At 44.1% G+C, this 72,089-nt stretch overlaps 1 long non-coding RNA gene across 1 annotated transcript; it reads left to right on the top strand.

Annotated features, from left to right (window-relative positions):
- The first annotated feature begins 37,684 nt into the window (after window positions 1–37,684).
- On the top strand, window positions 37,685–55,787 carry LOC114700778. The gene is made up of 3 exons (XR_005090674.1): window positions 37,685–37,823; window positions 50,842–51,076; window positions 55,715–55,787. It is a non-coding gene; the product is annotated as an uncharacterized LOC114700778 (long non-coding RNA).
- The last annotated feature ends 16,302 nt before the right edge of the window (window positions 55,788–72,089 follow it).

The following is a 72,089-nucleotide window of genomic DNA, read 5'->3' as shown; positions in this document are numbered from 1 at the left end:
AAATACTCATTAGCCATCCTTTACCACAGCAAGGTCTGATGCAGTAATAACTCTGGAAATCTCCGGATTGGCTGGGCTGGAGGTTGGTACAATCCCATCCATTAGCTTCATGGTCTTGAGTCTTCTTCACCTTTATACCGCGTTCCTCTGCACAAAACAGTCATCATAATACTGGGTTATGTAGAAGACTGCTACACAGCATAACTTACGTCCTCATGCCAGGGGCTTGGGAGAACAGAGATTTAAGTAACAAACATCTCTGGAGCAGTCAAAGGAGTGAACCAGGCGAATAGTACACAGCCACATTTCACACAGTCTAGTGCATGTGCTTCGCTTTACCCCAACTTTGTTCTAAAAGGGTCTTTGCCTTTTGTATGTAATGCAAATGCAATGGGTTCAGCTAACCAAAGTTAGGGTGAAAACTGGGGAAATGAAGCTTGGAGGTAAACAGCAAGTCTTTGTTTTTAATTCACTGTTTAAGAAATATGTCTATGGCCATTGCAATCAGGAGCATACAGCCGGCAGACATAGGGCCCTTCTACATTCCATCATGAGTTGGGGGTTGCTCATGAGTTTTCTGCTATTTCCTGAGGAGTGGTTAACAATTAACAGCTGTGTTTTCTTCAGTGGTATAGACACTGGTGAACTGTTTGTGCTTCAGTAAGTAATCCTCTTGTTCATACATGCAATCCTAATCAAACTCAGGGCTTAAAAAGGCATGAAAGTAGAATGGGGCTACCGAAGAGGAAGAAAAGCATTCAGAAGGAGTGAGGAGGAATGGGGCAGATGAAACCACAATACATTGTGTGTGTGTGTGTGTGTGTGTGTGTGTGTGTGTGTGTGTGTGTTTATGTATGAAGTTATCCAAAAAAACATGTCTATAACCAAAGAGCAAAGGGCTTACACATTTAATAATATTTATCTGCAGTAAGCCTTCAGAGGAAGTTTCAACATGACTAATTTCTAAGAAATGTATCCTTAACAAAGATGACCAACAATGTTAAAAGGAAGCCATGACTGGAACCTTCACACCTTTTTTGGGATGGTATATAACTTGTTGTAACCTTCCTGAAGGACAAGTAAAATATCCATAAAAGTTAAATACTAAAATGCCCTTTAGACTAATAATTTTGCTTCTAGGTTGCCATACAGAAGTGTCTGTATATGTAATCACAAAATACATATACATGGAGTTTCAGTGAGGGGTTAGCCTTTATTGAACATAAAATGATACATACTTATGAGGTATTTGTGTACTATTTCAGTCCCTGTATACAGAGTCTAATGATAAGTCATGTACACTGGCACACACAACCGCTTAGCATGTCTTTGTGCTGTGAACATTCAAAATCTTTACCTCTGTGGATATATATGTCTAATTGTGAACAAGTATACTTATTGCCATGCTGTGCTAAAGAACATTAGAAGTTCTTCCCCTCATCCAGCCACAGCCCCAGACCCATCAATCATCCTGTATCTGCCCTCCCTTCTCCCTGGGTTCTGGGAATCACTGTTCTCTATTCCTATATTAGTCAAAATTATTCCATAATCCCAACACTGGAAAGGAAGTTGCAGAAAGATCCTGAACTTGCCAGTCAGTGCAGACAAATGGCTGTCTCAAAAAATAATGAGAGGAACTGAGGAAACGCCCTCTATGTGCACCATGCACACATACACTAAAGCACAAGTGAGCGTGTGCATGGACACACAAAATTCATTACACGAAGGTGAAGTCTGGATTTCACAGGGGAACAAGGAGTTCTTGGCACTCAGGAAACTAAGAAACACCATCTTTTTCCTTGTTTTCCTTCAGGCTCCAGAAAGTCTGTAACTGTCTTCTCAGGGAGGGACAGAAACTTTAGAAATGTACAATTTGTGATTCACTGGGACATCATGAAGAAACACACAGAGGAAATCATAAGTCAGTGATTGAATGGGCTTGGGTGTGTAGGGTAACAGGCTTGTATGACATTGTGTGTTCAATTTCCTCTTTGCTTGGATAATTAATTAAGATTCATGCCATTATTTCCTGTTCTCTATCACCTCCTGGAAATTGCCTAAAGCCAAATTCACAGATGTGATGGGAGGTGACAGAGGTGACTAGGCCAGGGTTCTAGAAGCTCAGGTAGTGATTCATAGCCCAACTGTACAGCAGGATCACCAAAGGACCTCATGTCCACATCAGTGGGAACAGCAGGAAGAAGAAGAAAAGGTATAAGGGAACTTTCTAGAAGACCAGAAAACAGTTTATGCCTTGATCTGGGTGGTGTTTACATATGTCAATTTACTGAGTTTTTAGACTTGTGCATGTATGACTGTTAAAAAAAGCAGTTTCCTGGTTCTACCACTAAAGAGAGTAATTGATCTGGGACATGGCCCAAGAATCAGCATTTTTTAAAAGTCTCCTGCTTTTCCCTTCTCTCTGAAGTCTCATGGGCATGTGGGATTGAGAATCACCTAGAAACTTCCCAGAATGGCATCATTCACCCCATCATCAGACCCACAAATATCTGAATGCTGGAAGGTAGTGAGGATATAGGGAAGGATCGTCTTCCTTCCCTTTTCACTGCATGAAATCTAAAGTAATCATTATCATGACTAGGGTATCAGCAAGCAGCCCAGGGCTCTCCATCTTCAGTACCTGAAGCATGAATCTGTTTAGTCTTAATAATAAAAACCCAGAGTCAGATTATCGAGCGTGAAAACTGGAAGATCCGAGAAGCAGAGTAGCCAGCCACCAGAGAGTTCTTACCTCTATGAAATCTCAGACAAATAGGGCATCCTGTCTCTACAAATCCTCAGACTGAATGGGCCCCAAGATCCTGTCTCCACCCACCTTGTATTCCTGTCTCTATCTCCCTAGTGCTGGGATTAAAGGTGTGTGCCAACACACCTGGCTCTGTTTCTCTTTTAAACTGATTCAATCTTCTGTAGCCCAGAGTGGCCTTGACTCCTTATCTTCCTGCTTCCTCCTCCCATGTGCTGGGGATTAAAGGTGTGTGCCACCACTGCCTGGCCTCCATGGTTAACTAGTGGCTAGTAGTTCTGCCCTCTGATCTCCAAGTAAGCTTTATTTGTTAGAAGACAAACAAAATATCATACAAATACTCATCTTCCTATGAACAGTTCCTTTGGCACAGGTTGAAAATATAACTCCAATTCATGTAATCCAGCATCAAGGTGGCTGAGGAAGACTGAACACAAATTTGAGACCAGCTTAGGATGGATGCAGATTCCAAGCCACATATATACTCAAGTTTCAAAAACCCACCTCCTCCAAAAAATGGGGAAAAGGCAGGGGAACAGAGCAGGAAATAAATATGGCTCTCAGGTTCCAGTGTAGAATGTGAGATTCAGTAAATCTCGCTGGGTCAAAGGAATCTATAAAGAGAAAAAAAAAATAGCATTGAGTGTGTGTGTGCCCATGACAGAGTAGAGAGCAAACGGATAGTCACTGGCCACAAGTACTGCACCCACAGCATCCAAATAAATACTGAAAAATTCCACGAGAATATACACTAAATCAAACTCAGCTGGGCAGAGGAAAAACCCTATGGCCTGGAGACTTTATACTTAGCCAAGCTGAGGAAGGAAGCCCCATCCTCCAGTAAGCTGCAGGCTGGGACGGACACGACTTTGTAAAGCCCCCAAAGCAAAGCTCCTGCCAACACATGTGCTGCGCCTGGAAGTCCGCACATAAATGCGTCTAAGTGAGACTATGCCTGGAGAGATAGTGTGGTTTCTTTCCTCCACAGGAAAGTGAGTGAGTGTAGACGGAGAGGAGATGGGGAGTTACCAGGGCCCCAGTTAAGTCTGGTCAACTCTGAGTGGATCAGTAGCAGTACTGGGAGACCCCAGGGCCCCCAGTTATGTCTGGTCAACCCTGAATGGGTCAGTAGCGGTGCCTCACTGAAGTTAGCCCTGACCATTAGGTAGGGGAAGAAGAGCCTTTTATTTAAACTAGCTCTTTGACAGCCTTTTCAGTGGAAGGGAAGGCACTAACGTTCCTTTCCTCATGTCCCAGCATCCTCTCTGGAACCTCTCTTGCAAGAGAGGGAGGTGGCACTGGGTCATGGCTTTGTGTCTGTGCTCACTTTCTGCCTGGCTTCTGCTCCTGGAGCTTCTCTGAAAGTCGAATGTGCTGTCTGTACTTTGCCTCTTCCTTTATCCTGTTCCTCTGCTGTCCTTGCTGTGACATCTTGGATGTCTGCTCCATCATGGATCCAACAGTTCAGGAAGTCATATCAGGTTAGCAAGTGACTCATCTGAGTTCCTTCATTATGTCTGTTTAGACTCCATCCTGGTAAAGCTGAGGAGGTTAAATTTCTCTACAGGATTCTATACCCCTATATTCTATAAATATGAAATATTTGGCTATTAGCTCCAATAATAATGAAATCTGTTATATAAGATCATAATGATTTAATAAAATTTTACATATATCCCTCAGTATCCACAGAGGATTTCCTTGGCTAACAAATTCATGGAAGCTCAATTCTGTTATCCAAAGTAATGTAGAATTCGCATGTAACCTACACACATCCTCTTGTATGCTTTCAGCTATCTCCAGACTATTTACAACACTCAGTGACACTGTCAATGCTATGTAAACAGCTATTATTCTCCATTTTAAGGAATGGGGACAAGAAGATGTTTCTGGCTAATACAGATTCATATTTTCCTAATAGCTCTGATCCTGTGCTGACCAGCAGATGTGAAAATCATAGATGTGGAAAGGTAACTGTGTGCAGCACAATGCAAATATATGTGCAGTGTGTACACATCAAGAGTATATGTATACATTGAAGTGCACACACGAATGCCCACAAATATATGTGCAGTGTGCACATATCAAGAGTATATGTATACACTGAAGTGCACACACAAATGCACACAAATATATGTGCAGTGTGTACACATCAAGAGTGTATTTATACAATGAAGTGCACACACAAATGCACACAAATACATGTGCGGTGTGTACACATCAAGAGTATATATATATATGCACCGATGTTCACACACAAATGCACACAAAATAAAGTTACTATTTCCAGGCCTCCTCCTTCTTCCCACTTTTACATTCTATCTGTGCACCAAATTCTCTCCAACCAGCCCAGTCCAATACACATGTGATACAGGCCACTTAATATGTCCTAGTAACTAACTATATTAAAGTAAAATTAACCAGGTAAAATTTATTTCAGTAATATATTACTTCTTCCAATATACCTAAAATATTTTCATTTCAACTTATAATCAACAGAAAAAGCAAAGTAATTTTGTTGTGTTTTTAAGTTTTCAGTCAAAAATCTGGTGTGTGTGTTGTTGTAGCCATAGTGCAGTTCAAGTTGGAGGGGCCATATTTCAAGTATTTAGTAGCCCCGTGGGGCTAGGAATGCCTAATCAGTGACAAACCCTGTTCTCTCACCTCCTGTAGGAACATTCAGGTCCAGTACATCTTTTTCAGGGTTCACTCTCAGCTTCTGCTCATTCAGTGTTCCTACCATTCTACAGGTGCTATCTTTAGTGTTAGGGAGGAAAAAGTGATAGTTCTAGGGGAAAAAAACTTCCCCCAAAACTTGTGTTGAATTTTGAAGCCCACCAGAGCCAGTCACGCTGAAATGATGCTCAGAGTAAAGATTCTGTCCCCTGGGATGGTACTATGGAGCCAATCAGCTGAAATGATGCTCACAGTAAGAATTCTACTCCCCTGGGATGGTACTATAGAGCCAGCTGAAATGATGCTCACAGTAAAGATTCTAATCCCCTGGGATGGTACCATGGAGCCAGTCAAGCTGAAATGATACTCATGGTGAGGATCCTACTCCCCTGAGATGGTACCATGGAGCCAATCAGCTAAAATAATGCTCACAGTAAAGATTCCACTCCCCTGGGATGGCATCATTATGAAAAGAAGAAATCTGACACAGAAACAGAGAAGACTTGAAAACAGGCAAAAATTGGGGTAATGATTCTGTGGTAGCCCACAAAAGCTTTCTACTGAGATCTGAGCTTGCTTTACACAGCAGAGTTGCATTAGGGGATGGCTTGCCCACGTGCATGGTCACTAGGTGATTGAAAGGGTCAGCACTTGGCTGTGCTGGGGGTGTGGGACCTTGGAGATAGCTGAGTCAGAAAAGTGCTTTCTACACAAGCATGAGGATCTACATAAGAAACAGGATACCTGGGACATGCTTGTACTTCTGTTACTGTGTTACTGGGGAGCTGAAGACAGTTGGATCCCTGGGGCTCGCTGGGCAGCCAGCAAGTGAGCCCGAGACCAAAAAGAGACCCTGTCTCAAAAAAAAAAAAAAAATAGTGGAAGGCACATGAGAAATAATCATTGAAGTTGGCCTCTGCCTGTTCATGTACACAACCATGCACAACACACACACACACACACACACACACACACACACACACACACACACGAAAGTCTCCACCTTCACAAAGAGAGGAATCCTACTGAAAAGTCTATGATAATGTAAAAGGAGGAAGTTGCGACATCCCTGGAACAAAGGCAACACATATGTAGAGAAACAAAGTTAAAATAGGGTTCACCACAGCAGGCCTGGGAACCCCAGCCTAGAACAACAGTCGTATGACGAGAAGAGTCCCTGTAGGCTTTCCTGGTTGGTCCCTTCCAAGTCTTTCTGAAGAAAGGAATGTTACAGTGGATTGATTTTAAGCTAGAAGAAACACTCCAAAAGTACCTGCCCTTCTAGAGCCCGTCAGTACCTGTAGGACAATGGTGTTCCCCACGCGAGGGGAGAAAAGGATCCCAATGGCCTTCTCCAGATAGTCAAGTTTCCCTGAGGTAGACTGTTACCCAAATGGTGAGAGGCTCTTGCAAAGTTTTTCTGTATGGGAAGATCTAGAACACATGTTCTTTCCATTTCGTGGATTTGTTAAGCATGTAGCAAGCAAAAATAAGAGAACAGAAAGCAGGTAGCAGATCAATAGAAGCAGAAGACAATGACAATAGAGCATCGAGTCAGGCACTGACACCATCCGGCGGAAGTCACTGGGAAGCCATGTTCAAAGTCAGGCACTGACAACATCAGGCGGAAGTCACTGGGAAGCCATGTTCAGAGTCAGGCACTGACAACATCAGGCGGAAGTCCTTGGGAAGCCATGTTCAAACTATACTGCAGTCACTCACTCAGACAGTTCTAGGGAAGTCTGTCTTCCTTGCAGATGACTTTCTGCCTTGTCGGTTCTGTGTGAGGCACTTTTGTGCCCTGAGATAAACAAGTCACTACTACTGGAGATGTTTACCTTCTGGCTGTTCTCAGGGGAATGGTGTTTTTAATACTCTCAGCCATCTGCTGTTTTCTTTTCTCTGCCACAGAGTTAGGGGTCAGCCTGAGCTAGGACATGGAGTTTTGGAGGGCAACGGAAATAAACATGCTTGAAATTTAGGCAGGAGCAGAGGAGTCCCTTGCTCCCTGAGTCTGCTAGCAACAAGTTTAAGCCATGTCACGTGTGACAATTTACTAATACAAGTCTACCATCAGGGGAAGAAGGAAGATACCACAAAGGAAGATGATTTTGCAATTCCTGCCCAGAGAAAATCTTCCTCACTGGATATTACCCAAGTTATAGATTATTTAACATGAAGCTGGAATCTCAAACATCAGGCAAGTCCAGTGCTTCTGAGCTGGTGAACTGCATGGGTTTTTCTTGACTACACCCTTCCTCTGTTAACTCCATTAGGGATATTGCCTCATTGGGGCTTTCCAGAAGTGGTCCACTAAAGCAGAAAGGAGTTCTTTCCTTGCAGTGGGTGTTCATTGACTGATTGGCAGGCAGTCTACAGAACAACTGAAAATTCTGGAAAAATATAAATTTATGCATTCAGTCATGCTGAGTCTGAATGATGTTATTCAGTGGTACAAGAGCATAGGCCATCTCAGAGATCCTCAACATGTGCCACTGATAACTTGAATTTTAGTATCACCCCCATTTTCAGCACAAAACTGAGAATGACCAAATGAATGAACCTGCCAGCAATCGGAAGAAACAAATTAGAGGTTTTATTTAAGAGCAAGATAAAGAAATAAGATGGTAGTTGAAGTAATAGAAACCTAAAGGAGACCTACACCTGTCTTTAGTATCGTGGAGTCATATGCAGTAATATGATGAGTCAATAAAACTCATAATCACAGTAATATGTGTGCAGCATAGACAGGAATCTCCTGCTCCAATCTCCCAGGAGAGGTTAGTGGGACAGTTTCAGGAAGCAGAATGGAAGGTTTTCTGGAATGAAGGATGAAGTGTCAGGGGTGGAGTTAAAGTTCAGTGGGTAAAAGGCTTTCCATGAAAGCTTTAGGCCTGAGTTGAGTCCTCATAACTCATGTAAGTGCAGGTATGGCAGCATGCATCTGTAATCCCAGAGTTCCTGTGGCAAATGGAGATGGGACAGGAGAGTCCCTGGAAACTCATGGGCCAGCTAAGCCTATATATACACCAAGAAACAAGAGACCAGTAAAAGGTAATGGACTGACATCCAACATTGTCCTCTGACCTCTACATATGAACCATGGCATATGTCTACCTGCAATTACTCATGTGAATGAGTATGTGTGCATGCATACACATATACACACCCGTAGTAAAATAGTGATGCTGCTTTTTATATCAAGTACTAAAGAAACAACTATATGCTACATTTTATCTTTTCTAAGCAATATAATTATCTGGAAATATACCCTCCTCCCTCTTTCTCCATGATTCATTCTGTCACCCTGGCTAGCCACTAGCTCCCAGAGATTCATCTATATCTGCTGAAACTGTGAAGTGTCTTGTTTATTGCCTTTCTATTACTAGAATGTAAGCTTTAAGTAAAGAGAGACTCAGGTTGACTCATTTATTGCTATGTTCTCAATACCCCCGAATCTTGCCTGAAGTGGAGTGTCTGATGCCCTAAAAAGGAAAGAAGGAAGGAAGGAAGGAAGGAAGGAAGGAAGGAAGGAAGGAAGGAAGGAAGGAAGGAAGGAAGGAAGGGAGGCAGGCAGCAGGCAGCCCAGTCAGTCCTACAGTGTGATGACAGCATCACTTACTAACACTTTATTCTATTCCCAGGAGTTCACCTGGGGACATTGATTTTAGTTGATATAACCTGAGGCAGAGCAGACACCAGAGAACTGGATTGAACTTCACAGTTCATGTGCCTACTGTCTCATTAGAAATTTCTACATATCTTTCAATACTGCACATTTGCAACAAGCATTTCATCTCTGTGTGACTGGCTTGCCTTTCTTCTTGAGGCAATGCTACATGGCCTTTCCCCATCTCCTGCAGCTGTGCCACATTTCTGGAGGATGCACCAGTGCAAATCTGAGAGCCCGCTATTCATTCGAAGTTCTGCCTGGAGTCTGCTGCTTCAAGATTTCTGTCTTTAAATCACCATTAATCCCACTGGAGAAAGCACTGGCATTAGAATTCAATTTCAGCTTCTTGGCAGGACAAGCCAAACGCCAGCAGTCTCTGCGGGCTGTAGCAAGTCTTCCCGGGAGCGGTCTCCCGCCCACACAACTGGGAGCACAGTGATAATTTCCTGACTGGAGGTCAAACACTCATTCTCTACAGGACTGCTCTCCAGTGCTATCTAGAAATTCTTCCCTAGATTTAGTGACTTCTAGAAAAGCTTTGAAGTCCTCGGAGCTGTGTCTTACATTCTAGAATTTATTAAGTAAAGCCATCTCAGTTGGAAGTGTAAATCACATGCCCATAAATTTTCCTGAGTCCAATCAGGATTTTCACATATGAATTCATCTAAAGAGCAAGCTGCTTTCATACCCTGTGAAGAAAGTCTTCTGTCAGCCTCATAAGCTCAGAATAATATGTGTGTTACATAATGGTACTTATCTCTGCAAACAGATGTGTGTGAACGGTGCTAACATAATCACAGAGCAGTTGAGAGCATGAGCTCTGGACTGGGATGTCTCTGCTTGGTCCCTCTGACGAGCCCTGGCATCCTGGGCACGTGACTTCTCACTGTGACTCGGGCTTCTTAGTCAATGACCACACCTCCTGCATAGGGTCATTGTGATGACTACACTCCATGTAGACTATGCTGTTCAATATGGTAATCCTAGTTACCCTAGGATAGCTGATAAAAGGCTTAATCAATCAAAATTATACACAAGTTTAATTCCTATTTCACTAGCTACATTTGAAGTGTTTGGTAACTATATATGACTAGTAGCTACCATACTGAACAATGCAGTGGGATAAAGCTCTTTTTTATATTTATTTTTATTTTTAATGATGTATTTGTGTGTGATGGTGTGTGCATGTGAGTGCAGATGCATCTGCAGGGCAGACGAGAGCACAGCATCTCCTGGAGCAGGAGTTACAGGTGTTTGTGAGCTGCTGATGTGTTTGACAGGACTGAACTTGAGTCCTCTACAAGAGAAACACGTGCTCTTAACCTGAGCCTTCCCCCAGTGCCTATGATGGGCATGTTTCTATGAGGCAAACTATTCCCACAACAGGTTTACAGTCACACAATGACTCCTGCAGTTCCTTACTCCTAGCCTCCTACCCCTATTACCAGCTGTTCTTGAGTTGGTCATTTTCTTTTTTTGGGGGGGGGGGGGGGCAGCGGCAGCAGCGTCAGTGGTGGTGGTGATGGTGTGTGTGTGCATCTTCGAATAGGTGCACGTGTACACATGAAAGTCACTGCAGTTGTCACTTCCCAGGAGCTGTCACCTGGTGTTTTTAGACAGGGATCTCTCATTGACACAGACAGGCTGGCTGGCCAGCAGCCCTAAGGGTCCACCTGTCTCCACCCCCAGGACTGAGTGAGAGTACAAGCATACACCACCACGTGTGGCTTTTTTGTGCAGGTTCTGGGGATAGAGTTCAGGTCTTCCTCCTACACAGCAAGCACTTTGTTCACTGGGTGGTCTCTGTCCTGGTGAGCTGGAAACATTCATGTGACTTACTCTTCGTTTTCCTTGTCACCTGTCCACTCGGTTTTGACAAGACTGTACCTAAGTTTCCCCACATTTTCTGAGGTACCCTCTGGAGCTTCCCAGCTGAGCTTCTGAACCCCTTATCATCCCTCCTGTGCCAGACTCAGCCAGCACGATGAGCCTCTCAGGACTGAGATCGCATTTCAGTGATGCATGTGTTCCCATAGTCCCCGGCTTTCAATAGGCACTCAGACATTTGCAGGAACGAATTATGCTGTAAATCAGCATGCCATCCTCTGCTAGTTCTCAGAAGCACATCTGTGCCCTGAGACAGGACTCACAGGTGTTAGCCTGTAGATGTTATTTTGAGACCAGATGGCCAGGGTTACTTTTTTCAGGTATTGCTTTTCCACTGGGCTTTCTAGGACTTCCCAGGGGTGCTGTGGTCTCTTGTCATAGCCCAGCATCTGTGTGTTCATACACAATCTTTTCATGCCTATGTGTGAAGCAAGATGGCCCTCGGCTCTCTAATACAATCTTCTAGTCCTGTGGTCTCAGTCAAAATCACCACTAACACTAGCAGAAATGAATCTTTTTTCAAATAGCCCTGCTTAATGTCTTTGAAGAACATGCAGAGGCTGAGGTTTTCAGGATTTTGTAAGTTCTGCTGTTGCAATCTTAATCTCCAAAATCATGGTATACAGAGGGGAGTTCTTTGCCAGTAGAGGGTGGAGCCTTGTAAGTGGGATTAGTGACCTTCTAGCATAGAACCCCCAAGAGCACTAGAATACTCAAGCACACCTCTTCCCTCCTCACCCCACCCACATGAAGACAAAGGTAGAAACTAGTGCCTGCAACTAGTCCTCACCAGATGGATGGCCTCACCAGAACCCAACAAGGTTGGAACTCTAATCTTGACTCCCAGTCTCCAAGAGTAATGTCTATAGTGGGAGCCATGGTGTCCATGATGTTCTGTTAAGGAGCCTCCACTGACTGAGTTTCCATACTGCCTCTACTACTATAGCTCTGGAGACTTAAAATCCAACTGTCCAGTTCCCCTAACTATGAACTGAGGTACATCCTCCTCGTTATGTGAGAAATGATGTAGTGCTTGACTCCAAATTCTACATTCAAGGACACCAGTGAGTCATGGAATAAGCTTCCAAATCTGTCTTTAAAATACAGAAACCATCACTGATTGGATGGCCCAGGATTAGGGACTCAGTGATTGTCACTGGATAATGAGGGCTAATATTCATTTGTAGGATGCTTACTATGTACCAGACACTCTGATCAATGCCTGGCCAGCATTACTTAATTCATCCCCTAGCAGTCCTGGAGAGAGACGGAGAAAGCGGGTGCCATGGTGTTTTAATAGCCTACTCTTTGAAGATAACAAACTGGCACTTCCACTGAAGAGTTCTGCTTTGCTAGAAGCACACCACCTAGCCCAGCACCGGGTTGATGGAAGAATGAATGTCCATCTCTTCAAAGATTTTGTAAACGTGCCACAGATGCAAAACATTTCTTACGAACAAGCTTGAGAGACTTCTTTAGCTTATATGTACTTTTCTAGCTTATAAGATAAAACCTTAGGTTTGGATTGGAGAGATATAACTCAGTTGGTAAGCTGTTGCTGCATAAGTAAGTTTGATCTTCTGAGCTCATGAAAAGAAGCCAGGCATGGTGGTGCATGCTTACAATCTCAGCCCTGGAGAGGCAGAGACAGGCAGTGATCCCTGGGGCTCACTGCCAGACAGCGTAGCCTGCTTAGTGGGAGACCCTGGATAGAGCCTGAAGAATAACGTGCAAAGTTGTCATCTGGTATCTGCATACACACACACACACACACACACACACACACACACACACACACACACACAAAAGTATTAGTTCATAATGTGAGTACAGATTTATATAGACTTAAAGAAAAGAGTTGGCAAGCTTTTATGCAAATGGTCAGTTAGCAAATGGTTAAGGCTTTATCTCAAGAGGGCTTTTCTTAATGGCCAGTGTCTAGAACAGATTTCAGTTCAAATTAATTGCAATCTTTTGGAATGTGAGACCATGAATGTTCCCAGGAGATGCTGAAATGCAGCTCAAATGAATAAGAACTAACGACACAAGGCCAGTCCAGATGGAGCTGCTAGTGAAGAAGTATGCCACCGCTTCAGGAGAAAGTTTAGATGGGTATAAGAAACAAGCAGGAAGAGACAGATGCCTTCTTCCTCTACCACTCTGCAACCTCCCTTAGTGCTCCCTGTTCACATAGTCTAACAAAGCTAAGAGATGGTTTGCAAAACACCTAGCCAAAGCCCCACACTGCAGGACGTGAGGGATGGGTTTGCAGGTGGGCAATAATAACTTAATATTAGCCTGGTTCACCTCTTAAGCTGTTAAAACACTCAAATATACTTTTCCATACATATCTAATTTCCATGTAACAAGGAAGCCACTCTGTGTCCATGCCACAAGGGAAAACTATTCTTCCTATAAACAAAAGCCCCCTCTGTTTCTAAATATGGGTGACAAAATCCATCAGGCACTGCATCCACAGTAAGGCTTTAATTCCTATAAGATTCATCACCTCTCAGTCACCTCTGACTCTTACTTTATCTAAAGACAGACTATAAATTTAACCTCTGTGAAATGTAGTGAGTTCCTTAAGACATGGAAACCAGCAGAGTTCAATAGGATAGGGTGGTGGCATCCAATGAATGACCTCTTATGAATAACAGTCAGAGGAAGACATCCACCCACTTTCACATCCATTCCTAAACCCCTGAAACCTAGTGCTTAAGAAAAGAGCACCATGCAATTGGTTGTTGAGCATCAAGGCTCATGTTAGAGCCCAGCTAAGGATACCATCTTCTCACCAGCAAGATAACTGACTTCTATAAAGCATCCATTGCATCTTTAAACTAGCCCACTTTCTTGGTGGTTGGAGGGAAGATTGCGATTCTGTAGCAAATGCCCACTATCACACTTTGTGAAATTGGTTCCTTGATAGAGGTGGCACTGTGTGGGATGCTCTGTCTACAGATCAGATGCTTGGGTTATCCCTGAAAAGTGATGCTTTTAAGAGCATCATACACCAAGACAACCATTGATAGCCACAACCTTTTGGTTACAACTACTTCCCATGCTGCTCAACTATAATCAGCTTGGTGACTGGCTGCTGCCTCTGTGATAGAGTACCATATGGAAGACACACTGTAGGTCTTGGTTGTTGCTGGGTTTAGGTCCTCAGAAGTAGCCCTGACTGGGTCAGCTTTGGAGACAGGAAGTCCATGTTAAACTACACATATCATCTATCCCTGTTATCACTACAGTGTTGTACATGGGCCAATGGAATAAGCAGGAGAGGCAGGGAAGAGGCTGACTGACAGCAGCCAACAAAGACAGCATGTGCATCAATTCAAACTAGTCCTGCTATGGCTGCCTTTCCCTGGACCTTCAGATGAAACATGGGTGACAGGAGCTAGTACTAATGAATATGATATGGGGGGGTCCTCTCACTTTTGGTGCGCTATAGTCACCTCCTGATTGCAGTTCATACTTCTCAATCTAATGTGGTGTCTCATGCTTAAACCAGAGACAGAATTCTGTTGGTGTTACTTCCCACCCTTCAGCTCCTTTAAAATTGTCTTCTCTCTTAAGCAGGGGCCATGATCTCAAAATTGCATGAACAGAGCAGAAAGGAGAAAAGTCAGTTTGTTTGTTGCCAAGAAAGTGTGAAGCTGTGAGTTCAGATCCTCAGCAACAGAAATATCCTGGACGTGATGTCAAATGCCTGTGATGTGACCCAGGGCTAGAGAGAGGACCCTGGGCTGCTCGCAGCATGGCAAGGCCAGACTAGCCAGTCAGTGAGTTTGTCCATGTTTTTAGTGGAGATCTCTGACTCCATGTGTGCACAACAGGCAAACATCAGATTCACATGTGTGCACACCTGCATACACCCCCCCTCATACACACACACACACCCACACCACACACACAGAGAGAAAGAGAGAGAGAGAGAGAGAGAGAGAGAGAGAGAGAGCAGATCACTTGTAACTTGTTATAACCTGTAATACAAGAACAGAAACTATATAACAAACCAGATTATGAGTCCTACTATATAAAAAGAAAAAAATGTTGACAGTGGCCTTCCTTCTGATATGTGTGTAATGGGAAAATACCAGCAAATGGTCAGGACTTAGTCTAGGTGGTGAATAAGTAGCTGTGGATGATCCCAGCTCCTGCCCCATCAATGACAACTTCTAAATGCTGAAAAAAGATACATAGCAATTGTTTGGTACTGGCTGGAAGAAAGCTGGCCTCCAGAAGAGTGAGTACTTTCCTCCAAAAAGCCTTAATATTTCTCTTTGCACACATGAAAGCACACATGGACTCCCTTCTTCCTGCTAAAGTAGCTTTGGCTTTTTTCCACCATACTCTGCTTGCATTGGTTCCACCAGGGAGAAAGCATCCTCAACTCATCTCGCACTGACCTCTTTGACGTCTTACTCATCCTGCCATCTAGGAAGCTACATCTAGAAGCTTTTCCAGTTATTAATTAAAAGGTGAATGTGTCTCCTGGGAAAGATTCACATTAGTGTGAATTGATTGAACAACTAGAAACAAAAAATTATTCCATAGATGTCAAGAACACTTCTTTCCAAAGGGTGTACAAAATCACGTCATCCAAATAGAAGCTAAATTTTTGTGCCCTAACAACTTTCCCTCCCGTGAGTGAAGAAGAACAGACTACACTTTATAAAACAAATGACTCAGTTATCGCCAGGGGATGCTTAGGCACTGGCATTTAAGTGAGGTCTTGGCTACATCTGATCTAGATTTCTAGTCTGCTTCTCCTTCCACACAGTAGCAGCAGCTGGAGGTCATTATCTCAAGGATGACATTGTAGTCTCTTGCATTACATCTTAATTGTGTTTACATTATGATTTTAGAGTTTATTGCAGTCTCTTGGATGTATATTCCTATTATAGAGAACTTATATATAAACACCTAAGGGGTAATAACAGAAAGAAGGTGAAGGGGGGAGTAAGGGATGCATTCTTTTCAGCTCAGGCACAGTCTGGGAAAATTAATTGCACTGTTTTACCCTACAGGAAATAACTTTATTGCTGGGGAGAATCAAATGTCAGCCTTTCCTTAGTCAAGATGTATTCATTGTTAGGACTAGGAGATTTTTCTACAATAAATATATCAAGGCTGTCAAACCAAAGCTACTAACAAGGAAATCAAAAGTGGCATCATTTATCAACACTATTGCTCCTTTCACACATTCTGGAAGGTTCCCCTACTGTGCAAAATTCTTCTCTTAAGAAAATTGCTGACCATGTCATCTTTTCTCCCTGCCTGTCCTTCCCATTATCACATGCTCCCCAATATGCTGCTACAGAAGCACCATGATACTGGTTGCCACTGCTGCTGCCTGTTCCTCAGACGTCCCAAGGGCTTTGGATAGTTTTTGTAGGTTGCTCCTAAGATAAAAGCGGTCACATGTAGCCATCTCTTGTGGTACTGTCTAAAGTATCAGCAAGAAAACAAGAAGTCTTTTTAAAATTCGAGCTTTTCTCTGTATTCTAAGCTGATAGAGAGATGATGACAAGAAGGGACATATGGATGTTTCCAGATGGCAATAGAACGGACAAAATGAGGCTATACTGAGGAAGGAGGCTTAGGAGAGTGGGTACCAGATGGAGTGTCCAGTTGAAAGTTGGGACCTGAAGCTTATCTTACCTTCCTGTTTATAGTGGTAACATCACTAGGTATTCTTGAATTGTTGAGTGACCCAAATAAGAGCATAACACTAGAGGTGGTTCTCCACTCTCCAGGCCACTTCCAGTTCACTCACTAGCTACCACAATGCCATTAGGTAGAAACTGTAAGACTTATTTTTAGAGGCATTGAAACCAGAGTTACAGAAAATCCAGTTAGCTCTCAGTGGTTAACAGTCAATGCAACGCTGCCTGTGTCCTACAGGGGACACTGGTCCACGTCTTAGAGCTAGTTTAGACATATCACATGAAAATAAGGAGTGCTCTAGCTTCCAATGAGAGAAGCCAGGGATGCCCACTAAACATCTTAGAAGCGCACAGGCCTTAGGAAAAGAGACATAGCTTTCATATGAGAAGCTTAAATAGCCAATGGTATTCATTCATTCCTCGTTGTTTGTCCAAGCCACGGTGCTTTCCCGTCTTGCAGTTTATTGGTATTGAACAAAAAAACATGTCAGTGAGCAGTCTTGAGTGAAGAACAAGGGGATTGGATAAAGGACTTACTTAGGATTGGTCGTATCATTCTGAGCCTCGAGTTTCTCAACTGCAAACAGCTAACTTCACTTCTGCGTGCATCACAGTGCAGCGATACACTTCAGATAGGACTCTGTCTCTGAACGTTCTTTATAAATTACAAAGTTAAATGTGTAACAATGAAAGATCTCTTACTGTGGACAGGTTAGGATCAAATGTAGAAGCTCAACTGTGAAGGGCAACTTGGAGGCACAGTTAAACTCCAATGATAACATGGGTATTTAAAGACAGATCCAGAACACCATAGCCAATTTAACAGAAGTGAAGTAGTCGATGATAATTACTTGAAATTGAACATATCCACTCCAGCACACTGGCTCTGGGTTTAAAGGCCTCCCTCCTGATTATTACTTTTTCATCACTTATATTAAGAACAAGAAGAAATGCTTTAAGTCAATAGTTAAGTATCTTAGAATTCCATTATAAAGTCACCCAATGCAGTGTGCCCCTGGCTGTCCAAGAAGTTGTTTCTGCAGCGGGTCAGAATAGGCATTTTGTTGTGTTCTCTCTCTCTCAATAGGCTTCTACCAGAATAATTCCCCAGGTCAGTGTGGTCGAATAACAAAACGTGAAATGATGTGGAGGAAGGTTTCTCATCCTTTATTGGAATTTTTGATGACATTGATTCAATTGTTCTATGATATCCTCATTTAGGTGAACTTTTGAGCATTTATGGGAGTGGACTTACTACACCCCTGTGGTCCCCTTCAGCCCTAATCTATGAAACAAGGCGCCGACGAGCTCTCTCCTCTGTTGTAAGCAAATCTGCCTGCAGTTTGTTCTGAGCCATGCGCCTTAGGCATCAAGGAGGCAGTACATTCACAGGGTATGTGCTGCTGCTGCGGTACAGCGTACCAGCTGTGTCACTTGTAGCAGCCTCCAGCCATCACAATGCATATAGAGCAATTATGTTAGTTAAAACCTAGCATGAGGCCAGCATCTTTTGGTCATTACTGTGTGGGGAGGCCTATGGAACTAACGGCATACATATTGCAAAGTTTCTACGTTCTTAGATAGTTTATTAGCAAAGGCCTGCTAATTACCATTGTGAATTCTGAGAAGCTTCTGAAAGCTATTGAGATAGTATCAGAGCACAGAGTGTTAAATGTGTGGTTTTGAAATCACACTTAAATACAATGAGTTGGCCAGCATTTATGATGAACCACAAAGCAGATCAGCCTGAGGTGCCATTGTGAAAACCACTCTATAATCAGGCATTCAAAGCAGCCTAAAAGAAAGATCGGAAATGACTCATCTTCTAAGTATGTGTCACTGGGAATATACAGGGATTTTATTTGCCTCTGCTTATCTTGGCATTCCCTCCCCACACACACACTTCATCATTGACTTACAATGTATAATTGAATCCAGTTGTCCTGCCCCAAGGAAAAGCAGCTTCACAAGTTCCAGGGAACACACTGGTGTTTTGCTCCCATGTCTCCCCACTTTGCTCGCACCACAATCCCCTTTACCATGGCACTTCAGCCTCCTGACCAGCTTCCGCATCCGCTTCCTCCTGTGGCCCTTGACACATCCATTTCCTGTCTGCGATGCTCTTCACCCACTGTGGGGGGCCAAGCTGCACCTTCGTTTATTTCTCGCATCAAGAGCCCCATCTCCTCTCCTCTGCCCTTCTCTTCCTTCTCTTTGTAGCATTCTCTCTGGTTTGGTTTTGGTTTGGAATTTTTATTTTGCTTGTTTTCCATAGTTTTCTATTATTGGTAGGTGATATTTGGTTTGGGTTTTGTTGTTTTGTTTTGGTGTGCGCTAGGCAAGTGCTCTCCCATTGGCAACATCCCGAAACTCCCTTCTCCATCCTTTTGTGACTCTCTCTGTGTGCAAACCACTAACTTTCTATCAGTCTCCAAAGTTAAGTCTGCTGTCAACCTCCATTCCATGTCTGTTTTAACACTCCCTGTCTCCTTCTCTCCTTGGCTGTGACCTTTTCAGAGTCTGAGTAAGAAGGTGGAGCGTGTGTGGCAGTGCTGGAGCAAGCAAAGGTATCTTTCCCTAATTGAGCTGGAGTCTGTGTTGGATTATTTCACTCTGTCCATTGTTACCACGTGTGTGGGTGGCAGGTAAAGGTTGGGTGCCCTTGAGAGAGGCAGCAGGAGTTTGCCCACTCCCTGTCTTCAGCTGCGTGTGAGCCCTCATTTCTGGGGCTCTGTTGCAAAACTTTTGCTGAGGCTACCTAGACCACTCTCTACCTTCTTGTTAAGGCTCCAGCAAGATGGCTCAGCTCCCTTCCTCAGCTGGAACTTGGTTCACCTCAAAGCCGTGTGCCTCTACCACAAAGACAGTGACAGTGATGGGCAGAGTGCCCCCAGGTGGTTCTCTCTAGCCTACCATAGCCCTCCAGTTCTCTTGACTTTTAGTTCTGCCCAACTAGTCATAAAGGACAGGTCAACCAGTTAGCTGCAAAACACTCATTCAAGAAAACAGGGGGAAATGTGATGCACAGTCACACAGACATCCCAGCTTCCCTCAGTGCTTCTCTTGAAAGACAAACCTGGGGAAGCAGTGCAAAGAACCCTGAGGAAAATTGCAGCAGTCTCCTCCTCAGCTAGTATGGGAGGGAGCCTAGCAGACTTCCTTCTTTCCAATTAGTCTCCTCAGCTCCTGTCCGTCTTTCTCCTTAGATGTCCCCAGTAAGGAAGGCCATTGAAATGATGACTGGAAATAGCAGGGCCAAATTGGTTTCCTCATATGACCCCAGGAGGGTGTGTATGTTCCAGTAAGGTTTGTGCCTCCATCTCCTGAGCATTAGGAAGAAACTAGCTGGACATCCTATCTCAGAATTTGCCTTTGCAGTTTTGCCCATGGAAGAGCAGTATGCAAAGCTAGAGAGATGTGTCTACCATGCAAGCATGAGGAAATGAGTTTGATTCCTAGTACCCACATAACAAGTCACATGCATGGATGCACACTTGTAATACTGGGGCTTGGGAGGCAAAGAATGGAAGATCTCAGGTCTCATTAGCCAGCTCTCCTCGCCTAGCTGAACTGGTTAGCCTCAGGTCAATGAGACACCTGTCCCAAGAAAGAGATAAATAGCTCTTGAAGTTGTCATTCACACACACACAACACACAACACACACACACACACAGATACATACAAAGAGACACAGACACACACACACACACACACACACACACAACGCGCACGCAGACACACACACTATGCTTTCATTGTGTTTAAATCCATTTTTGAAAGGAAAGACTGATGTTGTATGCCTGAGGCCTCAAAATCTCCACCTTGTTCTCACTGCAAAGATACAGGTTCAGGGAAGAGAGGTTAGCTTAAGAGATTCTGCTATACATTGAACTCCGCAAGCTTTCATCTCAGCAAGGTTGTGTGGCTTCTCATCCAGTGCAGGAATCCTCAGAAGCACCAATGTAGAATTGAGCGTTCATCTTTAAATGTGGTTATGAAATAGAGATATTGACCAAAAAAAATCCACTAAAAACTAAAATTGGAATTTGATATAGGAGGGCAATAAATTTTCTTTATTAGGGACAAATTGGTTTTTCAACATTTAAAATGAACTCAGTAATGAGGTGCTTGGTCATGGTCATGCACCCTGGGTCCCTACCACCAGACTAGTTCTACCCAAACCCCCACCCCTTTCCTCTCCCTTGTTCTGATTTTCTCCTGGCATTGTCTCCAGATTCTCACTCAGATTGGGTTGGCGGCATGTGTATCCTTTCCCCTGAGCCACAGCTTGGGGGCTTGTCAGAGTACATGTGGCAGAGGCGAGGAACCGCTCCTGGTCAGTCTGCCACGCTGTCTCCAGGCACAAAGGAGCTGCAGTGGGAACTTGTGTGTGAGCCTGTGAGGCTGCTCTCCTCAGAACGCTCCAGAAGGCACTGTTTTGCATCCCATGTTGTACACATCTCAGAGAAATCCACTCTGCAAGTTTCCACAAACACCAGTCTGGACTCTGTACCTCCTGCCGCCTTCTTGAACAAATTTCTCAACATGGAGTGAACTTTGAAGTCTTCCATTCCTGTCTCTTTCTGGCCTCAAATTACTTCAGCTCTCAGCCCAGCTGGTAATAGTGGGAAGGATTTAATAGCTGGGAGATTAACACAGTGAAGTTAAGCCTCTCTGTCAGCCTACAACTTTGCTCTTTGCCACCAAAAGCAAATGTCATCAGAGCAATGGACCTCTTGCTTCTCTGAGGTCAACATCTGCAGCTGGACTTCTCAAGGCTGCACATTTTGACATTTTGGACTGTCTAATGCCTTCTTGTAAGGTCAAGACTGGGAATTATAGGATTTGCACAGGATTCTTGGCCTTTATCATGGGAAGTGTGGTAGCACTCGGTCACACAGTAGCACTGTGACACTAACCATGTCTCCAGACCCTATCATGTAACCCCGAACAGGGTTGTGGACGATTGCATGCTATCCCCTATCCAGTGAAAACTATTGACATGTGGAGACTGCAGGTTTATGAGAAAGTTCCTACTTTCATTAGTATCAAATTTAAACATTGAATTGAAAAGAAAGAGCTCCATCAGTAAATGCTTGCCAAGGAAGCCTGAGGACCTCAGTGTGATTCCAGAAATATATATATGCCAGCTGTAGAGGCGCATACTTATAATCCTAGCCTAGAAAAGGAAAACAGCAGATAGAAGGGACTTGCTAGCCAGCCACTCTGGTTTACTTGGTGAACTCCAGGACAGTGAGAAACCGTGTCTCAAAATAAACAAACAAATACAAAAAAGCTGGAGCGGTGACACCTGAGGCTGCTCTTGGCCTCTGCACACACGTGTATGCACACACACGTGCATGCACACACACATACAGATTTAATAGATTTTATAGGAAGGCGCAGGAATCTTGATTAGCAAAACATGATGCGTTCTTATGAACTGTGACAGCTGCTGGCACAGCTTGTGTTGAAGTCGCCTCTGAACTCCTGCAGCCCTACTCTTTCCGATAAGGGCTTGAAAGTTACCCTGAGACTAATCGCTACGAAGCTTTCTTCAGAGGGAGGTAGTTCCCATCCATATCTTTCTCCAGTGTTAGCCAGTATAAAATGCCAGTGTTTGTTGGCTTAGAGATTAATTATTAATGATATGGAAGCTTATTAATTTTTTAGAATTTGTCCTCTTTGGGTGCATGTCTGACTCCCTATAGAGAGCATAAGATTCTATGCAGCTGCTCTACATCAAAGCCACCCACTGTCACCCAGGGTGTTATCTTGTTCTGCGCAGGCTGGCTGCATATGTTGACTCTAATTTTTTTAATCTGGCATTTTCCAGCTCAACTGTACATGTCAGGCTGTGGAGACAGAATCCATTAGATACTGGCTGAAACCAGCCAGGACCTTGTGGCATCATGATTTGTTATCTCTATCGTAGACTTTCCCAGTAAGAAATTACAGAAGTACACATTCTGAAGGATTCAAAAAGGGAAAGACACCATCAACAAGAAGAAAGATTTCTGTGTGCTCCTTTCAACTTCAGAAAGAATTTGCATATCCATCTAATTATCTCAGTTGCTTCAATCACTCTTGTATTTTAGCAGATAAAATCAATAGATAACTGTCTCAATCATCCTTAATCGATATAGTTGATAATAATGAACACAGGAGATATCTCACTCGTGAAGGGCTTGGTGGATAAGCATGAGGTCCTGAGTTTGAATCACACCCTTGCACATGCCTGCATTCCTAGTCATGGAAGGTAGAGACAGGAGGATTCCTGGGACTTGCTAGCCAGCTAATCTTTTCCACTTGGTGAACTCCAGGTTCAATGAGAGACACTGTCTCAAAAGGTAAAACAGAGCCGGGCTGTGGGGATGCACACCTCTAATCCCAGCACTCAGGAGGCAGAGACAGGTGGATCTCTGTGAGTTCGAGGCCATCCCGGTCTACAGAACGAGTTCCAGGACAGCCAGGACTAGGCAAAAGAGACACACGTGAAAATCATTTGAAGTTGGGCTTTGTTTCATGCTAAAAGCTTTTCTCAATAGCATGTTTTCTCCCCACTGTCCTAACTTAGGATACAAGGACCTTGAGCAAGGCATCATTCTGAAAAATCAATCCTTTTGCATGGAAGCCCAGGGCCTTGACTTGCATACATGTTTGGAATAGCTTTTTAAAACACAGTCAGTCAACGAATTTGCTTTCATTGTGCAGGTGAAATCTTCTTTATAATGATAGTTAATGGGGCCCATGGATACTCACTTGTTCTTTTCCAGACATTCCAGTACTTGGGAGAGAGGGAGAGGAAGAATTTGCTACAATTACTGCAAAGCCTTGTTTCTAAAAGAGTTTTTAAAAGCATTTTCCTAGCTAAGAAAATTCAATTTAAGACAATTTAAATATGTGAATAGACAACTGAGCTGTCTGATCCTAAAACTGGCTTCATACAGATGTAGTCTGGGGTCTGCATTACAGATGAAATGTCAAGGGGTGAGAATCCATCTGTTGTACTGGTGGTCAGTCACTCACGTGTTTCTCAGCCTGGACACTCACAGATGCATTAGGAAGAAATAAGATTACAAGACCCTAGGGCCATCTTGATTTGAACTTCCAAGTGCTTGGCATGTGCAGTTCGGTTAATATTGTTTTAATTTACACTGGTTAAAATACTGCTTGCCACGGTTTCTCTCTCAGCAGAGACCATGACTGTCTGGTTTCCCGGCCCTAAGCCTAGGTTCTACTTGCCTTTCATGATGAAGTTTACTTATGTTACACCATATTTACTTGAGTCCCTTTGAATTGACATAAAATAGTATGCACAGGTCAGGTAAATAGAGGATATGGAAATTTTCTAATAATTCTCAAGATAACGTGTATCTTAAGATACTTTAACTAGTGACTACTTTAGCAAGTACTTTCCTTGTGACAAAGACCTTAATGTTTATGAAAATAATTCACATGTTTCCTTACATTGTCTAAGCTTCTTTGGCAGTAAGGCCAAGGTCACGTGATGGTTCTATATCAAAGCAGTTAGAGGTTCTCCTTTGTCCCTGTTTTCCTGAACCTAGATGCCACATGCTAACACAATCAAGGCATAAAATGGGGTGCCCCCATCCCAATCCTTGAGTTACCGTGTTTTGGTGCTCAGTAAGCAGAAGTGATGGTGGGTGCTCCCCCCCCGATCCTTGAGTTACTGTGCTTGGGTGCTCAGTAAGCAGAAGTGGACGGTGGGTGCTCCCCACCCCGATCCTTGAGTTACTGTGCTTGAGGGTGCTCAGTAAGCAGAAGTGGACGGTGGGTGTTCCCCACCCCGATCCTTGAGTTAGTGTGCTTGGGTGGCTAGTGCTGTCAACTGGAGTCATTGTATCATCCAGACCAAGGCTGTGCCTGAGGACCATGTCTGCGTCCATGACCCTGCCGCATCCAGGGTCTGTGCTGGGTCTGTGGCTCCAGAGACTATTGAAGACCATGCTGATGCCAGGGGTCTAGGCTGTTACCTGGAGCCATGTTGCTGCAGGGGCCATGCTGGTCCGGACGGCCTGTGCTACGACCTGGGACCATGATGACATCCTGGCCCAGGCTGCTGCCAGGGTCTATAATGATGTCCGTGGCCCATGTTGCCACCTTAAGCCACATAGATGCCTGTGGTCTGGGCCAATCCTGTGGTTATGAAGGGCATCCAAGGGCCATGCTGGTCTGAGTGGCCTGCTCTGTCACCTGGGGCCATGGTGTCTCTGGGCCAGGGATGCTGCAGAGGGCCAGGTCTAAGTCCTTTGCCCTATAGCAGCCAGGGTCTGAGTTAATATCCAGGGCTCCTGTTGTCACCTAGAGCTATCTGGATCAGGGTCTGGTTGGCCACCTTGGGCCATGTCAGTGTCTGAGAACTGTGCCACACTCAATGTCATCTTGATCTGGGTGACCAGTGCTGCCACCTGGAGCCATGGAGACTTCCAAGCACACTCACTGCCTAGGGCGATGTCTGGGTCCATGGCCCTGCAGAGGTTTGGGTCTGGGGTGGTGTCCATAGTTCCAGTTGCCACCAAGGCTCTGCAGATGCCCCAGGGTCTGACCAGCCACCTGGGACTATGTTGATGTCTGGAGGCCATGCTGCTGCTGGGCTTTGCGCATCTGAGGGCCTGTGCACTCACCAGGGCGTGTCTGGTCTGTGGTCCTGCTGCAGCTGGGGCTGTGGTGATGTCCATGGCTGGTGCCAGCATGGGGATCATTGGAACCATGCTATGATGAGCCAGCCCTGCCCTTCACTGGCCCTGGGATGGTTGGTCCTGCCCTCAAGGACCAGCCATCCCAGGGCCAGGGCAATAGATATTGCAGCAGGGAGCTAGCCCCGCCCCAAGGAAGAGCTTGCCCCTGCACTCTAGAAAGATGGCCCCACCCCTCACCATAGGTGTTCACCTCACCTGGGAAGCACCCTAGAGCTGACCCTGTGGTTGGGGACACAGGTGAGCCATTCCTGAGGGCATGAGGGCCAGAGAGTTGACCCACCCCACCCTTCCTCTGCCTGTGGTGGCATGGGTGAGGGAAGGATGCCCTCCCCACCTCACCATGCCTGGGCTTGGTGAGCCCTGCAGCAGGTGAGAGAGCTGGCCCTGGGGTCACAAAGAGGAGGGCTAGCCCTGACTCTGATTGACTGCAGTGGACCTCTGCTTCCCATTTGGGCAGCACACTAGAGCTGACCCTGTTGTTGTTGGGCAATCCAGAGAGAGGACCCTGCATCCTGCCTGGGCAAAATGGTAGAGCTGGCCCTGGCGATGAATGAGGTGGACCCAGATCTGAGAGCCCAAGAGAAGAACTGGCCCAGCTCCTTGCTGCAGGCTATATTGGGTGAGCTAATCGAGGCTGTGCTGGAGAGCTCATCTGGGTAGTGATGATGAGGGAAAGCTAGAGAGTTGACCAACACAGCTACCACCCAGACCAGAACCAGGGCTATGAGTTGGTCTACTCCAACATCCACCGAATCTATGAACTGTTGGAGCATGTGAAGAGGACAAACCTACAGATCCAGAACAGCAGGATCTCCATAAACAGGACAACAACAGGATGTCCAAGAGAAGATAGAGAGAGACCATTACTGGTGGTGTAGCAGAAACAGAGGCATTAAGTCAAACCAATGACTCATAGCAATGAACACTTACAAGTAAAGATGTATGGACTAAAGGGTAAACTGTGACTCACTGGGCCACACAACAGCTTCCAGGGCAAGATTCTGCTTTTTTGTTGTTGTTTTTTATTTTGTTTTTATTTTTGTTTTGGTTTTTTATTTTGTTTTGGTTTTGGGTTTTTCTTTTAACTTTGGTTTGTTTTAGGAGGAAGTTGCAATGGCAGAGGCGGATGTGAGGGGACAAGGAGATAAGTGGGATCAGAATGCATGATGTGAAATCACAAAGAATCAATAGAAGTAAAAATAAATAAATGAATAATTTTTAATGTTTTTAAAATTAATAAAAAGAAGTGGTAAAGAAAGACATGAATGGTGTGATCTTAGCTCTCCTGCCTGGTGGCATCTCCTTGGGTAAATTTATGAAACTGAAGCATAGTTGAATGTTCAGAGGACATCTATGGTAATATTCTGACCCCGCATCCTAATGTGAAAGCCTCATTTTAAGGAAAACCCCATCTTCTTCCCCTCCCTCTCTTCTGCTCTCTTTCTTCCTCACCATGAGTGTGCACCCTCGACCCCCCACATCTCTCTCTTCCTCTCTCTCTCTTCTGTCTTTCTGTCTTTTTATCTCCAATTATAGTAAACTCTTTCCTCATGGATGCAGGACCTGGGTTACAAATGGATGTCCACCTGCCGCCACTGCCATGCCCACACGGTGTGTCTTGCCCACTGCCTGCTGCTATATCTTCTGCCCACCATATTTCCTTGCACTTGTGGAATACCTCAGGGTCCCCTGAATAATATAATCAAACAATCTAGCTCCATGATTTCCTTAAGAATAACAGTGGGGGGGCTGGAGAGATGGCTCAGTAGTTAAGAGCACTGACTGCTCTTCCAGAGACCCCAGGTTCAATTCCCAGGTCACACACAGCAGCTCACAACTGTCTGTGACTCCTGCTCCAGGGGATCCGATACCTTCACACAGACATATATGCAGGCAAAAGACCAATGTACATAAAATACAAATAAATGAAGTAACTTAAAAAAAAAAAAAAAAAAAAACACTGTGTGAGAGTTCTATCATGACAGCAAGGGTGTTTGGCCATCTGATCACCAGAGCAGGTCAGCTCAGGCACTCTCTCGACCACTGCTAATAGTCTATAGTGGAGGTATCTTTGTGGATTTCTGGGGACCTCTCTAGCACTCTGCTTCTTCCTGTTCCCTGGGGTCTTCATAGTATCTCCCTCCCCATTCTTCCACTCTGCTCCTGATCCAGCTGGGACCTCCTGCTCCCCTAAACTCTCTTTCCCCCGACCCTTGCCTCCATTACCCCCCAACCCCAGTTTGCTCATGTAGATCTCATCCATTTCTCTGTCACTGGGTGATCTCTGTGTCTTTCTTAGGGTCCTCTTTACTAGGTAGCCTCCCTGGAGTTGTGAGTTGCAGTCTGGTTATCCTTTGCTTTACATCTAGTATCCACTTATGAGTGAGTACATACCATGTTTGTCTTTTTGAGTCTGAATTACCTAACTCAGGATGATTTTTTCTAGTTCCAACCATTTGCCTGCAAATTTCATGATATCATTGTTTTTCTCTGATGCATAGTACTCCATTGTGTATATGTACACATTTTCTTTATCAATTCTTTATCATCCAGTGTCTGATGGAAGCAGATGCAGAGATCCATGACCGAGCCCCAGGTGGAGCTCCGGGAGCCCATTGGCGAGAGAGAGGAGGGATTATATGAGCAAGAGATATTGAGACCATGATTGAAAAAAGCACGGGGACAAATAGCCAAACTAGTGGAAACACATGAACTGTGAACCAATGGCTGAGGAGCCCTCATGGAACTGGACCAGGCCCCTCTGGATAAGTGAGACAGTTGATTAGCTTGAACTGTTTGGGAGGCCCCCAGGCAGTGAGCCAGACCTATCCTTGGTGCATGGGCTGGCTTTTTGGAGCCTGGAGCCTATGCTGGGACACTTTGCTCAGCCTTTATGTAGGGAGGAGGGGACTGGACCTGCCTCAGCTGAGTCTACCAGGCTCTGCTAACTCCCAGGGGAGACCTTGCCTTGGAGGAGGTGGGAATGGGGGGTGGGTTGTGCGGGGAGTCTGGGGGTGGGAGGAGGGAGGATGGGGGAATCCGTGGCTAATATGTGAAATTAAGTTAATTATAAAATTTATATATATATATATATATATATATATATATATATATATATATATTCACACAGAGATCTTTGCACAAACTTGACTAGGACTCAAGATTCTCCTCCAGTGATAACAGTTGAGAATGTGCACCCATAGTGGGAAGCCACACTGTCTAGAAGCAGCTATCTCTACCATTGGAATACTGCTCCTTATTCCTTGTTCCTCTGAGCTGCAGACACAGAAGCTCAGAGAGGTCAAGTGTCCTGGCCCTGGTCACACAGAGCTGCAGTGTGCTGGAAGGCAGCAGCAGGGGGCAGTATTCTACCTCAGGTATCTGTTTGACATCTGTGTTATCCTTTCTAAGGGTAGTTCCCAGTGTTCTCTGGAACTAGGAAAGTATCCAGTGGTCTGTAGAGAATTTCCTAAAAGGCAAAGGCCTGATCTACTGCATTAAGTATTGTTAGAATGAGAATGTGTGTGTGTGTGTGTACACGTACATGTGTGTGTGTTCATGTGTATGTGCTCATGCATGTGTGCGTGTGTGTGCGTGTGTGTGTGTGCGTGTGTGTGTGTGTGTACACGTACATGTGTGTGTGTTCATGTGTATGTGCTCATGCATGTGTGCGTGTGTGTGTGTGTGTGTGTGTGTGTGTGTGTGTGTGTGTCTAAATTTTGCATGTCCATGATTGTGGAGGCCAGAGGAGGATGCCAGTTATTTACTTCATACACTTTCTACCTATTCTCGATAGACAGGGTCTCTGCCATCTCAGAAAGGCTGCCCAGCCAGCAAGCTACCAGAAGCCATTTGTCTCTGCTACGCAGTGCTGGACTACAGGCACGTGCCGCCATCCCAGCTCTTTACATGGGGCACTGGATGATTGACCTCAGATCCACAAGCTTGGATAGCAAGTGCTCTTACCTACTGAGTGATTTCTCAGCCCCCCACCCACCTAGGATAAGAATTGTTTGTCAGGGAGAACGTGTGTTGACTGCAATGCCACATCCTGGCTGCTTAGACTCAGAGGTGGCTGATTGTCAAGTACAATCCTTTCCTAATCTTTGCCTTCTCATTTAACCTCTGATCATCCTGAAGTGGTATTATCATCTTTATCCCCATTTTAGAGTTAAAGAAGTTGAAAAAATTAAAAGCTAAAACTCAGAGAGTCCCAAACAACTTGCCCAAGGTCATTCAGTGGAAGAAGACTTGGAAGCTATGAACCTGGACAGTACAGTAGGGACAGTAGCTGACCACATTCTCCAGCCTCGGCACTAAAAAAGACAAACAGGAGATGGGCAGAAAGGACTGAGAAGGACATCCAGGCAGTGAGTGTTATAGGACAGCTCCTGCTCAAACCTCAGGATGTTCTGGAGCCAGGAGCTGGGCCACCAGCACCTCTTGGTTCAGAGCTAGGTCGCAGCTGTAGCTTCCCAGCATGCAGGGCACCAGGGAAGTAGCAGGCCTATGGGTTGTTTGTCTCTGAAGGAGGATGAAAAAGCATGGAGGAAAGCAGAGCCCTGCAATCTCATTCTCAGACCCTATTCTCTGGGCACCCAGCAGCCATGCCATAGAGCAGAAAGTGAGCAGATTGGCTCCGGCTGCTGCACCTGCCTGTTTACCAGGGCTCTGCCTCCCGTCCCTTAAAGTCCAGCACTAAGGATGTGTTATCAGAACAAGGATTACATTTAGGCCAACAAAGTTCAGTCTTTAAGTGTTTCTGCAAAGGATAGCACTTTCTGGAACACAGCCATTGAGCAAGGCATGACAAACAAAAATTTGCAGACAGAAGCTGTGCCACCAACTTCTATGGTACTTGTGTGTGGCTATGGGCAAGATCCTTGCCCTGTCTAGGTCACAGCTAATCAACTCAGACCTGTGGTTGGCAGGTCAGTGGTTCTTTTCACTCCCCAGGGACTGAGCGCCCAGTCTCTTTTCTGCCAAGTGAAGGCAGGGGTGCACAGATGAGCAGAACACACTGCCCCTGATCTCTTGATCGTAACAGTAGATGAGCCTCAAATGATCCCATGAGTATGAGGAAAATTACAGTGTGATACATAGTAGACATGGAAGATGTGTGTTGCTAAATGACAAATCCAAGTTTGGAGAGATCAGAGACCTGTTTGCTACAAAGCTGAAGGATGTCATGATCTGTCATGGAAGAGTGCTTCTAGCATGTGGACAGTGTGTGCAAAGACAGAGTATGCCAAAGTGAGGGGAGGTCAGCTCTTTTCAGGGAAGGCCCCAGCAGAGCATCTTGGGAATGGAGATCGGCACCTGGTGAAGCACACGCAGCCTGAGGTCACTACATCAGCTCTAAAGTTGGTGGAATGCTTGCCTAGCAAGTACCAAACCTGACCTCCACCCCTTAGCAGCACATAAACCAGGCATGCTTGTACAGGCAGAAGGGACATTCAAGGTCATCCTTGGCAACCTAGTGAATATGAGGTCAGACACAGGACACATGAGACCTTGTCTCAAAAATGGAATGAAATAACTAAACCTCTTTCCTGTCTCAGTTCTGGGTCATTTCCCATCTATTCCTGAGGCTAAAGTTATCTCACTTTGTTCTGAGGCTGAGAACTATGGGTGTTTTTCATAAAGCAGTTATTCATATCATTCATGAAGTCCTCTGCCTTTTCTGTTGACATTTCCTGTGCATTTGAATCAAATCATCCCTTGGTTGACTAAAGGTGTCTCTTGGTAGGATGATTTGGGAAGAATCAGCACTGGACTGCTTCTCACCACTGTCCCCTCTGAATGGCAGGGACTTCAAGCATGCCCAAAGAGACTGTAGCCAAGGATGTCCTCCATGGGGAAAATGTTCAAGGCCAGTCCTCCAGGGGCCTGTCAGGCTCCAGAGGAAGTTCCAACCAAGGTATCTTGATACATTGGGTGTGAAGGGGTAGATCCAATGGGTAAGAGTGCTTACTGATCTCACAGAGGATCAGAGACTGGTTCCCAGCACCCACCATGAACATCTCACATTCCAGCTCCAGGGCATCTAATACCCTTTCTGCTGTAAGCACTTGTACATATGGGGTATTCTATCTCTGCCTCTCTGTCTCTCTGTCTCTCTCTGTGTCTCTCTCTGTCTCTCTCTCTCTCTCATACACACACACACACACACACACACACACAAATTAAATTGTTTTTAAAAGATACAGATGTATCTGGATAGTGAAATTCTTCTTCTCTCTCAACCTTCTTTAGAAACTCCATCCACAGACATGAGAAAAGTGAAGCGCACAGATTTGTCTAAGGAACATCAGGGTTTCTAGATTTTATGTGACTGTGGCCTCCTTCTCCCAGTAGAGCTGGGGGACCTGCAGACTAATCGTCCCCAGAACAGAACTCTGAGGAATGCCAATACAGGCTCTTTGGAGAACCCTGGGACATAAGGGTATAGAGATGTCCTCAGATGAAGGGAGGTGACCAAAGAAGACATGACATCGGCCTAAGGTCCAAGAGTTAAGGTAAGGCCAGAAGAGCTAACGCCAGTGAGTGCCCACTCTAGAGCAGGATAACCCTAGAAACTCTTTTCAGCAGTGAGAACTACTACCACTGATGTCTAGCTTAATCCTTTTATCCTGTTGGGAAAGACACTTCACCCTTTGTCACAGCTAAGAATGCCATGGTTTAGAAAGGTTCAGAGGTCTGTTAAATCCCTTCAGGAACAGAACTGCAAAAGCCAATTTTGGGCTCGAGTCAGTCTTGCTGCCTTTGCCCACTAAAGCATGTTGCTTCTAGTCTTTTAGTGACTGGAGGAGATAAAGAGATGTCCACTCTGCAGATGAGGAAACGAAGGCTGGGTGCCTCAGTTGGCCACTCAGTGAAGGACGTGGTGGGGACAGGAAGGTATGACCTCATGTTGGACCTCAGGTCTACATCCACATGGCTCCACAGGACACTACTCTGAGTGCACTTGCATTGACTGATGCTCTCACCTCCTGAGGAGGTGCCACACAAGATGCAGAGGGAGTCACAGGCTCAGGCAGCTTGCACTCACAGCCTCGGCACTCCCGTGTGCAGTGACATGGTTTTAAGTCTTCATCACTTTGGAAGCAGAGCCTAAAGAAATCGTTGCTTTTGCTTGAGGACGGGTTAAAACAGAAGCTCGCTTGACCTCTCCTAGTAGGCAGATGATTTGTCTAATTAGGTAAAGAGCTTTCATGCTCATGTACATTCTGAACCCTAATGAGCTGTCAATATGAAAGGTTTGCCTTCAGCTCAGTTCTGCAGCAGATCTTTCTCTTCCTCAGTGGAAAAGACCAGCACAGTAAACAGAACCCCGTTTCCATGGAAGCTCAGGCTCTCTGGCTTTCTCTTCTTAGTACTTGAAAAGGTAATTATTTTTGATTTCTCTTTATATTTTTGGATATCATGCAGCGGTTAAGGATGGCCTTCTTGATTATGCCAGGCTATTTTAGGGAGCTTCATTTACATTTCTCTTTTTAATCTGTTCTTTACACCATTAGCTGTCTGGGCATCAGGGTCCACCTTCTGGTCACTGCTACTAATTAACATCTAGCAGAGCAAAGGGACTTGACCCCAGAGAAAGTTTCAAGACACTGAGAAGCTAGAGAATCTGTCAGTGATGGGGGTCTCTGGTCAGGATGGTACCCACAGATAGAGACCCCACATTCACAGCAGGGAGGCACACTGTCTCATCTGGTGCCTTCCTGTCTGACCCTCTGCTGCCCCATGGTGGATCTTGTCAGAAACGCAGGCAGCACAGACCACTCTTAAGAAGAGCACAGATGGCCTCAGCCACCATTTTCTGAAGGTTGGTGCCTGCCAAAAACTTTCTACCTATTGTTAATTCACTCAGTAGCCTTGGGAAGAGTTATCCTGAATAGACAAGACCAAAGGACAGAGATGGTACATAACTTCCCCAAGATCACATGGTTACTGAGAGCAGAAACCATGACAAATACATATCCATTGCTGTCAATCTATGGTCACAGCCTCCCCAGAAGAATTCTGTCAATCATGATAAGAAACAAGAGCAAACATTTCTCAACTTCCAAGGAGAGCTGTTGGTGCTGAGTGGACCTGTGTGACAAGGTGCAGGATACAGAGTGAAAGCTGTTGCTGAGTGACCTGTGTGACAAGGTGCAGGTGCAGAGTGAGAGCTGTGTGCTGAGTGGACCTGTGTGACAAGGTGTAGGGTGCAGAGTGAGAGCTGTGTGCTGAGTGGACCTGTGTGACAAGGTGTAGGGTGCAGAGTGAGAGCTGTGTGCTGAGTGGACCTGTGTGACAAGGTACAAGGGGCAGAGTTGGGTTGTTTGGAGCATGCATTTAAAAGGAGCCCAGCAGGGGATGGAAGCTGACTCAGTGGCTACAGCATATGCAAAACCTGGGATTTGCTCTCCAGTATCACAGAAAACAAGAAAGAAGCCGGCCGGCGTATTGCTGAGCATGTGTTCATGTATAAGCTAGAAGAAACTGGAGTGCCAGTTACCTGTGCCAGCCTGTTTTTCTCCTTTTCCCAGGGCTCAGTTCCTCTGCTGTAGAGTGAGGACTAATGTCCTACCTACCTCTCAAACTTGTGGTATCCCTTTAGAGAGGCGCATGACTTCTCACATAGCCATGCAGAGTGTGTGTCTGCTGTGAAACCATTTTGTGTAAAAAGAATACAACTACAAAATCAAATGCAGTAAGCAGAAACAATTTCCTAGGATTTGGGTGATGCTGACAGGATTATTGATTTTCAGAGAGTAACCTTCTGAACCTAGCATTCCTTCAGTGTGGTGTCTGTCAGCAGAGGTTTCTCAGGATCCTTAGAAAAAGGCTTGAATAGGTGGGAGGGTCCTGGGACTTGAACAGGCATCAGTAAATGCTGATCCTGTTCTGGCCACATTTGAGCTCCAAGGACTAGAGACCCAATCTGTCTTGTTCCTTTATGTATTCTTCTCTTTTAGAGACTTATTACTATATTTTTGTTCGTGTAGATGTGTGTGTGTGTGTGTGTGTGTGTGTGTGTGTGTGTGTGTGTGTGTGAAATACTGTGTAAGTTTATGTCCTATGTGTGAGGGTGTCTTCAGAGGCCAGGTTGGCAAATTCCCTGGAGCTGGAGTTATAGGCATTCATGAGCCTCCTTATGATGATTCTGGGAACCAAACCCAGGTCTTCTAGAAGAGCAGCAAGCACTCTTAACCGCTGAGCCATCTCTCCCTCCTGCCCCTCTTACGTGTTTCTATTGTATTGATATATTAAAACTTTCATGAATGGAAGTGTAAATGTGTGAATGAGTCAATAATGAATGAATGAAGCTCAGGTGAACCTTGCCTGCTCATCCTCCTCTCTGCCACTCGATTCCACAATGCTGGTTGGAGAACACAGTGCCCTTCCGAAACTCGGTGTCAGGGCTGCTTTCTGGTGCTGCAGCGGCACTTGCTGAGCACCTGCTTTTCCAGCAGAATTTTCAATTTTCCATCTAAACTGTTCCTTTGCTGCTTTGCAGGAAGCAACTGGGTATTTCATTTGCATGTATATTATGAACAAGACATTACTGAGTGGTCTGAGTAGATGTTGCACCTGGATCAGAATGAAACTGTTTAGCGGCAAATGATAAAAGCAGCTCATTGGAGCTTAAAGGCAGCTGAGGACACTGATTCCCATGTGTGCCAATCAGAAGAGAGATGAGGTTTAGAGGGGCTGCTGATTGTGGTCCCAATCAGAAGCAGAGATGAGGGTTTAGAGGGGTGCTGATTGTGGTCCCAATCAGAAGCAGAGATTGGGGTTGGGTGGGGGAGCTGTCGATCATGGTGCCAAATAGATGCAGAGATTGGGGCTGCTGATTGTGCTGTATGGTCCCATAAGAAGTAGTTGAATGGCAATGTTTTAAATCGTTCCAGGGTTTCTGTCCCACAGCTTCACACCTCCCCACTTCTCCCAGGGCTTCCTCCGAATAGCTAGTAAAATGGGTTCAGCAGAGCCGTTGTGGTGTTGGTGCCTCAGTCCAGTTCTCATGCCCAAAGCAACAGTCTCTCTCCCAAAGCAGTGGAGGAGACAAAGCATTGCCACGTCCTGCGCTGGGCAGGGGTGAGAATGCATGGTACCAGCTGGGGAGGTGACAGCAAGTGCCAGCCATGCAAGCCTAAGACCTGAGATCCCCACATGGAAATCCTAGTATAGTCCCAAATGCCAGTAACCTCATGAGGTGGTGTGCAACAGTAGCGGCCGTGGAGCTCACTGGCCAGTCAGTCTAGACATTTGATGAATTCCAGGTTCAATGAGAGATCCTTTATTAAAGGATAAGACACAGAGTAACCTAGGAAGATGTCTATCTCTGGACCCCACAAATATGTGCACACAAGTGCATATATACCACCCACATACATATGCACACACATACACATATACTACACACACATGCACCCATACATGTATAAAATGCACCACACAAAGTCCAATGGATGTTTTAAATATATTCTATAAAATATACCAAAGAGAGCTAATAGTCGTGATGCTTTGGAAGAATCGTCACTTAATCATACTAGAAAACGTACATGTTCATAGCATGGCTGTGCTTAAAGCTCTTGAATAAAATTTGCTTTCAGAGGCTGGAAAGATAGCTCAGTTAGTAAAGTGTTTGCAATCAAAGCACAAAGCATGAGTTTAATCCCCAGCATTCATGTGAAAAATCTAGGCATAATAGCATACTCTTGTAATCCCAGCACAGGGGAGACAGACAGGAGGACACCTGGAGTTTCTGTGCCAGCCAGCCTAGCCTACTTGGTGATTTCAAGGCTAATGAGAGACCCTGTCTCAATAAAACAGGGTAGATGACTCCTGGGGAACAGCACCTGAAGTTTACTTCTGGCCTACACATACACACACACACACACACACACACACACACACACACACACATCACACATACACACACACACATGACCACAAAGACTGCATGTCAATACACACACACACACACACACACACACAAACCACACACACACATATCACATGCACACACACACATCACACATACACACACTGACAAAGACCTGCACGTCAACACACACCACACACACACACACATCAGCACATACACACATATGCACAAATATCTGCATGTCAATACACACACACATCAGCACACACACACACATGCACAAATCTGCATGTCAATACACACACACACATACACACATACACACCACACACACATACCTGCATGTGGGTACACACACGTACATGCCCCTGTATATGGTTGCACACACACATGCCTGTTTTTAGAAGAAAGGAACTTAAAATATTTAGTTAGTTGGTTAGTTAGTGGGTAGTTAATGTGTACTAAAAAGAGGAATGACAACCATCCCACTTAAATGGCACTGTTTCCTAAGATTTTCTGTGAGTGATATAACCTGCTGAAGAAAACAGACCCAAATACAGCCCAAAGCCTAATGTTAGGTTGCTTAGAAATAAAACTTGCTTAGAAACCTTCAATTCCTAAAAAAAGAACTGACTACTATGGCCTGCCACTTATTGCAAATACAATTTGACTAGAACAGACTGGTGCTTCTTCATCTAGAGTGATCTGTGGCTATTTCACACAAAGAGGCTGACTCTGCCAACAGAGAGCTGCAGCCCTGAAGGCTAAGCCACACCTACACAGTGCTTCATAGAATGTCTCCAGGCTCCCCATAGATGATAGAGAGCAACAAGGATTTCACGACTGAACTCTTCCTTCTGAAGATGGGCAAATTGGAACCAGAGAAGTTGGGAATTACCCCAGACTTGGCTTTTCTGATCTTTATATACTAGTTGTTCTCATGAAAATGGAAGGTAGGGAATGATTTGATCTTAGATCTAGAAGCAACTAATTAGAGGTGGCCATCCAGAGAATGGTTGGGAATGTCTTAACGTCTACTAAGAAGAATCGCACTGACTAATCTCCCATGGAGCAGGACAGAAGAACCCCTCTATCTGTGTCTCTGGGAACTATAATGCTGGTTTCTTTCTGGAATATTAACTGTATAAAGCACTTTGTTGCTGGGTCCCAACAGGCTTCATATAAGACCCTCACTAGGAGCACTCTTTAGAGTCATCTGGCTCTAAAGACAGATCCTACACAATGTCATTCAAATGTGCAGCATAGCATGCTCTACCTGAAAATAGTTATTTGGAATTTTACTCAGACTGGATTTGTTGGTTATAAGATATTTTTAAATAAAATAAATTCATGGGTCAAGGTGGGGGCACAGGGTGGTATAAGATGAAAAGTCATGAGTTTATTGGCTTTTATCACCCAACTGAGAGTCTCCCTGTTTTATGTTTGTGTTTTATGCAGCTGGACAATCCAGATGAGCAGGCAGCCCAGATCAGACGAGAACTGGATGGACGTCTCCAAATGGCAGACCAAATAGCCAGGGTAAGGGATTGCACAGACTCTATACTGGGACCAGGTCAAGGTATCACCCAAGAAGTGCACTGACTAGTAAGACCTTCAAAAGATGAAGGAGAGGGACTGGGAACAGAGCTTACTTGGTATGCCCCGGGTTCTATCCTCAGCACTGCATAAACCAAACCAGAAATGGCAGTGTACACACTGTAGTGCCAGCATAAAGTAGAGACAGGAAGATCAGAAGTGCAAAGTCATCCTTGGCCACAAAGTAAGTTTGAGGGTAGCCTTAGCTTAAAGAAACTCTGTCAAAAGAAAGAGAAAGGGAGAGGAGAAGAAGAAGGAAGGGGAGGAAAGAGGAAGGGAAGGGAGGGAGGGGAGGGGAAGAAGCAGCCTTGGTTGTTCTAATAGCCCTGGTGGGAATATGGCTCACTGTGACAAATACCCAGTTGTCATTGTAAAACTGAGATGTGATCATCTAGAGCAGAGCTGCAGAATCCCTCAGCACAACCCCCATAGCTCCAGTACAATAAAACCAAGTTCAAATGACATCCAAGGCTCTGAGGCAGCAGAATGTGCCTCCTTTATCTACCACCATGCATCACAATTTTGCCACCACAGCTCCAGGACCCAGCCATAGACTGTCTCCCGCTGAAGATACCAGACCTGTTCCAGGCTCAATGTCTTTGTACCCACTGCTTTCTTAGCCTGAGAAGCCTTCTCCCTTCCATTCAGCAAGCTTTCCTCTTCAGCCTTCATTCAGCCTTTAACCTCAAACATCTGCCTTGAGAACTTAGCAGTTTTTGCACTGGTCTACGTCAGACCCTCACCTACCTGACTGAATCTCCTGGTGAATAGGCCTTGTCTAAACTTGGGATCAAACCTTATTGTTGATGCTATAGCTTGATATCATCTATGTTTTTCTGTTGTTGACATTCATGTTATAATAATTAGTATCCGTCTAGTAGCATTTATTGGGTCCTGACTCTGTCAGACTTGTTTATATCCTATCTGTGAGTCAATAATTAAAATCTCTCTAAGGATATTTTATTTATCATCTTAGTTTTAGAGAGAAAGGTATGTAGACTATGCAAGCTAGATACCAATGAAGGGGCTGTGCTGGGCTCTCAACTGAGATCCCATGTTGGTTTTTACAGCTGTGACAAAATACCCAAGAAAAACTACTTCAAAGAGGAAGGATCTCTATTCTTTTGTAATTTCAGAGGTTTCAGTCCTTGAAACACTACTCTGAGTCTGAGTTGAGGCAGTAAAGGCATGTGGTAGAGGAGGCTGCTCACCTCATGCCATCCAGGAAGCAGAGATAAACAAGAAGGGTTCAGAGACATGTACCATCCAAAGATGTGTCTTGGTTTCTTTTTCTGTTGCTGTTTTAAAACAACCCAACAAAAGCAACTTAAAAAGAGAAAGGTTTTATTTTGGCTTGGACTTCCAGAATGATATAACCCATCATGGTGGGGAAGAGATGACCATGGGCGGGGAAGGTATGATGCCAGGAAGTTAGGTGGTTGCATTGCATTCACACTCAGGATGCAGGGAGTGAACAAGGCTGTAGTCTCAAGGTTCTTCAATCAAGGACCCACTTCCTAAAGGTTCTGCCACCTTCCCATGCAGCACCACAGTTGTGGGCCAAATGTTCAAATGTGAGGACATTTAACATTCACACCACACCACCAGTAACCTCCTTCCTGTAAACTGGCTCTGCCTTTTCACAATCCATTCGGGGATGATTTGATCAGTAGATTAATCCATTAAGGAAGTCGGAACTATTATGATCCAATCACCTCTCAAAAGCCAGAAACCAAGCCTTTAATATTTTTAAATCTTTAGATAGGCATTTTTATATTCAACCTGGAGTAGGCCTCATGAAATAACAGGCTGGCAATAGGCAGAGGCATTTACTCCAGCAAAGAATTTAAGGATGCCTCAAGAAACTTCTGATTAAAATAATATTTAATGAAATGTGTTAAAAGCATAATTAATGTCAATATCCACTAAGAACAAAGTGTCGAACATTTCTACCCCCCCCCACACACACACACACACACTTCCCTGCGGGCTGCGGCGCAGGTAGAAGGTTACTGGAAGTAGCAGGAGGGTGGGCAGAAGAGAGCCTCGTGCTGAAACTCCCTGCTACGGGGAGAAGTATCCCAGGGTTTGGATATATAGAAAGGAGTCCTACTGGATGAGAAGCCAAGGAAAGATTCCAGGATGGAAACCCTTCTGTCGGTGCCCAATTTTACTAAAATGTTGGGCATCTTAATTTTTGAACACCTTTAAAGTATATAGTAAAACCAGTCTGGTGGCTATAAATAATGTGTAGCTATGGATTTGGCTAAAGGTAGTGTGGGAAGATCTTGTGTTTTGAAATCTGTTTGATGTGGGAGTAAACATCACTAAGGTTTTAGAATTTACCTCTTCTGTAAACTCGGTGTTTCCTTTCAGTGGATTTTCTGGAAAATTGGATCAGTATGGAGACTTGCTTACCTAGGGTAACTATTACCTCTCCATCAATAAGCTCACACATTTTGATATTTGTGAGGGGAGATTTTTTTTTTAGGCTTAATATTATATTCAAAAAGTAATGTTAGACTAATTTTAACTTTTCAAAACTGTAGATTAACAGTTGATGTACAGTAAGTCAATATGCTTACCTCTGGGAAAAAATTAAAGAACTCTCTCCCCAGACCCATTCAAGGGAAAATACTACTAACATCTTCAAACTGAGCTTTCTTAAAAAATGAACCAGGCAATTAAAATGACTTCTGGTTCTTATTTTACTAAGAATAGAGTCAGTTCAGACTTGTATGCAGGGTGCCCAAACGGTTAAAGGCATGAAGAGCTCCTATGTGATGTCTTCTCATTACTGTTACCTGTTCTTGTAGAAGGTGTCTGTCACCTTCTGGAGTGTTCTTCCATGTCAGTATCCCCCTTGTGATAGGTCATTGGCATTGTCCTGACCTTCTCTGCTCTACCACTGAATTTTATCTCCAGCTCTAAGCTCACTGGTGCTAGAATGAGTTCTTCATTCAAGGGGAACTAAACACAACTCCTAGCCTTCCCTGGTCATGATTAATTGACTCATAAATGATAGCTGATGCAAACCAAACCAAGTATTCTCTTTCTTAGGACTATGGACAGCAGGCTAAAGTTGGTAATGTTGGTAGAAAAGATGTCTGCAGAGTAACACTGAAAGAGGAAGAGATGGGGAATCCACTGTGATGCCAAGGAATAAATAGTCTCAATGTTTGCATGTGTGATTCTAGGAACTTTTGGGTTTTTCATTGTGTGACTATTTTTCCCTAAATTTGTTGGATCTACCAATCATTAAATAAAATATGAAGAAGTTGCATATCAACTATCTCTTTACAAACTTAAATGATGCACCTCTGTCTTTCTTTGAGATGCCCTGGTTTTTCTATTTTTATCTATCACTTACATTGCAGTGAATTTTAGTGAGGTGTGCAGTTCAACGCATATGGTTGAAGGTCAGTTCCTATATATGTTATAACCAGAAGTTGCTGGATACCCATCCATCCATCATGTTCAATCCTCTCTGCTCTCTCCTGTGATGGATTTACAAGATGGGCTGAGCACTTTTAACTGCACCAACTAGAGAAAGCTTATGTGAGAGACAGGGTAGGTACAAGGATCAAGATGCATAGGGATCATGGGTGAAGAATTGCCAGACCTGTGGCGAGAGCTAGAGCCAATGGCCTTGAAGGGACAGGACTTCTGTCTGCCATCCCTGTGTCACATTGGTCATCTGTCCTTCCTCTGTAAGCCAGCTATCCTCGCTTCCCAGATGGGCTGTCAGTCTATCCCTCAGCTTTAAAATATACAAAAGGGGAACCATCAGCCACTCCCAGACCTCTCCAGATCCTTCTTCTTCCTCCTTGTCTCGCTAATTCCTTCAGATTCATAGTTCTAAGAATCACGCCTAGGATTTGCCCAAGTTTGTTCAAAGCTAACCCTAGTACAGTCAACCAACCCACTGTGGAATAAAAGCAAAGGCCTCACTGGACACATGGGTGCTGGTAATGTATCCTCAGCCCACTGCGGTGTACAGGCAAGAGCCTCACTGGATACATGGGTGTTGGTAATGTCCCTCAGGATGAGGCAGTACCTAAACAGCAGTATTGTAGGGTCAGTATGAAGTGGGGTTATCCAGATATACTAATACCATTAACTCCCCCTTGTGCAGTATATACTAAGCTCCAGACTCTTATAGTCGTTAAACATGATAGTCCTCAAACCCTCTCAGAACCTTGTGGTAAGGCTGTTCTTTTCCATTGCAGAGGCTAATGCAGAGACATTGGAAGATATGACCAAGGTTACTCTGATTAAAACTAGTCTTGACTAATTTGCTTTCTAGTTTTACTGAGTTACATTTCCAAAACAGGTCTTCATCTCCTCCTGATCCATGTCTGAGGGTCAATAAACCTCTCCTTCAGGCTTTCTTCTCTGTCGCTAATGAGCCCTTTATTTAATGGTCCAGGCACTGGCTCTCAGATTCACACAGGTTGTCACTTAGGCCTGTGACAAACAGTCCTTGACATTGAAGTAATTCTCCTCAGAACAGTAACTCAGAAGGTTTCATTGCTGTGCCTGAGTTCACTCCGCTAGCAAGCAGAAAGAAGAGTCGTGTCTTCAGAGAAGCAGGAGGAGCCTCCAGGACAGAACAGAAGGACCTGTCCCCCACCTCCTCCTCTCTCCCTGACAGCCACCATCCCAACAAACAGCTCTCCCTCTTCACTGACATTTCTGTATCCCCTTCCATTTATATAGATGCACAAGGCCAGTAGCAGCGATAGGCAGAACCATTCCTGGAATTCAAAAATGCTCTCCACTGTGATATTTGCACTCTGAAAAAGGGACTGTACGGTCCCTGCTGTTTCTGCTGGAAACATTCCCACCATCAGATGTATCAACAGTCGGCATGTGTGTGTCTCTGCTTCAGACAGAAGGACGGCAAGAGTGAGTCAGCTGATGGTCGTAGCCCTAAATGGTGAACTGTCAATTCAGCTGCACTGGCATCCAGAATTATCCCAGGTGGAAGGTGCACCAGAACACAAGCCAGGTGTGGCTTTACCCAGGCACCACCCACACTCCCTCGAAGACTGGAGTCAGAGATCTGAGTATTTTTTATATGAGATTTTTTAATCTCATAGAAAATACTGCTTAATCCCTGTTCAACATTCTTTCAAATCCTCTCACACTGATATTAAAGGGGCCCCAAATTTACCTAGAAATTAAGTCTAAATTATTTAAATTGCATGATCAAAAAGTTGACTCTGGACTTAAGCAGGCAGCCTGTGGCAATAAGCTCAGCTGTGACACTTGCCAGTTCTTCTGGACATATTTTGGGGTAAAACTCCACAATGTCCAGCTGGTTATACAACACAAACCATGGAGTTTTGTGGTATCAGCCACCAACAATGACGAGCAAAGCACCAGTGGTTTCTCAAGCTATCATTTAAACGTGGACATATGGGGGTGGAGATGATGCTCAGTGGGTAGCATGCTGGCCTAGCATGGATGAAGCCCCGACTTCAGTCCCCAGTGCTTCATAAATAGGACATGATGGTGCAGGTCTGCAATCTGAGCATTCTGGAGCTGAAGTCAGGACAACTAGAAGCTCAACGTCATCCTCAGCTACATATCCAGCTTAATTTGATGGAATTCTTTTTTGGACCTCTACTCTGCGTAGAGCAAAGCAAAATTACTGTCATATACATGGACTGTGTTATAAGTATCCATAAGGAATGATATTGAAATATTTTTCTGATAGAGATGTTTGGTCTACACATTGCTACACACTAAAGTGTAATGGAAGTCTCCCAGCAAAGGACTGCAAGAAAGTCTCAACATGCAAACTAATGTTTGCACTTGTTACTCACCTTGGGTGAGTGGCAGTACAAGTGTGTAGCACACAGTAGTGTACTCCCATGATTGTCTGAATAGATACATATAGGCAGATCCAATTATCACATCTATCAGGCAATAAAACACCAGGAAAATCGGAGTCCGAGGAAAACACTAAGTGCTCAGCAGGTACCCCAAATCCCTCTCAAGTGGGAGGAATGCAAGAAGCAAAGATAAGCCACCAGTTTACAAACAGGTGAAAAGATGAGAATGAATCCAGACAGGAACTGACCCCAGAAAAACTACCCGAATCCAGAATGCTCCTAGCATCTGTTGTGCTGACAAGGACAAACTCCTGCCAAGATGGCCCTTCTTTCAGCTGATGTACCCACCTCTCCTCATCACTGCACTTTACCCCGTACAGTGCATGTTGATTAGGAAGCAGTAGAGCAGCCACTGCGGTGCAGGAATTGGCTACAAACAGACTCTGCTGATCAAGTGTTGTGAAATAAAATGACGCGGGTGCTCATGCAGTGGGGTACCAACCACAGCACCTCAGCCGCTGTTTCTGCTGACTTTAGTCCCAGATAGTCCTGCTCATTATAGCTTTCATGAGCTTTGAGCCAGGCTTCTGGGTTTTATACCAAACTCTACTTATAATTGCCATGGCTTTCCATCCCATTTGCTTCCAGAAAAATGGAGAGAAATAGCGGCTGTTGTCTCAAAGGGGTTTAAGAAGAGGTCCATCACGTGACCAGTGAGCAGTACACAGAATGCTGTAGATGTGAGCTAGCCCGATTACTGCAACCACTGTCATTTTTACTAGTAATTCTTGGAGTGATGGTGGCAGCATAACACTTGGTATGTGTATAGAGACAGACAGACAAACAGATAGGTGATGAGACTGAAGCAACGGTCAATAAGTATCTGTAGATGAAGGTTTTCCTGTGTCCCGCCAGTCCGCAGCTGCTCAGACCCAAATAACACACAGAGGCTTATATTATTTTTAAACTATGGTCATGGCAGGATTCTTGCTAGCTAGCTGTTACTTCTTAAATTAACCCATTTCTCTAAATCTATACTTTGCCACGTGGCTCATGGCTTACCAGTACTTTACATCTTGCTTCTCCTGGCAGCAGCTAGCAGCGTCTCCTCCCTCTGTCTTTCTCCTTCCTCTCTCTAGTTATAATGTCCCACCTAACCTTATTCTACCTCACCATTAGCCAAACAGCTTTGTTTATCAACCAATGTGAGCAACACATTTTCGCAGCATACAGAACGACATCACCAATCAAATATCCATGTTTCTTAATGTCTTTTGCTCTTAATGGGAACTCTATGGGGTTTATTTTCTACATTTTAATCTGAAATCAAACCCCAGCTAGTTACAAAGCATTGGAAAGCCAGCAAGCATCAACCCAGGATGCAGAGTGGAGTTCATTTTGTTCATGTATGCTAGATAAGGTTCCTGATGCCTTCTGTGGATTTGTCTATAATGTTCATGTTCCCCATGGTATCTAATAGGAGGCTTTATGGCAAGTGTTCCCATAATCATCACCCCAGCTGACTCCTTCACTTCCCATTGAAAAACCATAGCACCTGAAACAGGAGGGCCCAGAAAGTATTGGGGTGGTTGGATGAAATAGTTGCAAGACTGTTGGTGAGCTCCTCTACCTACAGTGTCTTTCTGTCATCTTCCTCCTGATCATTTAAGGATGTCATCTGAGACTTTGGCCACTCTTTCAGTGAGAGCAGACTTGTCAGCTTTCACACACAGCCCATTCATTCTTTCTGGATAAATATTCCATACCTAGAAGGAAAAGGCAATGGCTAGAGGATCTCTATAGTACTTACAGGTTCTAATTTTGGAGGTGTTACAATATTCTGCTAGTGTGGCTGGACATGGTTAACCCTGGTGACTATTAAAACTGAGTAGTAGCATCAGGCCAAAAAAGAGATTTTCTTTGGAGGACACCATCTCACCCCCACACTGTCTTTCATAAAGCAATATGAATAAAAACTCCTGTTGTCATTTTGATGCCTATGAAAGGGACAATGGAGTGGGGCAGCTACACTTTTCTTATCTGGGAACAGTTACAGCTTTGAAAAGTGTTTGTAATGAGTCTGCCACTAAAAATTCCCTCAAGAATCACAGCCTAGATTGACAGAAGCTGTTTCTTCTCAAGGCTCAAGGAAAAAAAATAGCCTCATTTTTCCTTGCAGGCTTCAACTTTATGAAGCTCTTTTTATGATGTCATCTAAAACTGTCCAACTTCTAAAAGAGTGATTATTCTTTGGGTTTTCCAGTGTTCTCATGCAGAGTTTGAATGGGAATAACTCTGCAACAGAATGGTGAGGTCTGCAAACATTCACTGGGTCTTCTTCCAATGTCAAGACAGAGGAATTAAAGGCATAAAGTGAGCCCTAGGAAGATGATTCAGTAGCATTTGCTGCATAAATATGAGGACCTGAGGACCACAACACACATACAAACAGGTGTGGTAGAGCATGTCTGTGATCCCAAAGTTCCTGTAGCAAGGTGGAAGACAGGGACAAAAGAACCTGCAGAACTTATGAACCACCTAGGCTGGCATACACAGCAGCAAATAACGAAGTGACTGTGCTTCAGAAAAAATAGAAAATGAGAACCATACCCAAGGTTGTCTTCAAACCTCTACATATGTGCTTGCACCCATGAACACACATACACACAGAGACATCATGCATCCAAGCATATTATCATATACACATATGCATACAATACACAAAGTCTTATGTGAATCCAAGGAAGTATGTGACAAAAGAGACCAGACTTGATGCACTCTCTCCAAGCTGACTAGCTAATGATAAACTACTTCATAAATGCTATTCTTTTTCTCCCATCCACTTGGCAAATACAGCAACTGGCAGTAAAATAAAAGCTCTCACCACCACACCACCACCACCACCACACCACCACCACCACCACACCACCCGCTTCCCCTTCAAATGTCCCCCATGTATACTAACATTTTGAGCTTTAAAATGCAGATAAAGGTGAGAGGTCAATATTGTACTTTTAAACTCTTGGGATGTAAACTTTGGCATTTGCAGCCTTTGTGTGATATAGGGACTACTCACACCATGAGTATATGCTATACTCTTCACTCTCCAGAGGGAACATGTGTGTCGAGAATGAGGAAACAAAGGCTGTGAGCATGTTTAGTTATCTAAATCTTCTTGCATTCATGGTTGTCTATGTCTTTCTCGGGAAAGAAAATGCTGGTTGCTCTGTTCTCGGCTAACTCAACCTCAAGGCAAACTCTTCATTGACCAGACTTAGCCAAATATAGCTCCTCTGTGAGGCCCCACTAGTTCCTCTGGAAGCATTCACATTCTCTTGTATGTCTATTAGAATGTTTTCTTTGATGTTTCTGCACTCATTGCCCCCCCCAGTAACTGTGAGGCCCAGGAAAATGATTATATCCTCCCACCAGAATCTTCCTAGTGGCAGGCACAGTGTTCTCACAGTTTGTGTGTTTTTTCAAGTCAGAATGGCCTAGCACTCAAGTTCCCATGCCTTCAAGGCTCTGCCCCAAGTTTGCCCCAGTTTTAAGGACCCCTGTTGTCCTTTGATAGAGTTTAAGAATGAGGAAGTTTAAGTGCTGTGTGGAAGTTTTAGAGATATTGGCTTTGGAGAGCCTCTCACATTGACGCACCACTAACTTCTGTCAGTAACATCATTTCCACCCTGCTGCTCTCGCATCCACCCATGATGTGTTTAGAAAGTACCACAGAGTGTGAGTACAACCCTTAGGCAGGAAGTATTGCATTCTGAGGTTCCAAAGGAACCAAAACTCTGAGGTTGCTGAGTAGATTTTGAGAACCTCGTACTCATTTGCCGTGAAATGCACAACTCCAGTGTTCTTCCAAAACTTAATTCATGATCATCCCATCTCCCTCACAGCTGAGTGGTGGCTACATTGATATTTCATATAGACTTTTTGACAAGCTGTTGACCCGATCACTCAATTCATGTGTGATGAATGCTTACTAACTGTTACACATTATGTTGGATATCAAGATTTTTAGTGGGATGTCAAGATGATATGACCCTGATTTATATAGCTCAGAAAGAAAGACATACACTAAGCAATATATTTCATGGATGATTCGTTGATAATAAGTATGCTATCTTCATCTATTCAGGCTACTCTAAAAACAAATGCTAGAAGTTTATTTTCCCATAGTTCCAGAATATGGAAAGATCAAGGTCAAGGAAGCAGCAAGTTCTCAGCCCCCAACTTGGTCCCTAGACAGTGATCTTTTCATCATGTCCTCACATGGAAGAAAGAGGCAAATGCATTACCTGGGGCTTCTTTTAAAGGAAATCATCCAGTTCATATGGGCTGTGCCCCTGAGACCTAGTCAGTCTCTAAAGGTCTCATCATAAATATCATCACTGAGGGTTAGGTTTTCACATAGAATTGTATGAAATTATGTGTGTTTCACACACGGCTAGCCATTTCAATAAGTGATGCCCAGAAAATAGATGCCTAACATGGAGAAGTGTTGAAGTTGAGTGTGGAAGAAGACAAGAAGCTGAGAGGCACCAGGGAGCAAGAAGAAAAGGGGGCAGCCCTTAGGAAACACCTCCTGGATAGGCTGGAGACTGGCACAGCTCAAAGACATCACTCACCAAGCCTTGTAGGAAGATCAGCATGTATTTGAGTGAACGTTCTACACTGGCAATAATAAAATACTCTTCGAGCCAACTAGTAGTTAAGGGGAATTGTTGGAGGAAAAAGGCGATTCCCAGGAATATTCATTTCGTTTACTGTGATAAAGATTACCTTGACAAACAGCTTCAGGGAGAAGGGGCTTATCTTGGCTTACAGTTCCAGAGGGATGGAGTCCATTATGGCAGAAGACACGGCCGCAGGTGGGATCAGGAAACTGGTTAATGAGATTGCATCAACATTCAGGAGGCTGAGAGACAACAGCAAGTGGAACCAGACTCTAGAACCTCAAAGCCCACCTCCAATGCCATAGTTCCTCAAGTGAGGCTCCACCTCTTAATGATTCCATACCCTTCCCAAATACCAGCTGTGGATCAAGTATTCAAACATATAACCCTGTAGAGGACATTTTCTATTTAAATCACAATACCAAAGAGCTGATATTCAAAAGGAAATACTAGGCCATGTGGGAATTAAAATCTAGTAGAAATCAAGCTTCGTTTCCATGATTATAGACAGCTTCTTCTGGTTTCTCCTTCCTGTGTGCATTCCTCTCCTCCTGCTTCTCCTATCCCCCTTCTGTGGCTGGCCTTCTCTCTCTCTCTCTCTCTTCTTTGTTGCATATATTACTCATCATTGAATTGATACAATATGGCAGCAACACTCAATGAATGATCATTTTGTTTTAGCTTCATTGATAGACTCATTGCATTCTTGATGTTTCTCAAGTCAGTAAATCTGTTTGATTGCTAGTCACTTAGATTAGTTAGTTGACTTTGAGTTGAGCATCCATGTAATAGATAAATAGATAATTCCTTGGCACACAGAATTATCAATCAATTCATGTTCCATGTGTCTAGATCAAAGTCTATCCCAGCCTGTGGAAAGAAAATAAGACTCACACCTAGGTAAATCAGCATAGTCTATTACTGTTCATAACATTGCTTCAGTGTAGGCTAATAAGTCAGACTTTGGGTAGGATTCCTAAGACAAAAGATCCCTTAATTTCTCATAAGACAAAATATTTATCCTTTCCATAAATAATGTGATATGATGCCATGATTTCTAGATCCTCAGCAATGTTTTGGGGACATTGAGTGAAATCACACTAAGCTAATTTTGATACATCAGTTAATTTTCTTGTTTTAAGACAAAATATTTGACCAGAAGCAAGTTTAGGAAGGAAGGAATTCTCCTGGTTCTTACTTTGAGTGGAATCCATTGGTGGGGAAGGCCCAGCAGTGGGGTGTGACGTGTCTGGAGTGGTAGTCAGGAAGCAGAGAGCAGTGAATGCTAAGAGTCACTTTCTCCTGTTTTATCAGTCCCAGATACTCATGGAATAGGTGGGTCTTCAATTAACCTAAACCAGAAACACCTTCACAGATGTGCCCAGATATTTGTTTCCATGGAGATTCTAAATCCCATCATGTTAGCAATCAAAAAAACCATCACACCGAGACTCTTAAAACCAGGTTTTTTGAGAAAAAACTTGTTTGGGATTATATCATCAGAGCTGTGGTTTCACCTCACTGGAAGCTGAATTTATCTGGGACATTTCCAAGCCAATCAGTTCCTTGAGTTATTTATACCAGTTTAAATTGGATTTGTCTATAACTCATAAAATAAAATAAAAGCCAAACAGATTTGACTTGCCTCTCACCCCATCAGTAGACTATAGAGTAGGGTTTACAGGGCAATTTCATGTAGCAGCTTGGAAATGGCTCTTTGATAAGGTCACCAATCCAGAGACTATTCAAGGCACTCAGGCAACTTAAGGTCTAAGCAGACGAGCAAGTAGCATGGTCAGGTCTCTTGCCTTCCCTGCTGAAGCCCAGAGCCATGAGGAAGAATGGCAGTGGTCAGCTCCGAGGTTCAACCGGCCTGCTACTTTCCTGAGGAATTGTAATCATGTTTTTCTTTACTTCATTGTTTTTTCCAATTTTCCTAGGAAATAGTAAGTATTCTTAGAAATAGCCAAAGGCTATGATTGAAACATTTCAAATGAGCTATTTTTTTAATTATTCCTGTGAGAAAATCTCTACCAACTTCCAGAAATAGGATGTGCTTCTGTTTCTAAACTTACAAACAACCTGACTGCATTTTACAAAGAAGAAAAAAATGTTGGAACTGGGGCTGGATTTGAAAAAAAAATCATCCATTTTTCTTTCCATAAATCAAATTTTCTGGAGAAAACCAGGGTAAAAAAATATAGAGCTATAATCAAACATTTTCCTCTTTCTTACTAAATGTTTATGTGTTCCTACCTGTTGGAGGTTATAAATAAGTAGAGGCAGGCCTTTCCACATCCAGATGGAATGTTTTCCTAACATACTTCCATAACATCAGAGCAAATTCACTAATGGTTGATGTGATCGTAAGTGGGACTCTGATGTGCAAACTTTCTATGTAAATTGGGTCTGATTATACTTTTCCCTTTCTTTTGCAAGGAACGCAAATTTCCTAAATTTGTATCCAAAGAAATGGAGAACATGTACATTGAGGAGCTGAAGTCCTCTGTGAACCTGCTCATGGCCAACTTGGAGAGCATGCCGGTGTCCAAGGGTGGAGAGTTCAAGCTGCCAGAAACTCAAACGCAGCCACAATGCTTCCATCATTGACATGGGCGAGGAGAGTGAGAACCAGCTGTCCAAGTCAGATGTCCTGCTGTCTTTCTCCTTGGAGGTAAAAAGCCTCAAATCTCTGAAAGTGTACTGGTGTATACACAGAAAGTATACCATGCCCCTTGCCAGGAACCACATTGCTTCACCTGTCAAATGTAATTTTGTAGTTTTCCCCTGTCTGAAAGCAGTACTCAAGGATTCTGGAAGATATTTAGAAGCCTACATTAAGAGGAATGACCTAGCATCATTGAAATGAGTTACAGATTTCTTTTTCCCATTATCTTTCCTGGTGGCTGTATGGTAGTTCAGCCTTGAGATTGAGTGTTTCGTTTTGTTTTAGTTTATTTCAGCCTCTAGTGTAAGAATTTTCCAGACTAATGCTGATATACTCTGCATATCAATGCATTCCTCTATAATGTCTCTTCACACATTGGCTCTTCATATTTTCCTATTGAGTGGTTTTGATCCACCAGCATCAAAAATTCACTGGAAACTGGTCAGTACTCAGACTACTGAGTACTATTAAAGTCCCACTTAACCAGAGTCTATAAGTGATAGGAATATAAAACAACACAGCCACTTTAGAAACTAAGTTAGCATTTTCTCAAAAGTTCAATATACAACCACATGTTATATAGTAATTCTATGCTTGGATACCCACCCAATAGAACTGAAAATACATGTCCCCACAAATATGTTTAGAAGCATAGTCAGTATTTTTGGCTATTTTGGCCATAATAGCCAAAAATACTAACACTCTTAATCCCATTCAATGAGTGAATGATAGGAAATGATAGGAAGAAAATAAACACATCTGTACAGCAGAATACTATATGGCAAGTAAAAAGAATACTTCTTGAAACACACACATTGATATATGGATGAACCTCATCAGTATTATTATACTTAGTACAAGAGGTCAGATGCAACATGTGACCTGTTATCTTTTATCTGAAGGTCTCCCTATGTTGTCCAGGCTGGCATTGAATCCACTGTGTATCCCTGACTGGCTTTGAACTTGCAACCCTAGTGCCTCAGTCTCCTGAGTGCCTGGGATTATGGGCCTGTCACACTAGACTTGGATTTAGGTATTTTTTCTATGTACTCAAAGTTGAGGACCACATATAACTTATCAAAGGTCAATGGCACTCAAAAATCTGTACACACACATACATACTACATACATACATACATACATACATACATTATGCATATCTATAACTGACATAAAACTATACACATGTGGTATTTTGATAACTTTTTATAAAGTTCAAGTCAAGGTAAGCCACTTTGTTCCCCCAAATATTTATTATTGCTCCATGATAAAATGTCCAAAATCTTTTCTTGTATGAGAGAAAGAGAGACACAGACAGAGAAAGAGACAGAGACAGAGAGGAAGAGAAGGGAAGGAGAAAAAGAGGGAAAGAGGGAAGGAGGAGTGGAGGGAAGAAGGAGGGATGGAGGGAGGGGACGAACATAGTAAACTCCATAAGAATTCCCTGGTGACTGGGCAGTGGTGGCGCACACCTTAATCCCAGCACTCGGGAGGCAGAGCCAGGCGGATCTCTGTGAGTTCGAGGCCAGCCTAGTCTACCAAGTGAGTTCCAGGAAAGGCACAAAGCTACACAAGACACTACAAAACAAACAAAAAAAAAAAAAAAAATTGCCTGGTGAGCCTAGATTTAGGCAATTAAGAGAACAGATCAACTTTCTGTACATTTAATTAGAGTATGGAAAGACTAACTTAATCTTATAAACTGCTATCGAGGATGTTGTGCTAACTGTGGGTAAGTTGTTTTTTCTGCTCAGCTCAGAGAGAGAGTCCTTCTTCACATTGCAGTGTTCCACATGCATGCCGCTGTCAGCAGAGGTGGATCTTAATTAAATATAGAACTCTGCATGTGAGAAAAGTCATCAGTGTAATCTCACAGAAAGTTTCCTTTTTAATTTTTTTAAGTACTGCCACCTGAGGTACTGACTGCTGTTGCTTAGGTGTCTTTGAATTTGATTATTGCCAATTAAAGGTGGCAATTTATTCCCTACTCCCTCTTGTCTTCCAACAGATGGAAGAAAGAAAGTATTTTATTGACTTTCATGAAGCTTTTAAGTATGTAATTTTCTAATTCATTATTGGCTCTCAATATTGAATAGTTGATTATCTGAACTATAGGTGTCGGCACGACCTCAGCCACACTCTCTGCACACACTTATAAATACAAGCACAGATTGCAATGCCCTTGGGTCCCCACATACTTTTTAATTGGAAAACTAAATGGAAACCATAGTAGAACCGCCAGCCAGAACCTTAGCACATTCGTGGATGCGTTTGGGGATGGCAGTGAGTGGGGTAACAAGAACAGGTGGAGACAGGACGTCACAGCGGCAGGGCAGGCTACAATTCGAGTTTGCAGACTGGTGCAAGACGTATTTCAAGTAATTAGAGAACTGAATTGTTGCAAGAGACAAGGGAGAGCAAGCTCAGTTTTGAGTGAGAAGAAGAGGCCCAGCATGCTGTGTCCTGAATGTGGGCAGTGAGTGCTGCTGCAAAGCAACAGGTATTTGCGAAGGCTGCTGCAAATCCTTTTTCACAAAGGCCTTTGAGGTGTTTGCAGATGTGCAAACAAAGCCTGACACTTGCAAATGGCAAGGCTAATATAGGCCCGAATCTGACTTAAAGTGAGATCTTTCAGACTGTAAACTGTTCTCTTTCCACAATGTGTTCCTCCCCGGTATATACTCTTGCCATAACAGATACGCATCGTATCCCTACTTCACAGGTAAAATCGCTGAGTGGAGCCAAGGGGAAGGCTCAGTGGGAAAAGTGCTTGCACATGAGCAGGAGGAGCAGAGTCTGGATCTGTAGAATCCACCTAAGTCCAAGGCTGTAGTGAGCACCTGTACCATCCCTCTACAGCAGGCTGGCAGGCAGGCAGGCTAACCTGGAGTACACTACAGTGAACAAAGGACCTGTCGCAAACAAGGGGAAGGCCAGGCTTCCACATGTACATCTACACATGCATATCACACACTCTCCAGAAAATAAAAAAAGACAGAAAAAGAAAGCTAAGCCTCTGCAGGTTTGAAAAGACAAAACAGAAGGGAGTTAAATGTGAGATCATTTTCCCACATCCCAGAGGCTGCACAGGGTTCTTGAGTGAACTGTGGCCCCTGCCCCAGGCAGCACCACCAGAGAACCATCAGAGGGAGGAGGCCTTGGTTAGAGCCCACCCACTGAGCTCAGGAGGGGAACCATTGACCTCGGCTTCACAAGCTCAACCAGTGATTGGTTCATTCTGCTTGAGAATCTGTGGGTTATCACATTGCAAAATTAAGACTTATATATCCCAAGTGTGCTTTCTTGAACCAAAGCCCCTCAGAAGCATGTGTCTTTTTTCTATACCCACTTCTCTTTCCTTTGTAACGGCCTTTTGTAGAAAGAGTGATTTTCCCAGATGCTTGTCATTGTGTGTCAGTCACCAAGGAGGTCCTTTCACTCTGGGTGTTGACAGGTGTCCCTTCCCTCTCTTCCTTGCTCCTGTGGCAGAGTACACCATCACATGACTGTCAGAATAACGGGTGACTGAATGGAGTGGGGATAAGAAATCCCGCAAGTTGTAAGTGAGCTGAGGCTAGACCAGAGACTGTAAAGCTTTGCATATATTGGGGTTTGGGGTTCAACAACCTTGGCATGCAAAGATCATAAATAGCTATGAAAGTAGTATACATGGAGTTGGCACATTTTATTTCTCCCTATTCAGATTGTCAGCATTTCAAAATCAAATTTCTGATCATAATTCTGCCTGAGAGCGCTCTTTTCTAGCAGGACAAAGCAGAGTATCTGGTCGTTAAGCTGGGAACAGACAAGTGGCCGCTTCCCCTGTGGATCGGGCCTGTGTGCTCCAGGTTGCCGTAGTCTCCACTGCTTCATGCCCAGCTGTGGTCCTAAAGCTGGGTGACACCGGCTGACTCTTAGGTCTTTACTGTTGCTTAGCTTTATCAAGAGAAAAGCTGATGCACACGCTGTGTTTCTCCCAAGTGCTGACCTAAAAAGCTGGAATATTTTTAAAGAAAGCAGAATGAAGCCCTTTCATCTTGTTTGCTTAACATGAAAAGAGTAGCCCGGTTTACCTTACCTGTCTGACCGTGAGAGCGTCTCAATTAGCAAGTCACTGAGCCAGACCTATAATAGCGGCTGCAGCAGAGGAGCAGAATTCCAAGTTCAAGGCCTGGGCTACACAGCAAGTAAAAGATCAGCCTGGGCACTTAAGTGAGACCCTGTGAAGAAAGAGAAGAAAGAAAGAAAAAAGGGAGGGGGTAAGAAGAGAGACGCAGACACAGAGATAAGTATAGAGACAGACAGATAAAAAGGAAAAGGAGCAGAAGAAAGGAGGGAGGAGGGGAGGGAGAGAGGAATCTCGGGTGTAAGGCTTACTTAGCTTGTGCAAGGCCCTCACTCAATTCACACTCCAGGGGAGTGATTGAGTGAGCCACATTGTTCCCTCTGGAAGGCGATCGGCTACTTTGTAAGCAGTTACATCCTCTCCCTAGAAGGCCCCTGAGCAACTGGTGAAGAAAGCCGGGCAGAAGCCATGGCCTCCCTGGTGGATTTCACTGTAGCTTCTTGTCTGTTTCTCTTCCTGCGGGTGATGCTGCCTCTGGCATTGGCGTTAAATCCATTTCTTATGTGATTCTGTTTCAGGTGGTGATCATGGAAGTTCAGGCCTTAATCCTTGGCTCCAAATCGCATTTCTACTGCACAATGGAGGTCGAGGGTGGAGAAAACTGCAACCGACCAACCGAGCTTCTAAGCCAACGTGAGTACTTTCTCCGTAGTTTATCTCACCAAGGTGGTCGCCGTTGGTTTTGTTTGTGCCGATAACAAAGGAAGAACTGTTTTCCAAGGAGCCCAGAAGTCCACACCTTCTTTAGCAAACAAACTTGACTCATTTTTGTAAACAATCTCATGTAGTTCAGGCTGGCCTCAAACCACTATGTAGCAAGGATGACCTTGGCTATGACCCTCCTCTTTCTCTTCCCAGACTGGGTTGCAGGATATGCCATCATGCCTGTTTATATGTCCTGGCTCTTCCAACTGAGATACAGCCACTGCCTGATGCCATTTCTGTTTGACAACTATGACAAGGTCCCGGTTCCTTCAAAGTTAAAAAAGGGAGTCAAGCAACAGCCCCATTCTGAAGCCTTTAGCACCCAACACCGGGTGTGTAAGGGTGTTTTGCACAGCAGAACCAAAATGGTCACTGAGCCTACATGCTCACATTTTAGTGGGGACATCAACTGTGTGTTTATAAATACAGGCTGCCTGCCTTGTCTGTGTTTCTATGTCTTTAGATTCAACAACTGTGATTGAAATTTTGACAAAAAAAAAAAAAAAAAGAATATTGATTGGCCAAGCATGGTGCCACATGCCTTTAATCCAAGTTCCAGGATAACCAGGACCACACAGAGAAAGCCTGTCTCAAAAATAAAACAAAAAAATCCTGTCTGGGCACAGATTGTGTATAGAGTTGCCGCCCCTCTCTAAACAGGGCGACTGTTTCCACGGTACTTCCTACTAGGCACCTATGACCTAGAAGTGATCTGGTGCCCATGAAAGGATGTACATAGGTTATTCATAAGCACTCTGTGATTTGTTATGAAGACTTGGACATCAGTGGGTGGAGAAGGTCAGAACCAATACCCCATGGGTACTTAGGGGCAAATACAGTTATAACTGGAGGAAAAGGTGGCCTGAGTGGTGATACCTGGGGGACTTGAACCAGCTTCTGAACAGGTCTCTTTTGGGGTACCTGAGACATCTGCTGTAGTGTTATAAAGCGCCATGGGATGAAGAGCTCATGAATGGTGCTTGGTTAGCAATGGCTCTGTGGCAAAGAGAAGCACAGAAGACTCCACTGGGGCTGGAGGTGGTGGAACGAGGAGTCTCCGGAGCTGACAGGAGAATGGGTGGCGTCGGGAAAGACACACCTTCTTCCTTCCAGCTGCAGCAGAAGGGCTGAGGTGAGGCCGTTGATGGTTAGGATGCTGGGGCAATGGCTGGCAGCAGTGAAGATCTACCTGTTTGGGTGAAGAGACTTCCCAAGAGATCACTGCTCGCTTCCCTCACCACCACTGCTTCCATCCTTCCTTTTCCAATCTCCGTAATACCTGCGTAGATAAATGAGCATCTTCATCTTCACGGCTGGCATTAATCCACAAGAGTCATCAGAAGGTACACCCCCCTCCCCGTGACTCCTCCCACAGCATTAAGGAGTTCTTTGGCAGAACATGAGTAACTCACCAGCATGTTCAAACAGAATAGTTCAAAGGAAGCACCAAGTGTTTCTCAGGCTGGAGAAGGGCTGAGGGTATTGTCTGCCTTCACGTGGTTCTTTATATGAATAGGCAATGCCTCGGATGCCCGGATGCCCAGAAGTGTGTTGGGGGAGGGGGACTCATGAACGTTCAGGAGGAAATGGAGGCCATTGTGACTTGTTGAGTGCTAGCCCCCTCTCCCTGTTGATCCTTGGTCTACCTGATGATGGCTGCAGTTTCTTTTTACTGACGGTGCTGAAAGTCGATGTATGTCTCCTCAAGTGGCCAGGACTTCATCAGTGCTGCTGTGCTTTGCTGTTTAGCCTTTTCAATGTGTGTTACATGGTGGGGTTGGGAGCAGGGGAGTGGCTAGGGACTTTGTAATGTTTCGGCCAAACTTTTTTTTTTTTTTTTTTTTTTGGTTTTTCGAGACAGAGTTTCTCTGTGTAGCTTTGCGCCTTTCCTGGAACTCACTTGGCAGCCCAGGCTGGCCTCGAACTCACAGAGATCCGCCTGGCTCTGCCTCCCGAGTGCTGGATTAAAGGCGTTCTGCCAAACTTTTTAAAGGAGGGACTCAGCATGAGGGTGCTGCAAGAGAGGAAGAGAGGAAAGCTCTGCTTTCCCATCTGTTGTTTCATAGGGGATATTTTAACTCAAAGCTAACTCACATCACTTAACTAGGTGAAACAGCGTCAATCTCCAAGGTAAATTATGGATAGATTTGTATGCCCTTGTGAATATTTAAAACAGAGTTTTATGATAGAAATGAGTATATAAATGTTTATGTTAGTGTTAGGTACACCTGAAATAGCATATCTGTTCCCACCTGTGGAGGTTATGGCATCCATGCACATAAACTCCTCACATCAAAATGTTGTGCTTTTGTAGCAAAGAATGCTCTTTTGAGTTCCTATTCACCAGAGAATATTACAGAACCCTCACAGAGGTTTTGCTAATTTGTTTAATGTTGGGCTGACCAACTGGTAGGGCGGAGACAGGACTGGTCCAGCCAGTCTCTCCCTGGGGCTGAGTGGGATGATGAGTGAAAACGGCCTCCCTCCTGTCTACCGGAGAGAAACACACTGGGTGGGGACTCGCTTTTTGTATCAGCAGTGAACCTATATAGGTTGGGGTGATGGGGGAGGGGATGGGGTGAGGATAGTGGGCCAATGAGATGATTCCATCTCTGCAGTTACTAGGCAGAGGCTGATTCTAGGTCAAGTAGTGCTGAGTCACTTGTATGCATAAGTCATGTCCCAGGACAGGTAGCCAAACTCGAGCTAGGCTCAGGAAGTTATTCTGAGCCTCATGCCCAGGCCTTGTGGAGCCCAACAGTTTAATACATACAGAATACAGGCTTCATAATTGAGTTCAAGTCCATCAAATTGCTAGGAGTTACCAAGTGTGCTATGTTGAGGATCTCGAGATAAATCTGTATCCAGGAGGAAGAAAGTATGTCATGATCAACTTGTAATGTCTGCCATGAGAAGGAAGGAGTGTGTTGTGAGTTAGCCCATCTGCGGTGCTGAAGACATACACCCAGATTCTGAGATCTGTCAATTTCCTGTCCCTTTCTTTATTTCCTATGATACAGCGTCCTTTCGTCCTGCACTCATCCTCTCCCAAATGCACAGTTCTTTCCCCAGAGATCTCCTTTACCTTCTCCTTCATCATAGTTCAGGGGGACAGATTTCCTCTGCTTCTGCCTGCTTTCACTTGGAAAGATAAATGGCCTTGTTTGCGCAGCTCTACATTCGTCCTCTTTCATTGGGACTTACTTCTCCATCATTTCTCTCCTTTGAGGCTTTTATTTCCTCTCCTTACAATTTTCCCCACTGCTGATCTGTGTATTTTCTGGCATATGAGTTTGGTTATCCTAAAAGCTATCTTTCATTACCTAGTAACCCTGCCTAGGGTAGCCCTGTTCCTGCTGGAACTTTTGAGTCTTGTTTTTCCAACCAGCTGCTGGCTGTGTCTCATTTACATGTTTCCAGACCAGTATTCCATCCAAGCTCATTTTGTTACTCATAGATTCTACTTTGCAGCTAGCAAAATACCAGCCAGTGGCTGTACAGTGCATCTTGGTTATCACATGTCTACAGGGAATTTCTCTTTGTCTTTTTTTTTTTTCAAGTATAGTTACAAATTCAGGAAGATGTTACATAACTCAGCTTACCCAACTATGTGGTCTCCGTACAGTATACTCAAGCAGAGCAGAGGCAGGGACTGACTGTCAGAGCTTAGCCAAGTACATCAGGGAAACTGGGGAACTCATTGTACACAGACATTTTAGAGTTTTGAAAAGCCTAGTGGCGAATTCATCTATATAACAGTTTTTAAAATTCAATCATGCTCTAAATATAGTTGAACTGGTACCTTGAACAGTTACTGGAAACCCTAGTCTGTATTGCTCAGCCATGGTAATCAGGAATTTGTGCTCTCTCACTTCTTTTTATCAATTGTATTTCCTCCCTTGTAACCAGGACACCTTTCAACATCTCAGCAAGGTCAGATTGGATCAGTTGCATAATCTAAGTGTTCTGTGTCCATGAGCTAGATGTATTTCATAACAAATGAAAGTATTTTATAATCTTAGAGTTATGGGTGTTGTGGGGCCATCTTTTATACTCAGAGCTGAGTTGTGACCTCTACTCACTCTTCAGTTTATCCACATGTTTGCAGCATGCAGATTATTCTTGAGCATGCCACATATCCACTCAGTTCTGTTTTCCTCCTCTCCTGGGTTTTTAAGGCAGTGAACCAACAGTACATGCTCAGATGCTGCTGTGAGCTATGCTCACTAGCAGTCATGGTATCCATTTGCAACACATTGTTTCTGCTTCTGTCAGGAAAACATGGAGTGCAGAAGCAGAAGAAACTGGATCCTTGTGTGAGTAGAGTCTTCTCGGGACACACACAGAGGAAGGAGAGTCTGTGGTTCCAGGTTCATCTTCTCTGGGACAGAGTAGGCCATCGTTGCTGTGGGTGACATTTTTCAGGTGTTGTTCTTATCTCCAGGAATAACAAGAGATCTCAGGTATTACCAAAGCATGGCACTGAAGGACATCAAATCAAAGAGCAAGCAGTTGCTCCATTTCCACTCCTTCACCTGCCCACTCCACTGAGCAGAACAAGGAGGTCATTTTAATTTGTGCTAACAGGCCTTTGGCACCTCCTCAGGCCTGAGGCTAGGAGCCTCCTACAGCAGACAAGAGCAGTTGGCATTTACTCTGCTCAGACTCACCGAAATTACTCTTCATCATGGCTACTGCTGCTGGCGTCTTTTTGCCAACAGGGAAATGAGTTTCCCCTTTTAGAGAAATATGTTAATATTTCAAGGCTGAATTAACTTAAAGAAAATGCATTGAGTGTATAATAACACAGATGGCACCTAGACAGGATGCTGGTGATCCTGCTGACAGGGATGAATGTGGAGGTTAGAGATGGCAAGCTGGGAAGCTGGCTTGCAAACCACTCTAACTTGGAAAAAAAGAAACATGACATTTCCCTGAATGGAATGATATTGTCCAAAATCACTCTTTCTTGGGAATTTTGCACAGTGTAACTTTCTGCTCTAAAATAGCACGCACAATTTGAGAAGGGTTAAATACCGGAGTATTTAAATCATGTTTCTGCAGAAGAACATTTGAATAACAGCCCAGTGTTTCTCTCACTTACCTGAAACCACACTCCTCTGCATAAAACCCACAATGCCACTTGGCAAGTTCATTAGCCACAAGGTGTGAATTCCATTGTTGCTGTGGATCAGAAATCACAATCAGATTCTTCCCTGCCATTTCCAAGAGACTGGGAAGGTCAAGTGTCTTGGCTGAGAAACTGCCACCGCACTAGTCTCTTTTCAAGAGCGCCCAGTCTGCTGTGCCTGTATTTAAAAACAGAAGAGCAAGTGCACTGACTTTGATACCGTTTCTCCTCTGTGGTATGTGTTCTTTGTTGTAATAGCACAATATAGAAGAGACGGGCTCTCATGGCCGGCTCATGCAAAGAGAGGGTGTGCTGCTGAGTCACCCACACAATTAGCCCTCTGCAAGGCAGCTTGCTTCTTCCCAGTGTTGGCCCCATGCATCCTTTTCTCCACAGTAGCACTTTCCATCATTTTACCAAATGTCTTCTGTGTCCAGAGCCTCAGAATGGCTTCCCTGGAAGTGGAGAATCTTTTCTGCTTCACTCAACTGAAGTGTGAAAAGGAGAGCGTGATAGGGTAAGGGTCTGTCTTTCCTCCATGGAATCTTCCCATCTGTCCAGCTAGGGCTGGAAGTGCATGTACCCAGCTCTGGGACTCTGCAAACATCTAATAAAGGGCATCAGTAATGAACACGAGAATGGTGTAAGACAATAACCAGATTATAGTCTGTGCCCCTGAAGGAACAAACAAGCTGCCATAGTAGAGCCATGCAAGTACAGATGACTCAGGTCCCCAATGACAATGACGCCCCTGAAGTATAGAATGTTTACACTAATACCCAAAGAACGAGGAAGGAAAAGTCAGTCATAGGAAAAGCATCCCAGGAAGAGGAGAGAGCAGATGCAAAGACTGTAAGACCAGAAATGATCAGCAGAAATGAAGTGTCACTAGGTACTGTCCAAAAAACATCCCAAAGGAAAGCCAGGAGAACACGGCAGAGCCAGACATATTGGGACCTTCTGAGCCACAAGAAGGATGGCTTATTCCAAGGCTCCGGTGAAAGCTTGGGGAGATTTTAGGCCAGGGAGCAGATGATCGGATTGCATCTTAAACCAGAACATCTAAAATAACAGAGTAAACTTAGAATCACAACTCTGCTGGTTTGAAAACACGTAGTAAGCACATATTGCTGTCCAGGTATTGCATGAAAGCAAAGAATCATAATGTTACCAAGTTGTTGGGTCAGAGCTTGTGTCCTGGCAGCCCTACCAAGGTGTGCTCAGCTACCTGACCTCAGTAGGACAATACAACAGAGAAAAGCAAGAGAAAAAGAGAGATGTATTCAATGTGGCCACATTGGGAAGAGAGACAAGAGACTCAGTGATCCCATGTCCATCTTTGCTTCCTGATATGAGGGCCAGAGTTATGCATAACCAAGCAGTCCTGAGTTCTAGTCTCTGCAAAGTGCCTGACAGATCAGAATTGTGTGAACTCTTTTCCTAGGAAATGGCCTATTTGTCTGGCTAGAACAAGGCTTCCTCCTTTTCCTTCTCCCAGCATGGGATTCCCAGGAAAATTCCAATTCCTTAGGGACCATCATTTCAGTAGTCTGGTAGTCAGAAGGAAGGCATAGTGTTTCTAGAAGTCGCCATTTCGGCCAAGATGGGTGCAATAAGAGTTGACCTTTGGAGTTGTAGAGCCATGCAGGAAAGCAAATGTGGAAACATATGTTGGGATAGAATAACCAATTGTCCAGGTGCCACTGCAGCTTTTTAGGACTGGAGAGCCCACATGGAAAAAGAGACGCGGTCCTCTGAGAGTAGTTCCTTCCCTGTCCACTTCCTCCACACCCCACACCCTCACAGTACTGAAGTCATTAGACGGAAAATGCTGTGCAGTGGAAACCCAGCACCATTTCTCTTGGTTTTCTTTCGGAGATAAAGCTTAGGTTTTTTTTAGAGTTAATTAAATCACAAATGGTAAAAGACACATTGACCTAGAAATTTATTCTACCAGAATCCCAGAGACATGTGAGTTCAGAATCAGTAAAATGATAACCACCATTCAGGATGCTCAGAGGCCTCTCAAGCCAGAGAACCCAAGCCAGGGGCCCAGAGAATTACAGAAGAGCAGTCTGTGTGTCATCTGGAAGGGCAAGGTTAGCTAGCAGGGGAAACAACCAATGAAACTAAAGATGGAGGAAGGATTGTGTGCTGAGAACAGGCTCTGGACAGAAGACTCTAGGTTCTGCCTCTGATCCCATCAGCAATTACCCATCCTGTCAATCGTCAACTGGACACTACCCTTCCTAGCTTCCCCCTGTCAATCATCAACTGGACACTACCCTTCCCAGCTTCCCCCCCCCACCCCCGTCCTGATAAGCAGTGTTTCAGATCCCTTCCACCTCAGCTACTCTGAAACTCTCTCATCCAGCTGGGAAGGGAGCCATGGTGAGGGGCATAAGGCAGTTGACAGGACCTGTAGCTGAGACTGAGTTATCAAGGAGTGGCTGGATGTGGTGGTCAGATGTTGAAACACCCTCCGAGTGTGAAAAAACATCCATGTAAACTCAAACTTCATGAACACTTTAATAGTGAGTAGATGATGGAAAACTAAGAATATGCTTTGTGAATTTTTGTTATTAAATAATCAGGAACAGAATAGATAGGAATGGCATGGAGTTGTTTACCTGTACATTGAGATTCGGGCCAGAAACTCTAACCCAGTTGTGGTTCCATGTTGTGGTCACCCCCAAAACCATAAAAGTATTTCATTGCTACTTAATCACTGTAATTTTGCTAGTGTTGATGATAGTAATATAAATATCTGTTCTCTGGTGTCTCTTAGGAACCCTGTGAAAGGGCCATTTAATCCCCAGAGGGTTTGAGATCCAGGTTGAGAACCGCTGCCTAACCCCTCATTGGTAATAAGACAAGAGATACTTGGTATAGATTCAACAGGGACTGGAAGAACATGCGACTGTCATGAATAAGAACACAAAGTCAAGTGTTCCAGAACCACATTCTTGCCTTGGCTATGTGACCTTGGCCAACAACCTAACTCTTTGTGCCTTACTATACTCATGATACATGTTAATACAAAATTAATTAACATTTGTTAAACACTATCAATTTCATAGAAGTCATTTTGCTATCACAATCTTGACTTTAACACTGTTCAAGGGAGGAAGGGGAGATGGGAATAAAGTGGCCTAGATCTAAAGTAGTAACTGTTAACTTTGAGTCAGTCAATTCAACTGACTAGGTACCTAAGACCTACAAGACACTGGTATACCCATTTGTTGATGGAAATACTGAGATCCATTGAGGTTATGTGAGTTAGTCAAAATGACATTGATAATAAATAGCTGAGCCAAAACCCAAACACGAGATGGCACTTTCACTATCTTGATACCCTGCCTTCCTAAAAAAGCCAGAGAAGGAAGGCATTTTAAACAGGATTGGGTATTTAGAGACTATAAAAGGCTCATTTCCTTTCCACGAATTGAGCTGTTTATGGAGTTAAACACTGCAGGTGTTTAAACAGCAATGATCCTGCTGTCACTCACACAGCACAGGTGTTCCAGGTCAGTGCATCCAGCAGGTGTAACTCAACACTTGCACATAAGCAGTGTTCCCGTCTTCAAAGGAAATACTGTAAGGCACACAGCAAGCCCCGAGAGAGCCCTAAATATGACGAGTCCCACCCTCCCGGAAACCGATACAGTCACAAATGTTCCACCATTCCTTTAAAGCCACTATCAGGTACAACAACAGACAGAACCAACCAAGTCCTGCCTTCACCATCACCAGCTGGGCAGCCTTAGGCAAGTAGATGTTTCTCTCTTTTCTTCAGTGTCTCCATATTTGACAGGAGTGCAACCTGCCTGTCGGATTGTTGAAAACTATACTATCAGGCTGTCTGATAAAGGTGCAAGAATCAGCACGTTGCAGCCTCTCATGGAGTAGTGTTAGCCAAATCCCACCATAGTCTCACTAAGTACTACAGATTGTATTAAATCAGTGGGCTGAGGAGACAACTCCATTGGCAATGGATTTGCTGCAAAACCCAACTTCATTCCAAGCATCCATGTACATGTAAAAGTGGGGCACAGTAACATCCAGATGTGATTCCAGAGCTGGGAAGGTAGTTACAGCCAGATCCATGAGGCTCACTGTCTAGCCAGCCCTGCCTAAGTGACAAGTGTGGGTCCCATCCAGAGACCCTGTCTCAGAAAGCAAGGTGGAGGCTACTGAGGAACTATACCTGAGAATGACCTCTGACCTCCACACTCATGCACACCCATGAATGCATGTACACACACACACACACACACACACACACACATACTCCTGAACACACGTACACACACAAGAAATCAGCACCCTCTCATTAAATAGAAAGAAACAGAAGCTTAGAGATGTTAAGAGACCTTATCCAGTCCTCCAGCCACCCCTGGAAAGCAAGGAGCTTATTCTGCCAAAAGAGATGTGAGCACCCTTGAAACAGGGCTTTTCCAGTGGAGGAGAGACTCGTAGGGTGGGTTGATCCAATGGCATAAGAGTTGTTTCTCAAAGGCAAGAGGAGTGCAGAGTACATCTTCCCACATCTTACAGTCGCAGCCCTATAGGCAGTTTCTGTCCTGCCAGCAACTCCCAAATACCTGGCAGCGGCTTCCCAATTACCACACAGAGGCTTATCTTAATTATAAATAATTTATTTATTAATTAATAATCAATATTAATAAGTCCAATAGCTCAGGCTTATTAATAACTAGCTCTTACTCTTAAATTAACCCATAATTCTTATCTAAGTTTAGTCACGTGACTTGGTACCTTTTCTCAGTATGACATTTTCATCTTGCTTCCTCTGCATCTGGCTGGTGACTCCTGACTCTGCCCCTTTTCATCCCATCATCCTTAGTTTGGTCACTCTACCTATACTTGCCGCCTGGCTACTGGCCAAGAGTCTTATTACATCAATTTCAGTGGCAAATCTTTACAGTGTACAAGAGGATTATTCCAGGGCACAGCCGCCTTTGAGTCTTACACGGAGTCCCACACCCCATGAGCGGGTCTTCACCCACCCACTCACCCACCTTCTTTCTGATCAGGGACAGTGCTTAAGAGGTTGGAATGCAGCAGCAGACTCCTTTTCTGAGCATTTCTAAACTGCTGCCTTCGTTTGTTTCCCTGTGCTGTGATCTAGAACTCGGTGAAAGCAGGGCCTCTGAGGAAAACAGAGCACCATGGCTGATGCCAATGCTCCAAGTGTTGAGAGTCCTGGACCCTCCGGCGCTGCAACCCTTAGGTCCTTCGGAGTTTCTTGGCGCCCTGGGAAGGCCTTAAAAACTCTTGTTCCATTTCCTTGCTTCCAGCTCAGACTTAGGAGGTAAATCTTCAGCTCTGGCACTACAGCAATGTTCTGAGAGAGACACCCAGTTGGTTCAGATCACACTTTTGCTTCACATTGTTGTGTTAGATGAGTTGTCACATCCCTCTGAAGCTCAGTTCCTTCCCTAACCAGGAGGCTCACAGCACTGACACCAGAGGCTGGCTGGTAAGGGATTGAATGCAATGACTAAGCAAAGCACCTGTACAAACAAGAAATGGTAGTCTTTACCATCATCAGGATATGAAAGCAAGTAACGCAGGACATCAGCTGGTGTGACTAAAGAAGAAAAGACACTTGTCTCTCAACCAGATGCCCTTTGGCTTCCTTTCTAGAGCAGTTTATATGTAAATTCTTGGTACTTAGAAAATGTGCATATGAGGATGCCTTCATATTAGACCTGGGATGGAAAAAAAGGTCAGTAAATCTTTACTAATGAAAAATGAAGCTTCAATAGCTTGTGAGGAAAGATGATGTGATGAGCTGGACAGACACCCTCTTTTGAGGACCAGTGGCCATTAAATAATATGGCATCAGTTTCACCGCTTATGTGAAGGCCCACTCTGCACGAGAATAGAGAGGCTAGAAAGTAAACATTTAACCCCACACACTGCCCTTGGGTGAGGGGTGCTTGCTCAATGGAGGGGTATGGTTGGAGTTTTGTTGTTCTGTTCACAGGACTGAGCATTGAAACCAGGGTCTTTTACATGTTCAGAGGTGCTCTACCCTGAGCGGGTTTTTTTTTTGGTTAAGATAGCTTCAAATCAAGTAGCTCTATCAGTCCTTAGATTTTGCTCTGAGGCCACAGTCAGCCTTGAACTTGAGACCCTCCAATCTCTGTGTACCAAGTAGTTGGGATTATAAGACTGAACCATTAGGTTCAGTTAAGCATCACTTTTCAAGTAAGGAATACTTACATACACATATACATACTTCACATGCATGTACACACAACACACACACACACACACACACACACACACCAAAAGAAAAAGTGCACATGCCTATGCACATCAGAACTTTAAAAAATTTATCCTTGACCATTTTAATGATTAAATTGGAATACTTAAATGGTTGGTCATTTTATTCTTCTCTTATATCCTTAGAAATTTGTTTGAGAACACTAATTCTCATCTTTAGCCATACATCTGCTTTCAACCCTTGGCCATGTAGCCAAAATATGGGTGCAGGGTGAAGCAAACTTTGTTATTCCATGGAGATCTGCAAAGGCGTAGAGAATCTGTCTGAATTTAAAGAGTCAGAAAGGGGCCCAAAGTTGTGACTACTGAAGTCAGAGTAACACAAGAAGAAGTCCGTTATGAGGACAGTTGTGATTTTTCTTTGGGCCACCAACCAGCTCCCCGATAAAGACAGAGACTTAATATTAGTTATGAATGCTCGGCCCTGTCCTATGCCTGTCCCACCAGCTCTTTTAATTTAACCTGCTTCTGTTCATCTACATTTTGCCTTGGAGTTTTTTTTACCTTTCTTTCATTCTGTATGTCCTACTTTCCTGTTTCCTCCGTGTCTGTCTGCCTGGTCCCTGGCATCTCATTTTCTTTCTTCCTTGAGCCTAAATTCTTCTTCCTACTTACCCTCCCTGCCTAGAAGTCCCATCTATACTTCCTCCCTCACTATTAGCTGTTCAGCTTTTTACTAGACCAATCAGGGGCCTTAGGCAGGCAAGGTAAAACAGCAACAACATCATTACATAATTAATCAAATGCAACACATCTTTGTATAGTTAAACAAAATTTCTGCAACCCATGGTAGGAAGGGAAAAATCATACAATCAGCAAACCAGTGCTAAAAGGGAGTTTGGGATTTTGAGAGGCAGAAGAAAAGTCAGCTTGGCTAGAATGCCGTGAAGGGATGCTGAGGAACTGAGGCAATAAGACTGGCCAGAACTGGACTCACAGAGTCAGGGGTCACAGGAAGAAGTTTGGGGTTTAGTCCAAGAATATCCATACTGGACTCACCTACTTTTAACTTCATTCTAGCAGACTGTGACTGTCATCAAGTGAGAGTGACAGTAGCTGTAGTGACAGAGAAATCAGAGGAACAGACAGACAGACTCAAAATCACTGGGGCCTAATGACAACATTGACCCCGTCTGCTCCTCTTGGGAGCTAGCCCCAAGCACTGAGCAGTCTCCACTGAACAGCCCCTGGCCTTTTCTTGGACGTTTACCGCCCCAGTTTTCACGAATCTCTTCCTCATACATTCCTTGCCTATTTGTAAGTGGCAATGTCATCATCTTGGTAGATGACCTCAAGTGGGTCTCTTACAACCTTGGAGGTAAGTAATGAGTATCCAGCAGAGTCTTCCATCCCACCCTCAAGAGTACTGCTCCGCCCCACCAAATGTGTTCTTTCCCGGCATTAGCAGAGATGTCTCTTCCAGCATGTTACATGCTGACATTGTGATACTGACCCGAACTCAAGGAGAAAATAGACATTCTCTGCCTGTGTCCAGCTTCATTTCCTATTTGGCTTGTAAGACAGATTGTAGCAGGCTTTCTTGCACCGCCAGCCCCCAAATCATGACACAGTGATTTATTATTCATTATGAATGCTGGATCTTAGCTTAGCTAGCTTTTTTTTTTTTTTAACTTAAAATCAACCCATTTCTATTCATCTGTGTGCTGCCCTGAGGGTTGGTTACCTTATCTACATACTGTCTATCCTACTTTCCTGCTTCCTGTATGTCTGGCTGGCTGGACCCCAGCTGCCTGTCTGGTCCCCCTTTTCTCTCTACCCACCAGCCCTGCCTATCCCTCCTCTGCCTAGCTCTTGGCCATTCAGCTTTTTATTAGGCCAATCAGGTGCCTTAGGTAGGCAAGGTGAAAAGAATGCAACACATGGTTAAACAATGCAACATAAACAAAAAGCAACTCATCTTTACATAGTTAAATAATTATTGTACAATGCAAATGAATAAATGCAACATACATCTACATAGTTAAACAAATGCAGCATAAACAAATGCAACACATTTTTATATCGTTAAACAATTATTCTATTCCACAGCAGCAGGTTGCACTATGCCTGGAATGAAACCTGCTGCTGATAGAAGCATTAGTGAGAAAAGATTTAGAAAAAAAACAACCTACAGAACATCCAGCCCCACCCAAAGCACAGGCTGCTCTCTTCAGGTGATGTCACCACTGCTTCATGAGCCTGTCGTGGGGATAATATTTAATTACATGCAAATGAATCAAGCTGGACTCTAGCTTTACAGTGGAATTGGACTCGCAATTCCTAACGGCTGCATCTGTGAAGACACTGAAGGGAAGTCTGTATTTTATGCAAGCACTTCAAATCGTGCTTATTTGCTACCGACTCTGTGGAAGGCAGCATGCTGGGTCTTTCACGTGAGCATCATTTTTAGAGGTAATTTCATGTTATGTTTTTTTAACCAAAGATATTGATATTTGATTGTGCAAAGTGGGAAAAATATACAGAGAATTAAACATTACTCATGATCGTCATATCCAGTAAGCATCACTGTAAATATTTGATGATGTTTTCCAGTTTGCTTTGCTGGATCTGTGGCTGTGTCCATGTTTTATCCACCCACAGATGCACACAAGTTGTGGATAATGTTGTAATGGAACCCCTTATACTCAGCTGGTGCAGTGACTTTGCATATACTCATAGAGATGGTATTATTAGTCCATTGCTAGTCATTTCTTACATGCTGAGAAGGAAGGCCATTAACTAGCTCCTCCGGGCTTACCCTAACTTTCTAGACTGTACTCTGAGAGTCTGACATCTTAGGACAAGCAGGGGACATTTGGTCACTTGATTGGAATGAACACATCCAGTCGGCCTCCATTATTCTCATATCCCGAGGGGAAGGAGTGCATGGCTGACAAGCGCTAGCTGATGGATTTTTGCGGAGACCTCCGTCTCTTCAGCTTCTCCATCAGGAATCTGTCTTTGTGTCTGGCAACCTCAGAGAATTCACTGCAGCTTTCAAATTCCAGGCTGGAATTAAGATGTGGTTCAGCTGTCTGTGTACAAAACAGCAAGCAAATCGTTGTGCTCAAATGAAGGTCATCCCCTTACCTCACTGAGCAATCTCAATTTGCTCCATTTGCCTGCTTACAGAAAAGAGCTGCCTGATTAGAATTATTGTATTAGCAGCAGAGTGACACTTCATGAAGCTAAGCACACAGAGTGCATGTTTGGACATGGAGGTAAAGGCAGTTAATGTCCTGGTTATATTTGTGCTGATCTCAGGTAGAAACAGCAGAAAAGAACGTTATGGATTAGAGTATATGAGTGGCAGTGCACAAGAGACAAAATAGGACATTGTGAAAAGCTCCAGTTCCCATACAATTATAGTAACCATCTAAGTCCTTTATAAAATAGGACGTTCAGGGCCTAAGACAGCTCAGCAGATAAAGACACTTTCTGACAAGCCTGATGACCTGAGTCAGTCCCCAGGACCCTGGGGGGGCGGGGGGCGCGGTGAACTGACTCCTACAAATTCTTCTTTGACCTACATGGACACAATGTGGCATGTACCTGTACGTGGGCACGTGTGTACACCTACAGAGAGAGAGAGAGAGAGAGAGAGAGAGAGAGAGAGAGAGAGAAGAGAGAGAGAGGAGAGAGAGAAATGTAATAAAAAATCAAAATAGGGTCTTGCTTATTCCTGGATCATCAGTGACTGAGATACCAAGTCCTGATAGACCTCTTGTGTCGAGTGAGGTAGGTTTGTCAAACAAGTCCTAGAACTGAGGTTAACTCAACTCAGTTTAGTTCCAGTAAAGAAAAGATCACCTAACCAACTTCATTACCCACCACCTCAACTTTTCTCACCCCCATATTCATTTTTTAGATAGAGAAAAATGTTTTATGTGTATAGATTTCTTAAGTTTTGATAAGTATTTGTGTGTATATGTATGTATAATTTGTATAATTTTCTCTTTTCTTTTGGATTTTTATTGTGCTTTCTTTTAATATACTAAGAGAACACCTGCCCCATAAGGGAAATACTCTGGTACTTGAGAAATAGCTTGCAGGCACTCTAAATAGAGAGGCATTGAAGAGGCACACAATGACAGGTGGGTTTGACCGCCCATTGCAATCCCAGAACTGGAGCAGAGGAAACAGGAGACCCGTGCCCCCCACCTCCAGGAGATCTGGATAAGTAGACTAGCTGAATCTGTGAGCTCGGGGTTCAACAAGAGACCATGCCTACATATAAGGTGGAGAGCAAGTGAGGAAGACAGCCAATATCAACCTCTGGCCTCCACACACAATGCACATGTGTGTACATGTGCAAGTACACCTCACACACATGTGCACTCACACACAAGTAACACACCTACTCAGGGATACACACCTAAGCACTCAAACATGCAACAGAGAGATGAGGGTAGTCAATCATACTTGACTCTAAACCTGTGGTCCCTCATCCCAGCTGCCCTGTACGCAACTAGTCTCTAAGAAAAGATCCTTAAGGAGGAGTGGATGTGGTTTCAGAACAGTAAGTAGAGGGATGGGATGCTGCAGATAGGGTGGGCCTCCCTTGAGACTGACTAGTCAGGAACAGCCACCTGAGTTGTGGCTTCAAGTTGTCAAGGTCTGGTGCTTGGAACAAAGCACGGTCAAACAAGAGGAAGGAGCAGAGTCACGGGCCCCAAAGTGGAGTCAGTTGGTCATGCTCCTAGACAGAAAGGGTGACTGTCCAGAGTCTGTGAGGAAGGAGGAAG

This window comes from Peromyscus leucopus, unplaced genomic scaffold (genome assembly GCF_004664715.2).
Source record: "Peromyscus leucopus breed LL Stock unplaced genomic scaffold, UCI_PerLeu_2.1 scaffold_495, whole genome shotgun sequence".
Taxonomy (NCBI): domain Eukaryota; kingdom Metazoa; phylum Chordata; class Mammalia; order Rodentia; family Cricetidae; genus Peromyscus; species Peromyscus leucopus.
This window is presented reverse-complemented; position numbering and strand designations above follow the sequence as displayed.